The 72,089-nt window shown below is 36.6% G+C and overlaps 2 protein-coding genes across 2 annotated transcripts; both read right to left on the reverse strand.

The window, feature by feature from the left end:
- Positions 1–31,785: 31,785 nt before the first annotated feature.
- LOC145803547 (uncharacterized) lies at positions 31,786–35,609 on the reverse strand. Its single transcript, XM_082896846.1, has 2 exons — positions 35,013–35,609; positions 31,786–32,010 (listed from the first exon to the last, which is right to left on the reverse strand). Exons 1-2 carry the CDS (start codon positions 35,607–35,609, stop codon positions 31,786–31,788), a joined length of 822 nt encoding a protein of 273 aa, XP_082752972.1.
- Positions 35,610–49,195: 13,586 nt separating this feature from the next.
- On the reverse strand, positions 49,196–51,059 carry LOC114312237 (uncharacterized protein At5g39865). Its single transcript, XM_028258440.2, has one exon. The coding sequence runs from the start codon at positions 50,630–50,632 to the stop codon at positions 49,406–49,408; it is 1,227 nt and encodes a 408-aa protein (XP_028114241.2). The 5' UTR covers positions 50,633–51,059; the 3' UTR covers positions 49,196–49,405.
- Positions 51,060–72,089: the final 21,030 nt, after the last annotated feature.

Here is a 72,089-nt window from a genome sequence, read left to right on the forward strand (position 1 = left end):
CACAAAAATCTATTACAGCCTCCATCTAACCAAGACACAACCCGTATGCAACAACAAGAGTTTCCCAAGTGGTTCAAAGAGCGGGTAAGGAATTTTCAGTTTTAAGACATGATTAAAAATTTGTATAAGATTTGATCATTTATTAATTTATTTTTACTATTTTGATGTACATTGTATGTGATTTTAGATAAATATATTGAGAGAAGAAAAGTCACCAAAGGCAACCAATGATTTATGGTCGTTAGCGAATGGCCCGAATTTGCTAGTAAAAGAGTACTCAGGTTGCATAATCAATGGCGTACGGCTCCATACAAGAGAAGTAGACAATCGTCGTAAGGGTCAAAATAGTGGTGTGCTTATGGAAGGGGATCATAAGGGAGTGACGCATGAATTTTATGGTCACTTGTGCAATGTTTGGGAATTGAAGTACATGTGTCATACCAAAGTTGTATTGTTCCAGTGTGAATGGTACAACACATGAAACACAGGTCAAAGTAAAACATTGCAAACCAATGATTATTGCATAAGTGTTGATGTCACAAGTCGATGGTATCAATACGACCCTTTCATCTTGCCTAGCTAGGCTAAGCAAGTCTTTTACCTAAATGATACCAAATGGGGACAACCTTGGCAAGTCGTTCAATGAGTGCAACATAGGGGTGTCTTTGATGTACCAGAGGTAGGTAATGGAGAATCATCGGATCAACCAGAAGAAAACCATGTGTTCTAACAAGAAAATATTACCAATGTTGTTCCAATTAACATCGACCCTAATGTTCAATGTTATAGAGATGGTGTTGAAGCAAAAGTTGTTGCAAGGGTTAGGTCATCTAATGAAATAATGATAGCGAATAGAGCTGACGAACCTGATGTGGATTACAACCTGATAGCGAATAGGTCCTGTCATGATCGTTTATAGATTCCATCTGGCATAATCCTAGTAGGACTGCAATTCTTCTTAGCAGAGTCCTCATAGGAATCACACTCCTGAAGATAATGTCTATCCTAATAACACTCTCATCACTACCAACCAAGTGAGATGGTCATATCCTCATGCCCGGATATACATTCGCGATCAAGCTGCCTTATCTCAGTCCAGTATCGCTTTGTTCGTGTGACCGGAAGCCAATTTACCGAATGACACCCTACCGAGCTTCACATAGCTCGGCCCTCTTTGTTGACAACATCTCGGTTTGATAAAGGACCACCTTCAGATAACTAGGTTCAGGCCCTGGCAATCGGCCTAGTAGCTTGTTAGCCCAAGACCGAGCTACACCAGCTCTTACCTCGACCCATTATGCAGCCCAACTTTCAAAGAAGACTCTTTTTAGCTCGGCTCAATTTGTTCACAAATTACCCTCTCAATTGCCCCTTAATTCGATCTACGTAGCATGATTAGGATTAGTCTTTTCAAGCCATGCTAAGATATTCAAAGCGACCGAACCAAAATGTTCAGCCCAACCGAGCTACAATGCGCCCGCCAGAAGGTAACTCGGTTTCCAGAAACCGCGCCGATCGTATAGTCCGTCGTCCCACGTATCTGACATCGTGCCCTTATTGTGACACGTGTCATGCGTCGATTCTCCCTTCGTACTGTAATAGCCATCTCACATTTACCCAAAATTTGAAAAGGCCTGCCGTTTTGCCTCCTTTATAAACACAGCCCCTTAATTTCAAACAGTCATCACTTACTATTCATCCTCTAACCTCCCCAATCTCTATAATCAAAGCTCCAATCCTACACTTGTCTGCATTCAAGCCTTGGTACCATTGTTTTCGTCATCAAATCAAACTCAATACTGTCGTTGTAACGCCATTTGTTGATCTGTGCCACATTCTCCACTCAAAAACTCGTAAGTTTCACATTCTTTCGTGCATTCCATATGACTCCTCATGTTCTTGGACTATGAACCCATCAATGATACTGCAAGAGTACTTTTAGCATTTGTTACGTGCATAAAAATGAACTTAGAACTGCATTAACTTCCAAAAACTCCACACCTTAGAAAGAACTCCCCCCCTTCAATGGGAATTGAAAGTACACAAGAATTTTGGTTTTGTTCCAAAATAGTGTTGGAACAGAGCTACAAACTGGTTTGTGCTCACTTAGATATGTCTCACTGAACTAGGAAAACATCATCTAAACATGACCGTGCTTCCGCCTGGCTCTATACATAGACCGTGCTAAAATCTGAGCTTTTCTCAAGATCAGGCTAAAACCTTGTCTCAATTTTTAGCCAAGTAAACTAATTTACACTGATGCCTTAGCCCAGTTACTTGCTTGGCCATAACACATTCTATGTTCTTCACTGACTTTGACTAGGTTTTATCCAGGCACACCATTCACCACAACGCCGGGCTAAGGAGCCTAGCAGATATTTATAAACAAACTAAGGACACACCCATGGGCAAATGTCGGTTCCTCATGAGTTCGCCCGATGCCATAGTCGAGTTCCGAAGGGAATACAATATCCCTGATGATGTTCAACTCATGTTAGCCGAGCTGGACATCACACCATGGGACAAGCCTGGTTTTGTTTCTTTCACCCTTTTATCTATTGTTGAGGGCGGGCTTCGATTCCCCGTGCTGCCCCTTATTTGCGAGTTCCTTAGACAAACCCAATTATGCCCCACGTAATTGTCCACCAACACTTATAAAATAATCAATGGCATAGTCGAGCTAAATCGCCACCTTGACTTTAACCTCGGATTGACCGAGCTATTCCACCAATATTCGCTTGGCCAAAATGACGACGGTTGGGTCTACTACCTGAGAATTAGAAAAGGCTGAGAGAAAATCATCAAACGCAAGCCAAACAAGGATTTAAATGATGATGACTTTCTCTAGGTTAGTGAAAATTTTGAGGACAATGAAGCCCCAATACCAGGCCGAAATATCAACTGGAATAAAGGGGTAGCTGGTAAGGATCGTTCGGTCCGTTTCTTTTGTTATTTCGCATATTCATGTCGTGCTAACCCTTGTTTCCTCTTTTGCAGATTTGAACCTCCTAAAAACAACTTACGCCTACGCGAATCAAGATGCCCTTCGCGCCGCACTTCGATACTGGCACTGAGATTGGACCGAGATCTTAAATTTTAAGTTGACCTATCGGTATAGTGGTAAAAGGAAGACAATGGTCACAAACTTCCTTCTCGAATCATCTTTCAAACTGGATCCCAATCTCCCCAAAATCAATCTCATTTCTCTAACTGAAGAGCAAGAGATGGCAAAAAAGAGAGTTGTACAAGCCTTTATTACCGAACAGACTTCAGCCTTCAATACTGAGGCACAAACTGAGCTGTTGCCAACCAGTTAGGTATGCGAGACCGTGGTCACCCTTCCATCCGCCAGAGGTTTATCATCTCGGCCAAGCAAGAGGCCCAGTACTTCGGCGACTCAGACACAGTGTTTAACGGATGAGGAAGAAACCGAGTAGCCTGAGGCCGCACTTCGCGAACAATCCCCAGGTGGACGCCAAGCTACACCGTCTCCCACTCCGGCATGGACACCAGTTGTGTCTTTCAAGGGTCGCGCTGTGACTACGGTGGACTCTGTTTGTGCAAAAAAAGACCATCTTCTGGCATTTAATTTGGCCAAGAGTGTCTGCCTGCCAACTGATATGGAGCACCATGCGCATCTAACCGAGCTGAAGGCGATACGGTCCACCAATAAGTCGCTGATTCTGGTAATCCTGAATTCCACACCTTATGGTGTTGCCATGAGCTTGCCGCTCGGTCTATCTAATATATCACATATGCTCTGCAGGCCATGCAAAAGAACCAGATCGCTCATCAGTGCGTGCTCGAATTAAGGAGGACAACCAAGGTGGCCATTGTAGACAATAGGGCCAAAGAAGCCGAGCTTAAAAAGCTCTAAACAAAGCTTGTCGATTTGAGCACTGACCACGATCACCTAGCTGAGTTGCTTAGTGCTGTTGAAGAAGACAAACAAAAAGCTTTGGTCAAAAGAAATGACCATTACCTTTGAGAGTTGGCTAAGCTGGAGAAGAAGAAAGATGCCGAGATAAAGGCACTGTGGAAGCAAATGGAGGATGTTAAGGAGCGCGGCTTCAAAGAAGGCGAGGAAGTGTATATCAAACAATGTGAGGCCGCAAAAGACATTTTCTTCAAGAGTAGTTGGAAAGCCACGATAGAGAAGCTCAGCATGCACCAGAGTCAGATATTTTTTTGAATTCCCCATTCGTACTTCCTACTGAGCTACAAGGTGGACTACGCCAATTGTGACAACCCTACTCTGTGTTATGTTAATTCATCTTAATTATGCTTGTAATTATGAGCTTGATATGATTTTGAATGCTAATTATATGATTATATGTGTTTGTGAATTTATATCTGTTCACTGTAGAAAAATCTGTTTGAGTTTTTGTTATAAGATTTAAATTGAAGACCGTAGAGGTGACAGAAACTGAAATGTACATTCGACATGATTTTTAGAGCCTACAGCAAAGTTTAATTAAAAATTGATTCGGATCAAAATAATTAGATTAATCTGATTTAATTATGTTCAATTGATTAGGCCTAAGTCTTAATTAGCCAATATGATTAGTGAAACCTATATATATACACTAATTAAGGGCCTAATTCACATGTATGAGCTCAAAAAATTTGAGAATACACTCTAGAGGGAGAGAGTGAGCCGAATTAGAGAGAAGGAGCTCAACCTTGGGGATTTGCAAGTGAATTCAAAAATCTAGGAGGATTAGCTCAAGAATTGGCTATAATAGGAAGAGTTGAAGCTCCTAGGTGAGTAATTGAGCTCAAATTCATGAGTTTAAATTTATAATCAAGTGAATTCAAGCATGATATGTGTCTAAGGGCAAGAATTGAGTTGAATGTAATGAAATTGGAGTTGTATATACATGCATGTTGCTTTCACCATGATTATGTTCAATTGAGTATGACACATGAAGGATTGAGCATCAAAATTCACATGCACACATAATTTTAATGAGCTTCATGATTTTGAGCATCATTTGTGCCATTTGAAGTAGGATTGGAGTCAATAATTGACATGCACAAATGATTCATGAAGATATGGAGTTGTATGAAGTTTGAATGCATAAACTTTGACCATACTAAGAAGAATGAGAAATAATTTGGAGAATTAGATCATGATTTTGAGTAATTGGTCTCAAATTATCCATGTTCTCATGCCATATAATGTCTTTCTGTGTTTTTATACCAAAAACATGAGCTTTGAACCTTTAAGCATCAAGTTTGAGCTTCAAACACAATTCTGAAAATTCCAGAATTCGATATGTCTGCTCGAGCGACAAAAGTGTCGCTTGAGCGTGAAAGTCGAGCTCCCAGAAGTTTTAAAAAGATTTGCACAGTGGCTCGAGCTGCAAACCTACGCTCGAGTGAACTCTGTTTTGCAAGACTCCCCACTCGAGCGTTAGATATCTCGCTCGAGCGTAAAATTCATGTAATCAGTACTTTTACAGAGTTTTACAGTCCGCTCGAGTGGAGAGCCCTATTTTGGAAATTTTGAAAGGATGCTTTACGTTCCATTTTCCGCTCTCTTTCATTTCTAAACACTCTTAGGCATGCATTGAACATGCTAAATGAATTAAAGAACATGAACGAAGCCTAAGAACATTAAGCAAATTAAAGAACGGATTGAATTGTATTATGACCCAATGTGTTATGAATTATGTAGGGTCAAGTGCAAGGACGAATCAAGCACCGGAACACAGTGAGTAATATCTTAGTAAAGACAATTTACGTATATATATTATTTTCTAAACGTTAGCTGTGTGGTAAGTTTCTAAGCTTCTGATTTGATATTGTGAATGAGTGTTCTATCCATTTGATTCGCACTGAAATATGTGAAGTGAAGTATACATGAGTACAAAATAGGCCCAAGGCCATTTAGTTTACTTGAAAAGGTTATAAAATGGGCTTAAGGCCGTTTTGTGTAACTGTTGAATTGAATAGGCCAAAGGCTGTTGAATGGGCCAAAGGCCGTTCTGAATAAGGAAATAATTTGACCTAAGGTCGTTTTGAATGCAAAGGTGAATGTGAACATGATCATGGATCATGAGTGCGCATAAATGCGAAAATGGATTAGTTGGACCCAAGGTCGTTTTGTGTATGAATTGGATCCAAGGTTGTTTTATATATGGTGGACCTAAGGTCGTTTTGCATATATCGGACCGAGGGTCGTTTTGCCTATGAATTGGACCCAAAGTCATTTTGTATGTAATGGACCAAGGGTCGTTTTGCAAGTATGAGATGGACCCAAGGTCGTTTAATATATGAATATGGCTATGATATATGATGTGATGGACCTAAGGTCGTTTTGCATTGGCATCGACCAACAAGTTTGATTTGTAACTTATGATTAAATGAATCTTATTCATGAGCTCCTTTACTTTGGTATTATTCACTAGGCGTTAACTCACTCTTTATTATATGTATGTAGGTGAGCAGCAGGTCATCCAGCCCCAGTCCCAGTGAGCAATGAGAAACCAAGTTTTGAGAGGTCAACCAAGGTCGCCTCATGCAAGAGGCCTTACTTTTTCTTTACCTATCTTTTGTTCTTTTGTGGTTATGTATAACTAGCTCTGTGTATAACTTTGGTTTTTGTTAATACTGGCTTTGAATGATCCTGGACGTAGGTATTACATACTTAATATGAATGTTCATATGGTGTGAGTTATTATATGAATATGTTAATGTTTTGGTTTAGCCATGTATGCACAACTCACTGGACAATCTTTGTAAATTTTGCTTCTGCAATTTGGCTTTATATTATTAAATATGACGCAATTTCTGACTGAGGCCGCAGGTAATCTTATGGTTACTGGTCGGTTATGACTTTAATCCATAGAGGCGGGTAAGGGCCATGACACCAATGCTGTTCAACAAAAACTCTTAGTGGAGAAGGAGGAGGATAGCCCTGCGTCTAACGACACTCTGACTGATCTTCCTGCTCAGTAGGAGGGGCCTAGACAGACCGAACCAAGTTTGGTGATCGAAGAAGGCATCATTAACGTAACTCTAGAAGAAGGTACTAAAACCAACGAGGCTGGATATGGAGCTGGTGATGGTGCTGACGTCGCGCTGGAAGATCTGCTCGCTTGACCGTGATCTGCCTTTTTTGTCCTCTTTTTTTACTTTTTTATTGGTGCTTCTCTTTTCTATGTAATCAGGCTGTAAGCCCTACCTTCTGACAAGACCTATGCATAGGTATCACAATTCTTACTCTCAAATACACAGGACTTATTGTCTATTGTCTATTTTGTTAACTTAGGCATCGGAGGGGTTTCTGGCACACATCCACCTGCTAGCTCACGTTTGTGTTTTCAGGTAGCAAAGCGATAATGTTTGAAGGTGTGCAAACTTAAACAACAGGATTATATGTGTCACGACCCGAACCCGCCCCTATGGGTTAAGGCCATAACTGGCCAGTAATCACGAGATTACCTACGGCCTCAAACCAAATCAGACATAACTCATCAGAGTAAAGGGGCCAAACGGAAGCAATTTCAAAAAAACTTTGTCCATAGAGCTGTGCTTACATGGCACGTCATAACAAACCATACCTATGTACATTAATAACTCACAATAGAAACACAGTAGCATAGAGTTCTGTACAGACAGGATCATCCAAATCTAAGTCAACCCGTGAAAACTATACACAAACATATTCAAAGACTTCGTCAACATGACAACATAAAACAAAGTGACCAAAAGGCAAAGACGAGTCTCGTGCGTGAGACGCAAGGGTTGACTCTTCAAAACCTTTGTTGTTCCCCACAGACATCACTGGGGCTGGGTCTGGACTTCTCTTGGCTCACCTACAAACACATGAATGAGAGTGAGTGATAGCCCAGTGAATAATATCAAATAAAGAAGTTATACAAACGATATGTAGAACAACATACTTTAAATGGCCTTGGGCCCGATTCATATTTCTATTTAACATATATATACACAATTTAAGTCAAGTGACTGTGGTTTCAAACATACTGGCCTTTGGCCCATTCATCTTTCATTTGTCAAACCGGCCTTTGGCCCATTCAGACTTCCATGTCAAACTGGCCTTTGGCCCATTCATTCATGTCAAACTGGCCTCTGGCCCATTCATTCATGTCGGACTGGCCTTTGGCCCATTCAAACTTTTATGTCAGACTGACCTCTAGCCCATTCATTCATGTCAGACTGGCCTCTGGCCCATTCATTCACGTCAGACTGGCCTCTGGCCCATTCACTCATGTTAGACTAGCCTCTGGCTCATTCATTTATTCATATCAAACATTTGTCCATAATTCAACTAGCAAACTTATAAGGCTTAAAAGAAAATAAGCAATTGGACAAATGACAAGTTTCAAATATCGATATTACTCACAGTGATCGGTTGCTTGGTTTGCCCTAGAGCTTGACCCTACACATCACATAACACATACGGGTCACAAATGATTCAATCCATTCCTTAATTCACATATTCCTCTTTAGGCTTCATTCTTATCTCTTTAACTCATTTACAATGCTCAATGCATGCCTAAGAGTGCTTACAAGTGAAAGAGGATGGAAAATGAAACACAAAACGCATAAACAAAATTTCAAAAAATAGGGTCCCCGCTCGAGCGTGGACTTCCCGCTCGAGCGGACCCAAGAGGCCTGCAAAAGTGCTGGCTATGTCAAATTTACGCTCGAGCGTGCATTTTGGCGCTCGAGCGGAAGGCCTCTCTACATGGCTCCCCGCTTGAGCGTGAACTTCCCCGCTCGAGCGGGAGTCATGTCTGCAAAAAAATGCTGGGAGCTCGTATTTCACGCTCGAGCGATGGGTTCCCCGCTCGAGCAGACACCAAAATTTCTGGGTTTTCCAGCTATGTTCTTGAGCTTCAACTTGACATTCCATCCAACATTTCTTGCATGCAATAGCTCAAACTTCAAATACACTTGTACTAACATGGTATAAACCCCAAATTACAATCCAATGAAGCTCAATTTCATGAATCAAACACATGCATGTCCCAAATTGACTCAAACTCATCACCAACACACTAAATTCAAACATTCAAGGTTCATACTTCCATGATTTGCACTTGCATGTGGAATATACACAATATCCTCAACTTAATTGGTGAAGAGGTGATCAAATATATGGACTTAAACCAAGAATTCAACATGGATCATACACATTGTGCTCAAATATGGAAATTCATAGTAATTTCCTGCATGCATGCATCTATTGACTTTAAATTCAACAAATACAACTCAATTTCCTTATAATCAAACTAATTCATGTTCTTGACCATTAATCACACTTGAATTCACAATTTACAACATTGAACTCATGAATTCACTTATCTAAAGGCTTAATTCTTCTAATCTATGGTCAAATCTAGAGTTGGCCTTCAAATATTCAAGCTTCAATGATCAACTTCAACCCTCTCCCTGTCTAGCTGGCCCTCTCTTCTCTCTTAAGGTTAGAATCAACCAAAATGAAGCTAAAGAGGGAATTTGAGGGTGTAGTGCCTTATTACAACAAATCCCACTAATTCCAATTTAATAATAATAAATAATTGGGCACTAATTCATCAATTAAATCAATTAATTCTGATCTGAATCAATTTCCAATTAAATTTCACCGCAGGCTCTAAAAATTATGCCAATCGCAATGGCGTAGTCAATTTCGGTTTCTGTGGCTGATAAGGCCTTTAATTTAATTTCCAAAGAAGACAATCAAACAGATATTCCTACGGTGAACAGAGAGAAATTCAAAACCACATATTTTCACATAATGGCACATAAAATCATATTAAACACATAATCACAATCATGTTAAGGACCAATTAACATATTACGGATCTGTGCTCATACAATTGGCGCCGTATGTGGGAACACACAGAGAACAAACCTTTTGATTGAGTATTTTCTTCAATTACATTCAATGGCGAACAATGAAGACTTGCCACATTCTGCTATTGACGGAAAAACCCGTAGGGGGGAGGGAGGCGCGAAGGTTTGCCTTTTGTTCCGCCCATGGTAGACTTGGAGCCCCAGCGACGGAACCCACGAGAGACGTGTGAGAAAAACGAGGATCAAGTCCTCGTCGCTCTCCAAGCCCTGATAGACAGAGGTGGAGGATGGATCCTCAAGTTCTAGAAGATCGTGTAAGGGAGCAAGACGAATTGATAAAGAGAATAGCGGCTAACATGGAGATGATAAAGTGTCAGATAAAGGGCAAAGGGATGGCAGGAGAAAAGATTCTCAAAGCAGAACGCACTCTCACCACTCAGGAGAGCATGACAGACAAGTCAACCCATCACAAGCAAAAAGCAGAAGCCTCAGGACAGGTGACACATAATCAAGGACTTCCAGGACTTGTTACTCCAGGCCTAAGAGAACGAGGACAGAAAGGTCTTACACAAAGGGAAGCAGTTATCGACCGTCGTATACACATCAAATGACTTTGCAGCATACCGAGTTGCCTAGGTTGACGGATTTACGAACAGTACTAGAAGAAAGGGCTCGAATGAGAAAAGATGCCCAAGTGCGTGACCCCCAAAAGATCTCTGCTCTGCAGCGATTGGCTTCTAGAACACATGGAAGCGTCAAGGTTAAAATGTCAGTACCGCGCCTTGCTTACAAACCAGCAGACAAAGCGTTGGCAAAGTTGCAAAGCTCGCCGTTCGTTCCGGCAATAGAGAATGCACTATTACCCTAGGCTTCCATCAACCTAAGTTCACTACGTATGAAGGGAAGTCAGACCCCTGCATGCACTTGAGCCACTTTCACCAAGTTATGGCCATATATCGATGGAATGAGGCTCTAATGTATATTATGTTTCCCTCGAGCTTAGGCGTGCTCCTACAATATTTAAGCCCCACATTGCAAAAGGCCAAGGGTTGGTCAAAGGTAAGAGCTCTCTTGCTGGCTAATGGATTTGATGTGCGAACTTTTGACATTTCTCGCATTTTTTGATGTATTTCTCAACGTCTGCTTGCATGTATGGCCACAAATATCCTTGTGAAATAGCTCTATAGGCCAGTGATCTCCCCTCTTGGTGGCTTCCGCAAATGCCTTTGTGAATTTCGAACAAGAATGCCTCAACCTTGCTGGGATGGACACACTTCAAGTATGGTCCTATGAAGGATTTTTTGTATAATGCGAGCGATGGAGAGAGCCAAAATCGCTACGACTTTTCCCTAACTTTGTTGGCTTTCTTTTTCTTCTCTGGTAAAATACCACCTTTTAAGAACACTATGATGGGGTCCATCTAGAAAGGGCCTAGTTTGGCACAAAATACCTCGGCTGCTTCAAGTTCCTCAGTGCTTGGTCTCGACAGGAAGTCCACCAAGAATGGGTGTGGGACGAATGTATTCACCATTGACGCGTGTGGACGCGCCCCGAGGACTCCCGAGAAAATCTTGTTTTGTTCTCTATCATACCATAGTTCGGAGTCAAACGTCACGGTTCTGAATCTAGTCTCGCAAAGTGCAATGCAAGACCGATAAATCACCAAAGAGTCCAAATCTGGAAAATCATTTTGGAAAATTGATTTTTAAGAAAGAAGTGCCAAACATGGACTGCTTTGCCAGATACAGAGTTGCCACTTAAATATTTTGTTTTGGGAAAATTTAGGAAATCCTGACTCGTTACCTAAGGCCACGTGTCCGTCATCACCAAAGTTGCCTCAACTCGGGAACTTGGGTATGATTGGGGAAGGTTATCTATGGGCACCCCCGCTCGCTCGATCAAAGATCGGCCTGTACTAAACATGATATCTTGTTTTTGAAAACACATGCGTTCTTATTCCGGTTATTAACCTAGAATTACTATGTTATACGCACGGCAAACAAGTATAGAGTAGGTCGCCTAAGTTGGAACAAACCATTGTATATCTGTTTGTTTGGAAATGTTTTGAAGTTTGCTACTCGCAAGTAGGCTAAAACACGGATTTCAATGAATTGTTCCAATTCAAGCAATCCAACCTTCACTCACAGGCATTCAGGCAGTTATATCACGTAAGCAATTAGCCTCATGGCAAGCATGCTATACATGGCAATCAATAACACACATGCAGTATGCTAAAGCGTAAACACTCACAGTGTACTCCGAGCTAAAACAACGAACTAGTTAGAAATCAAGCATGATCCTAGTTCATGTTAAGATGGCTAATGCAACACATGTAAAATGCAACTAGAAATAGGCTCCGCTATTCTAAGATGGCATATGAGATGCGACAATTCGATACACGTATTCAACTTGGAATTGAAGTACAATACATTTAGTATGATGCGCCGAGCCCGGTGCATGTAATACAGATGAATGGGTGCACGCATACACACGCACACTTATTACAACAATTGCGCCCTCTCGATGGAGGGACCGCATAAATAATACAAACTAACTAATTAACTAACTTACAAGCTAATTAATTATTACAAAACTCTTAACTAATTAAACAAATTAATTAAGCTATGAAAACAGTAAAACAGCCTCGGGAAGAGGGACAAATGCATGCTTGGTTGGCCTCGCTCGGAAATCCATCGCCATGTCTCATGTTGCCTCTGTTTGCACTGCTTTGTACCTCTGAAAATTGTGCCAACTTCTGTGACACTGTTGAACCACCTCATGTACACTGTAGGAGGTCATCGACCAAAAGATAAGGTCATCGACCAAAGGAATGGTGTCATTGACCACTAATAAGGCTCTCGGCCAGGAATAGTTAGCCGATCGGTAGTGAATATGGTCGGTCGACCATTTCTTCCTGCAGACTGCTCCTGTTGCTGCAGTAGAGGACGAATAGAGCATGCCAATGCATTTACATGACAATGTTTACACCACCACCCTCCCTATCATGTCATGAGCTCAAGGGAGTATAGTCCTCGACCCTCGGACCATCAATTACGCATTTCAATGCATGATGACCAAAGGAGCCAAGTGTGCAATTCAATATCAAATGAAATGCACAAAACACATAAGGGGCCTCAACCTTTATCACGCTCGATCAAGAGGCAAGGGAATGCACACACAATGCAATGCAACCCTAACAAGCATGTGACAACATGCAAACTAGTAAACGTGCAGCAACATGAAATCCAAGCATACAAACATGCATGAATACAATGTAATAGGTATGCAACAACAATACTAACAACAAGCATGCAATGACATGTAATCTAACAAGTATGCAAGGTGGTTGAGCATGCAACAACATGTCAATTAGTAAGCATGTAATAACATGTAATGGACCAAGTACGCGACAAACATATAAGCATGATGTAAAGTAACAACTTTGAACAACATGGTAAGATGCAACATGAACATGCAAACATGCAAGGCATGTAAAGATGGACAAGTATGCAACAACATACAAAATGAGATAAGCATGTGACAACATGGTAAAATAGACTTAAACTAAAGATGGATAGACCTTAGCCATGCCCAAAATCAGTGGCCAAAATGCTATGGAAATGAAGACAAAGGTACGTACAAACATGCATACCAAATGCCTATCACCTAAGCATAGGAGAGAAACTTTCAAGAACACTTAAAAGGGGACAAAACATGCAAGTATGACAATACTACAAGCTCTGAAATGATGCTAGGAATGATGCCAAATCACACAAACAAGCCAAGCAAGGCATACAAGAAAGCCTAAAACTTAAGGCTAGCCAAGGAGCTCAAACCATGGCTATGCAAAACATGAAGTAAATGGCAAGTATAATCCAAAACTGTCCTAGATCATGTCAAAATGAGCCTAAAATATGCAAGGACCAAAGCCAAAATAAGCTAGAATAAAGGGCCAAAAGCATGAGGCATGCAAGGCTATAAAAGGGGTATTACACTACACCTATCAAAACCAAACATGGCATGACTTAAACCAATAAAATCAAAGTTATGGCATGTCAAAGTAAGCCCAAAAACCCACTTAGATGGCATCCCAAAGACCTAAACACGTTGGCATACACAATGACCCATTCATGAGGCATAAAACATCAACTCTTCAAAGCATTAAAGGAGTGATAAGTGCAAGTATATGAGCATACTATATGGACTGAAATAACATAACAAGTGATGCCAAATCACTGAAATGGCCCAAGTAAAGCATGCTAGTGACTTGGACACTCAAAGCTAACAAGCTAGATTGCATGGTAGATATACAAAGCATGGCATGTATGATCAAGACAATGCAAAACAGAGCTTTAACATGTTAAAACAAGGCTAAAAGCTTCTTGGAGTTGAGCCAAAATCATGCTAGAATGACATGTTACAACATGATGCATATTAAGGCAAATGAAGGGATTGCAAGATAAGTATATGAAGCATGTAAGAGGCCATTAAACCAACTTGAAACAGAGCTATATCATAGCAAAATAACACCAAATACTTGCTGAAATGGAGCTAAAACAAGCTAAGCAAACATGCTACCAATATAAGCCATTTATACTAGCATACAAGACAACAAGGAGAGGGGATGACCCTCTCCTATTTAAGACTCCAAAACCACCTTTCCACCACTGAAAATCCTCTAGATTTCAGTGGCAGAAAGGTCATGCAAAGCCAAGAACAAGAGCCAAAAGGGATGGCCTAAAATAAGGCCAAACAAGGCCTAAGAGGGGGTAAACAACCCCAAACCAAAAAGTGACCTTAAACAAAGGTCTCAAACGTGCAAAAATAGAACTTTTATCAGTTAAGAGCTAAGCTTAAAACAATAAGCAAGAAGGGCTAAAAGCTTAAGCAAGAATGGGGTATGAAAAGCAAGTTTGCTCACCCTTGTGGAACCTCTTCAAGAACAAAGCTCCAGCAACTTTTCCAAGCTCCAACCACTCCAAGAACTCTGAAACTAACTCCCTTGTGCCTCAGAAACAAGCAGATGGTGTATTACTAGGTGCTCTAGTGCAAAAGTAAGACAAAATCACACTTTAAGGCACAAATACACACACAAATCAAGAGAGAGGGAGATATAGAGATAGATAGATACAACTTTTCTAACCCTATTTTTCAGAACCTCTAAGAAGGGAGGAGGAGCTCCCTTTTTATAGAATTCCAAATTCTAAAGCTTCCTAAGCAAGCTAATCAAGGGGCAAATCGCTCCATACACGTGTGTAGATGGGGGGAATTGTGGATGCTAGCTATGACAGCTGGCATAAAATATCTGCATAAAGCAGATGAACAGGGCTCGGCCAAAAAATATGGCCGATTGACCAACACAAGGGCCGACCGACCAAAAAGAGTGTCGATCGGCCAAAACTTTTGGCTGATGGCAGGAAAACAAGGCTGATGGCTTCATGCCTTGGCCGGTGGGTTGAGGGAATGGCCAACAAGCCACCCTCTTCTCTCAGAAGCAAAAACACAAGTGCTTGGTCCACAACCAAGCACAAAACAGTCAAGTTGAGAGATCTTGAGGCAAGGCGCGCTGCCGAGACTACCGGGAACTCAAAACGAACACGAGCATAGATGATCATCGAGTGTTCAAACGATGACGTCCGAGTCTTGAGGACGGTCAAAAATGGAGTGTCTACAGTTGCCCCTCTTTGACAGAATTTGAAAGTTATAAAAATGACGGGAGTGAATGTCAAAGCCCAGAGATGACCCATTTTTGATAAGGCCGAAGACTTAGGCAAGCATACAAGATAGCAAGATATGTGCCCGCGGACGGGGGCAAAATGCAAGTGATGTGCACGATGCCGAGCATAACTTATGATCATGCAAAGAAAGGAGTTGTAACGAAGCATAAGATGCAACAGCTTCAAGCAAGCAAATACAAATCAAACTACTTACATGCAGAAAGGATGTAAGAGAATTATACAATTCTCGCTATGTCTCACACGGAGAATACAATACCGTCCGGTTCGTCTGGTCTCGCCAGCTTCAAATGAACCGTACATACAATATCGTGCCTGCAAAAGAAAGAAACTTAGCAGGTACAATATCGTTAGAAACATGCGTAACAATGCAAGTGAAAAGTGCGTAACAACGCGAGTGAAGTGTACGTGACAACGCAGGCGGAAGGGTGCAAGACATTGCAACCTAAGTGTGACACATAACAATATGGAAGGGATGCAAGACAATGCAACCTAAGTGTGATGCATAACAATGTGGTCAAAACAACACAATGCACTAACAAGTGCAGGTAAGGTGCGCAAGATAGCGCGAAGCGCAAAATAACGCAAATGAAATGCAATGCACTAACATGTGCAAATGAGGTGCGCAAGATGGCGCGAATGATACTATGTAATGCGTAAAACTACGCGATGCGCAAAACTGCGCGATGCAATGCACTAACAGGTGCAGGTGAGGTGAGGTGCACAAAATAGCACGAATGATATGCAAAATACAATGCACTAACAGGTGCATATGGGGAGTGCGTAAGATAGCGCGATGCGCAAAATAGCACGAGTTGAAATGCATGCAAAATGCAATGCACTAATAGGTGCATTGATGTGAGCAAAATAGAGCGATATGTAAAATAGCGCGAAATGAAATGCAAAATGCAATGCACTAACATGTGCATGTATGCAGTGCGCAAGATAGCGCGATGTGCAAAATAGGGCGAATTGAAATGCATGCAAAATGCAATGCACTAATAGGTGCATTGATGTGCGCAAAATAGCGCGATGCGCAAAATAGCGCGAAATGAATTGCAAAATGCAATGCACTAACAGGTGCATTGATGTGCGCAAAATAGCGAGAAATGAAATGCAAAATGCAATGCACTAACAGGTGCATATGGGGTGCGCAAAATAGCGCGATGCGCAAAATAGTGCGAAATGAAATGCAAAATGCAATGCACTAACAGGTGCATGTATGCAGTGCGCAAGATAGCGCGACGCGCAAAATAGCGTGAATTGAAATGCATGCAAAATGCAATGCACTAACAGGTGCATATGGGGTGCGCAAAATAGTGCGAAATGAAATGCAAAATGCAATGCACTAACAGGTGCATGTATGCAGTGCGCAAGATAGCGTGATGCGCAAAATAGCGCGAATTGAAATGCATGCAAAATGCAATGCACTAACAGGTGCATGTATGCAGTGTGCAAAATAGCACGATGCGCAAAATAGCACAAAATGAAATGTATGCAAAATGCAATGCACTAATAGGTGCATTGATGTGTGCAAAATAGCGCGATGCGCAAAATTATGCAAAATGAAATGCAAAATGCAATGCACTAATAGGTACATGTATGCAGTGCACAAGATAGCGCGATGCGCAAAATAACGCGAAATGAAATGCAAAATACAATGCACTAACAGGTGCATATGGGGTGCGCAAAATTGCGCGAAATGAAATGCAAAATGCAATGCACTAACAGGTGCATGTATGCAGTGCGCAAGATAGCGCGAATTGAAATGCATGCAAAATGCAGTGCACTAATAGGTGCATTGATGTGTGCAAAATAGCGTGGTGCGCAAAATAGCGTGAAATGAAATACAAAATACAATGCACTAACAGGTGCATATGGGGTGCGCAAAATAGTGCGATGCACAAAATAGCGCGAAATGAAATGCAAAGGGGGACAAACTCTAATCATGTTGGAATCATGAGAGGAGGAAAAACAAACAATCAGGCGTGTATTCAACGCAACCTGAGATAAGTTTCAAACATGCTGAAATCGTGTGAGGAAAAGGATACTCAAACCACGCTAAAATCGTGAGAGGAGGTCCAAAAACAACCCGCCCAGGCCCGCGCATTACGCGTCCTGAGATAAATTCCAAACACGTTGAAATCGTGTAAGGAATGGGACACTCGAACCACGCTGAAATCGTGAAAGGAGGTCTGAAAACAACCCGCCCAGGTGCGTATACAACGCAACCTGAGATAAATTCTAAACACGCTAAAATCGTGTGAGGAAAAGGACACTCAAACCACGCTGAAATCGTGAGAGGAGGTCCAAAACAACCCGTCCAGGCGCGTATACAACGCAACCTGAGATAAATTCCAAACATGCTGAAATCGTGTGAGGAAAGGGAAAATCTCTCAGCGTAACATACGCAAGAGAGGAAAGAGAAAATCTCTCAGGGTATCACACGCAAGAGAGGAAAGGTATCAGTCAAACTAAACCGGAACTTCTCTGAATGAACAGTACATACAATACCGTGCATAAATGAGAAAGAAACTCAATGGGCAGAATGCAATACAATGCATGATGTTAAAGGGACGCGATACACAATCAAAGCGGCACTTTAGAAAGCACTTCAGGGGGTGAGTGGCGATAAACCGTGCTACTCTGACGGGGATATCCCTTGTGTTCTTTGAACACTTACCTTCAACTCACAGTTCAAAGGTCCTGAAATGCTGACAAGGAGCAACGTCTGCTGGGGAAACCACGGATGCCGCTTTTCTTCCTGATCATACTCACAATTTTCCCCTATTGCAAAGCCAAGGTAACTCTGACGGGGAATGGTACGTAAGGGGAGCACATCTGATTGCCATTCTGGCTTTGAAACAGTCAACACAGTATTCTATTCATTCTGAACACACAGCTCATACAGCACGCTATTCATTCTGAACACACAGCCCATACCACAGTAATTGATTTATTTTGAACACACGGCTGACACAGGGCACTACTCATTCTGATAACCCATTCTGAACACTGCTCATTCTGAACACACAGCCCATTCTGAACACTGCTCATTCTTGAACATACAACCCATTCTGAACACTATACTCTATTCATTTTGAACACACGGGATGCAAATACGGAACTTGTAGAAGTCGAAACAAACTCAAATGCTCCGAATTTTCCATCTTTTCTTTTGCTTCGCAGTCTGAAACCTATATAGCCTCAGATAGGCCCTGATTTTACTGTTCTCACATGACTTGGGTTGAACCCTGCGGTTTTATGAAAGAACAAAACCTGTTTTGCACAAATGTGGAGAATGGCACAGCACTCGGGGCACAAAACGATTTTATTTCTGATTTTGAAATTGAGAAATGAGTAATGAGTTCTTGACCGGGTGTTGAGTCTACGACTGACCACAGCGCACCACGACTCAACAACAAAAAATAAACGTAAACAACCTAAAGACATCTATTGACACTCAACATGACTCATGACAAGAATCGAGACGATCAAAACAACACACACACAGCACTCAGATGCGGACAGGGAGCCTGTTTCTCCGAGTATGGTTTCCCACCATTTCTTATTTGTGATTCTTACATCACTTGGCCCTCAGGCTCTGTTTTTTTCTGAAAAATCCCTTTTCTCACTTTTCTCTCAGCGTACATCTCTCTATTCTTCAATCTCTCATTTTTCATCTCTCCCCTGGGTGGTTGATGGATAAGCAGGAAGTTGTGGGTTCATGCCCGACATTACCAACTCCTGGCTATTTCTTCCGGTGATGTTTAGTCGATGCCCCGAATGAGGGAGTGGAGCATCTTGATCCATTCTAATTTGTACTTCGCACTTGGCTTGATACCTCGCTGCTTGGAGGATGAGATAGCTTTCAGCATTTTGCTATTAGCTTCAGTTGTGCCCTTTGTGGCGAGTAGAGTGCCCTTTCTGGCAAGCATGGTTCCCTTCCTGGCAAGTATGTTGACAATGGGGAAAAGACAGAACACCTGACTCAACTGTACCCCTAGTTCATCATTTTGACCATTTTTTTGTTTTTTCTTTCTACTAAAACAATTTTGACCAACATGAGAATTAGATTAACATACTTGTTCACTTTTCTGATTCAAAATCATACAAGTCAGGTTATGAGCACTGAAAATTTTCCTTTTTTAGGTCCAAGAAATGGTCCAGTTTTGGAAAAGTGGAATAATTTTTGAGAAAATTAGTCAACCTCAGTAAAAATTCTCAAAAAATATTTTTGCAAACGGCCATTGCTCAACGAGCATGGAACCTACTCTTGAGATGCACAACCTTTGATCCAAAACAATGGAAAATTGCCCCTTGCCTAAATGGGCATTGCACGGCGACAGAAAGTTGCCCCTTGTCTGAATGGCGCCACAGCGCACTGTATGGCAATGAAAAGTTGCCCCTTGTTTGAATAGCACCGCAGCACACTGTAACCAGTTCTCATAGTGAAGATCACAACCGAACTCTTGGATACAGAAATGACAAAGATGATCATAACCATTACATGGACACCGTCGATTTGGAAGTGTTTATGGCTAGACTTCAGAATGAAGTTACCTACGTATCCCAAATATGGGAATCAAGCCTTACGTAGTTCAAGTTAAGGTACACTCGGGTATTAACCTCTCCTTTTGCACTCTAACTTTTGCCAAGGCTGCCCTTCTGGGTTTTCAACCTTGCGAGCTTTGTTTTTCTTTTCTTTTTCGTTTTCTTTCTTTTTTCATTCTTTGCATTTTTTCTTTTTTTTTTCTTTTCTTTTCTTCTTTTCTTTTATTTTTCTTGCTCTAACTTTTGCCTAGGTCACCCTTCTGGGTTTTTGGCCCAGCGAGCCTCTCAAGGGTAAAAGTGTAGCTGTGTCCATGTCAAATGGTTTTGAGATCTCGAAGCCCTCTGAATCCAGGAGAGTGACTGTTGTTCGCTGATGATGTAGGAGTCCATCCAATGGGGGTTGAATTCGCCCCTAATGTTATGGATAGGAACTTGGTTGTTCTTCAACAAAACTTTCTTCTCTCCTCCCTTCTGGGATTTGGCATTCTTGCCAGTCTTCACCTTTGACTCTTCGAGCATAATCTAACATCTTTTGCCCCTAGTTCGAGGGGTGCTCCTGATCTAGCTTCGCAAGCTTCTTTTGATCACATCTGATATTCTTGATCTGACTTTGTTGCTGCTAATTCATAGGATGCTTCAAATATGGCCTCATAGGTCTCATATTGTGGTTGACCTTTGAACATTCTGAATCTAAGTTCAAGGTCTGAAAGCCAGGGGTTGAGTCTCAGGGCTGAGAGCAATCCTAGGCTGCACAATCTCAAGAGTGATTCCACACAGGTCTTCGCGGGACCGCGTAAAACATTTTTTTGAAATCTTTTAAGAAAGCGACAAATCACTGGCACTAAAGACAATGTAGAACCAATCTGGGTCAAGCTAGGATCCTTCTCAGTAGTCACATTAACAAGCATGATCTCAATCATTAAGGGCTTAGCATGCCTCTCTTTTCCTCAATTGATCAAAGTTTTGCAAATCTTGAGGAATTCATTCCTCTTTGTTTTCATCACAGCGTTCAAAAAGTTTTGAAAAACTTAGGTCAATGCAATGATTTAAAAGCACAGAAGAAGTAGGTGAAAAACACTGTCGTTTTATTCAAGTTTCTGGCACAACTAGTTCAAGGTAGAAGCAAACACAAGGGTGTGAAAATTATTGTTGTTTCATTCAGATCTATTGGCACAACTGGCTCCATGGCAGAAACAGACTCAAAAGAAAGTGAAAAAACAAACACAAAACAAAACAGTGATGCCCGAGGTAACACCCCTGGAATCACCTAACTTCTGTACAACAGGACTGACTCGATACAACAAGACAGACCCTAGTCAAAAGGCTGACTCAAAACAACACAACAGAACTAACTCAATACCTAAGTCAAAAAGTGCAAAAACTAGAATTCGTAAATGCTCAAAAAAGTACGTGCCATACGCCACATCTAAAGTAGACCAAGCGCCGCCCGCAGGTGGTTCGTTCCCTGATCACATCACATTATCCTCCAGGTTCACTGATCCAGTGACGATAGACTTTGTTGAGCTTGGTGGGAGGATAACCTCGTTGCCAATCAAATCTTGTAATTCGTGACAAAGACGGAAGCAATTGTCGGTGCTATGACTAGTTTGTTGATGGTACGCATAGTACTGGGTAGCGTCATGACCAGATGGAAGACGACTAGGGAGAGGCCGAGGCTCGAGGGGTTTGAGATGCCCTTTTTCAGCAAGGATTTGAAGAGCCTTGGACAAAAACATATAGAGGGCAGGGAAGACCTTGCGACCTCGGGGTAAATACTTCGAGGTTTGAGGATTTTTGCTGGGTGTAATAGAAAAAGGATCGGCGGGTGCAGGCTTGGTCTGTTGATCTTTCCCAGGTGCAAAATTAGGGTTGGAGGAAATGGTTCTGGTATGTGTAACACGTCCGCGAGGGGCCCCGCTACAGTTCGGACTCGATTTGTGTATCACGGTTCTTAATCTGAACCAAAGAGTCCAAATCTGGCAAATCGTTTTGAGAAACAGATTTTTGAAAAGAAGTGCCAAACATGGACTGCTTTGCCAGATACAGAGTCGCCACCTAAATATTTTATTTTAAGGAGGAATTTAGGAAACCCTGACTCGGTGCCAAAGGCCACGTGTCCGTCATCACCAAAGTTGCCTCGGCTCGGGAACTTGCGTACGATTGGGGAAGGTCAGCTATGAGCACCCCCTCTCGCCTGATCCGAAGATCGGCCTCTACTAACCATGATATCCGTTTTTTAAAACGTTATGTGTTCTTATCCCGATTATTAGCCTAGAATTACTATGTTATGCGCACAGCACAAAAGTATAGACTAGATCGCCTAATTTGGAAATAAGCATTGCACATCCGTTTATTTTGGAAAAATGTTTTGGAATTTGCTACTCGCAAGTAGGCTAAAACACGGATTTCAATGAGCCATTCCAACTCAGACAATCCAAACTTCACCCACAGGCATTCAAGCAATTATATCACATAAGCAACTAGCCTCATGGTAATCATGCTATCATGGCAACACTCACACGCATGCAAGGATGCCAAAGCATAAATACTTACATCGTACTCCGTACCAAAACAAAAACTAGTTAGTAATCATATGCATGATCCTAGTTCATGTTTAAATGTCTAATGCAACGCATACGGAATGTCACTAGGGTAGGCTCGACTAGTCTATGAATGATATGTGAAAATGCACAAGTAGCATGTATTCAAGTTAGATTTGAAATACTAATGCAGTTAGCATGATGCGCCGAGCCTGGTGTATGCAATACTGATGAATGATGCACGCATGCATAGCATAAGGTATGCTAAATTAAACATGACCTATTACTAACCATCAAAGCAGGTAAGTAAAAGGGAGAAAGAAGTGGGGGTTGGAAGACATGCACACACTCACCCACACTTATTACAAATTCGCCCTCGCTCGGAGGGACCAAAAGAATAATACAACTCAAATAATGAATTAACTAACCTAGCTAATTAATTATTAGAGACCAACTAAATTAATTAAATGAATTAATTAATTTAAGAAAGCAAGAAAAAGGGCCTCGGGAAGAGAGCTCAATGCACGTGTGCTCGGGTCTTGCTCGGAAGTCCACTGCCATGCGTAGGCTGCCTCTGTTTTCCCTGCTCTAGCCCTCTGAAGACTGCCAAAGTCTCAAAATTGCTTCTTTGGACATTGGGGGATGCCACCGGCTAGAAGGAATCATCATCGGCTGTGATTCGGTGGCGATCGGCCAAAAATGAATCCATCGGCCACCGATGGATTGCCGGTCGGCACTCCATGCAGTCGATCGGCAAAAAGCTCTTGCAGAATCTGTTTGACAGCAGCAGAGGACAGAGCTTTGCATGGCAATGTAATTCAAGCAATGTATGCACCAACCATATCCCTTATCATGTTTATGACTCAAAGGGACATGGTCCTTGGTTCTCGGACCATCAAGCGCGCATTTCAATGCGTGATGACCCAAGAGACCAAGTTTTGCATGTTGATTTCAAATGTAATGCAATGCACATAGTCAAACCAAGGGGCTTCTTCCTCTATCATGACTCACTTCAAGAGGTGAGGCAATGCATGCACAATGCAATGCAACCTAGGCATACGGGCTAAGGATGCAACATGGCAATGCAATGCATTTATGCAAGCATGCAAGCGAATATGCAAGGCAAGCATGCAAAAAAGCAAATGATGGACTTAAGCATGGTTTAGGCAGCCCTCATTAGGCCTAAAACAGTGGCCAAAGTGCCCAAAAATAAAGGACTAATGGCATGCAAACATGCATGTATACAAGGACCAACACTTAGGCATAAAGAGACAATTCTCAAGCATACTTAGGAGGATGCAAACATGGACATATGGCATGCACACGAGCTTTGAAAATCAGGTTAATGATGGTGCTAAACCAAGCAAACGAGACAAACAAAGCATGCAATTGGTCCAAATACTTGAGGTAAGGCAAGGAGACTTAAACCATGGCCAAGCCAACCAAGCCCCACAAGGCCAAGAAGACTTAAAACATGTTCAAGGAAGACCTAAACAATGCTAAGGGAACACCTAGATGGCATCCAAGTATCCTAAAAACGGAAGCATGCAAAAGAGACCAAACATGGAGCATTCAACTCAAGCTTTTAAAGCATCAAAGAAGCATCAAGAGGCAAGCATGCAAGCATGTTATGAGGACTGAAATAGCATGGCAAGTGGTCCTAAACCACTGAAAATGATGCAAGTAATGCATACCACACAATCACACACTTAAGGCCAACAAGCCAAAATGCAAAGGGACTATGCAATACATGCTAAAATCGATCCAAACAACTAAGGGCAAACCTTAATCATGGCAAAATAAACATGAAAGCTTCACAAAGTCAAGCCTAAAACATGCTAGAATAATTGTTTACAACCTAAGGCATGTTAAGGCAACAAAATGGCATTACAAGGCATGTATGCTAAGCAAGCATGATGTACCAAAACCAACTAAAAACAGAGGCATATTATGACATAATAAGTACAAAAATCAGCTAAGGCATGGTCAACATGAACCTAAACATGGTGCTCCCTCAAGAGGCCAAAAAATGGTCCTTTTCAAGGACAACAAGGAGAGGGGGTGGCCCTCTCCTTCCTAAGACCTCAAGGCACCATCCCCACCTCTGAAATCCCTCAAGATTTCAGTGGTGAGGAGGCCCAAACTCAATGGTCCCAGAGCTCACACAAAATGGCACAAAAAGGAGCCTTACAAGCCTCAAAAGGGGTTAAACAACCTCAAATCACAAAACACTCTAAACAAACTATTTAGAGGGCCTAAAAACATAACTTTTTTATGTTATATACTAAACACAAAAATAGTTGTAAGGTAGGAAAAAATACAATGCAAGAAAGGGGTAAAAAGGAGCAAGCTTCTTACCCTTGAAGACCCTCTTCAACAATGGAGCTCCAGCAGCTTCTTTAGGTCGAAACCAGCTTCAAAACCTCCAAAACAACCCTCAAGAGGCCTCAGCTCCAAGGGATGGTGTGATGGTGGGTGGTTGTGAGCAAAAGTAAGACAAAACACACACACTAAGTTCAAGAGAGAGAGAGAGAGATATAGGATAGATATATAAATCCTAACCTAAAACCAGAGCTCTCTAACTATGTTTTCTAACTTGTCTAACCCTAAATCCAAGAGAGGAGACTCTCTCTTATAGAGCTCTTTCTTGTAAAGCTTGTCAAATAAGCTTGTCAAGAGAGAGATCCCTCCATACACGTGTATGGAGGGGAGAAAAGGTGGGTACCAGCTATCACAGCTGGCACAAAATATCTACCAAAAGTAGATGAACAGTGATCGGCCATTCAAAATTGCCATTTTGGCAAAATAAATGGCCGACCGGCAACAAATAGTGCCGACCGGCAATATACATTGCCGATGGCATAAAATCGCTGGCCAGTGGCCTCAAGCCATGGCTGGTGATGTGTGGGGATGCCTCACAAGGCATTCCCTGCCCCTCCAAGGCAAAACACAAGTGTTTGGTGCAAAACCAGACACAACACGGTCGAGTCAAGAGGTCCTGAGGCAAGGCGCGCAACCGAGACCTCCGAGAACTCAAGACGAACACAAACAAGGGTAATCACCAAGTGTTCCAGTGGTGACGTCCAAGTCTTGAGGACGGTCAAAAATGGGGTGTCTACAGTTGCCCCTCTTTGACAGAACTCGAAAGTCATAACAATGACGGGAGTGAATGTCAAAGCCCAGAGACGACCCATTTTTGACAAGGCCGAAGACTCAGACAAACATGCAAGACAAACAAGATATGCGCCCGATGGCAGGGGCAAAATGCAAGACAATGCACAGAGCCGGACATAACTTATGATCATGCAAAGAAAGCTGTGACGAAGCATAACATGCGACAGTTTTAAGCTAGCATTCACCAAACTACACTACAATGCAGAAAGGATGTAAGAGAATTATGCAATTCTCGATACGTCTCACTCGGAGGATACAATACCTGTGCGGCTCGTCTGGTTGCACCAGCCTCAAATGAACCGTACATACAAAACCTTAACAGCCTGCAGAAGTTGTTCATAGGGATCAGTGTCCGCCTCTACCTTCTTCTTACCACTCGCCTCAGCTTGATCAAAGGTTTGGGTTGCTACATCAGTGCGAAGTCCTGTTGTTGTCGACATGTCATTGCCAGGACTTGGGATGGCTTCAGGTTGACTGAGTTCAATTACAATTCGCCCCAATAGTGGAGGCTCTTTCGGCATGAAGTTCTCGGGATGTGATATGATTGATGGCGGAGCCGACATTCCGAAGGCTAGATCAGCCATAGATCTCTGAAGGTCGCCGATCATTCCCATCAGCTCAAAAGTGGTGGGCTCACGGGTTTGAAACAATTGGGGTTCCCAGATCGGATGTGCGGCAGGTGATCTGGACGGGTGTGGCATGTCAACATCGGTCTCACCCTACACGGTGATTCCTTGGTTCAATGCTACTGCCATGACCACGATTTCTTCTGAATTCTATGTCATCACGAGTGCTGAACTAAATAGAGGTGATATGACTGGTGACTAACGGATCAAATGAACGGGTAAGCCCTGATTGGTCTTTCTCTGGCTTGCCTCAACGAAGGAAAATACTGGCTGCTCTTGAACTGAATCTCTGACCTGACAAAGTCTATGAGCACAAATCTAATGAACCTGGGAGGATATCGAAGTCTTCTGAAGCTACGGTTCCAAGGCTACCCTAGCAAAAAAGAAAACAGGGAGCATCTCAGCCCAATTTTACTGGAACAGACATGAGCAAAGCTGAATGACTGCATTCTCTACTGAATTCTGCCCAAAAAAATTCTGCCCTGTAAACTGAATCTGATACCCTCAAGTAAAACTGATTCTCCAAATATTGATGCCCTCAGGCCTGATACCCAGACTTGCAAACTGATATACGCAACCTTGTAGAGACACATTCTGACCGCAAATAGCAAGCAAATGAGAGCCAAAACACCCCTATGTTGGGGTAGGGTTTCCCTGTCCTATTTTGTCAGGAGCTAGGGTTTCACTACGCATACAGCGGTTTCAAATAACCTACAATCGGGTAAGAAACCTGTCCTAGTTTGGAATGGTCACTATGGATTCCGATATGCACTAGGTCGAATGGTCAAAAAGGGTGCCTCGATAAAAATTGAGGTTTGTGGTCTCGTCAGGGCAGAGCCCGCAACCGGTCAGCCTCGTGGCACGCTTCTCAAAGTGAGCCTCCAGCAAACCATTCAGGAATAGCATACGGCAAACACGGTGTCCTAGGCGCACCAATGCAAATGCAATGCAAAGAGACACATAAGTGTAGTCAAAACAAGATATCATGAGTTCGAGCCAAGTTCTCTAATCCCCAGCGGAGTTGCCAGAAACTATGGACGCGCCCCGAGGACTCCCGAGAAAATCTCGTTTTGTTCTCTAGCATACCACAGTTCGGACTCAAATATCACGGTTCTGAATCTAGTCTCACAAAGTGCAATTTAAGACCAATAAATCACCAAAGAGTCCAAATTCGACAAATCGTTTTGGAAAATTGATTTTTAAGAAAGAAGTGCCAAACATGGATTGCTTTGCCAGATACAGAGTCGCCACCTAAATATTTTATTTTTGAGAAAATTTAGGAAACCCTGACTCGTTGCTTAAGGCCACGTGTCCGTCGTCACCAAAGTTGCCTCGGCGCGGGAACTTGGGTACGATTGGGGAAGGTCATCTATGAGCACCCCGCTCGCCTGATCAAAGATCGGCCTATACTAAACATGATATCTTGTTTTTGAAAACACATGTGTTCTTATTCCGGTTATTAACCAAGAATTACTATGTTATGCGCACGGCAAACAAGTATACACTAGATCGCCTAAGTTGGAACAAAGCATCGCATATCCGTTTGTTTGGAAATGTTTTGAAGTTTGCTACTCGCAAGTAGGCTAAAACACGGATTTCAATGAATTGTTCCAATTCAAGCAATCCAACCTTCACCCACAGGTATTCAGACAGTTATATCACGTAAGCAATTAGCCTCATGGCAAGCATGCTATACATGGCAATCAATAACACACATGCAGTATGCTAAAGCGTAAACACTCATAGTGTACTCCGAGCCAAAACAAAAAACTAATTAGAAATCATGCATGATCCTAGTTCATGTTAAGATGGCTAATGCAACACATGTAAAATGCAGCTAGAAATAGGCTCGGCTATTCTAAGATGGCATATGAGATGCGACAATTCGATACATGTATTCAACTTGGAATTGAAGTACAATGCAGTTAGTATGATGCGCCGATCCTGGTGCATGCAATACAGATGAATAGGTGCACGCATGCGAGCATAAGGTATGCTAAATGAAATATGCCTTAAAACTAACCATCGTAAGCAGTTAAGTAAAAGGGAGAAAGAAATGGGGTTGGAAGACATGCATCACACACACACACGCTTATTACAACAATTGTGCCCTCTCAACGGAGGGACCGCATAAATAATACAAACCAACTAATTAACTAACTTACAAGCTAATTAATTATTACAAAACTCTTAACTAATTAAACAAATTAATTAAGCTATGAAAACAGTAAAACAGCCTCGGGAAGAGGGACAAATGCATGCTTTGTTGGCCTCGCTCGGAAATCCATCGCCATGCCTCATGTTGCCTCTGTTTGCATTGCTCTGTACCTCTGAAAATTGTGCCAACTTCTGTGACACTGTTGAACCACCTCATGTACACTGTGGGAGGTCATCGACCAAAAGATAAGGTCATCGGCCAAAGTAATGGTGTCATCGACCACTAATAAGGCTCTCGGCCAGGAATAGTTAGCCGATCGGTACTGAATATGGATGGTTGACCATTTCTTCCTGCAGACTGCTCCTGTTGCTGCAGCAGAGGACGAACAGAGCATGACAATGCATTTACATGACAATGTTTGCACCACCACCCTCCCTATCATGTCATGAGCTCAAGGGAGTATAGTCCTCGACCCTCAGACCATCAATCACGCATTTCAATACATGATGGCCAAAGGAGCCAAGTGTGCAATTCAATATCAAATGAAATGTACAAAACACATAAGGGGCCTCAACATTTAACATGCTCGATCAAGAGGCAAGGGAATGCACACACAATGCAATGCAACCCTAGCAAGCATGTGACAACATGCAAACTAATAAACGTGCAGCAACATGAAATCCAAGCATACAAACATGCATGCATACAATGTAATAGGTATGCAATAACAATACCAACAACAAGCATGCAATGACATGTAATCTAACAAGTGTGCAAGGTGGTTGAGCATGCAACAACATGTCAATTAGTAAGCATGTAATAACATGTAATGGACCAAGTACGCGACAAACATATAAGCATGATGTAAAGTAACAACTTTGAACAACATGGTAAGATGCAACATGAACATGCAAACATGCAAGGCATGTAAAGATGGACAAGTATGCAACAACATACAAAATGAGACAAGCCTGCGACAACATGGTAAAATGGACTTAAACTAAAGATGGATAAACCTCAGCCATGCCCAAAATCAGTGGCCAAAATGCTATGGAAATGAAGACAAAGGTACGTACAAACATGCATGCCAATTGCCTATCACCAAAGCATAGGAGAGCAATTTTCAAGAACACTTAAAAGGGGACAAAGCATGCAAGTATGAAAATACTACAAGCTCTAAAATGATGCTAGGAATGGTACCAAATCACACAAATAAGCCAAGCAAGGCATACAAGAAAGCCTAAAACTTAAGGCTAGCCAAGGAGCTCAAACCATGGCTATGCAAAACATGAAGTAAATGGAAAGTATAATCCAAAACAGTCCTAGATCATGTCAAAATGAGCCTAAAACATGCAAGGACCAAAGCCAAAATAAGCTAGAATAAATGGCCAAAAGCATGAGGCATGCAAGGCCATAAAAGGGGTGTTACACTACACCTATCAAAACCAAACATTGCATGACTTAAACCAATAAAATCAGAGTTATGGCATGTCAAAGTAAGCCCAAAAACCCACTTAGATGGCATCCCAAAGACCTAAACATGATGGCATACACAATGACCCATTCATGAGGCATAAAACATCAACTCTTCAAAGCATTAAAGGAGTGATAAGTGCAAGTATATGAGCATACTATATGGACTGAAATAACATAACAAGTGATGCCAAATTACTGAAATGGCCCAAGTAAAGCATGCTAGTGACTTGGACACTCAAAGCTAACAAGCTAGATTGCATGGTAGCTACACAAAGCATGGCATGTATGATCAAGACAATGCAAAATAGAGCTTTAGCATGTCAAAACAAGGCTAAAAGTTTCTTGGAGTTGAGCCAAAATCATGCAAGAACGACATGTTACAACATGATGTATATTAAGGCAAATGAGGGGATTGCAAGACAAGTATATGGAGCATGTAAGAGGCCATCAAACCAACTTGAAACAGAGGTATATCATAGCAAAATAACATCAAATACTTGCTGAAATGGAGCTAAAACAAGCTAAGCAAACATGCTACCAATATAAGCCATTTATACTAGCATACAAGACAACAAGGAGAGGGGATGACTCTCTCCTATTTAAGACTCCAAAATCACCTTTCTACCACTAAAAATCCTTGGGATTTCAGTGGTAGAAAGGTCATGTAAAGCCAAGAACAAGAGCCAAAAGGGATGGCCTAAAATAAGGCCAAACAAGGCCTAAGAGGGGGTAAACAACCCCAAACCAAAAAGTGACCTTAAACAAAGGTCTCAAGCGTACAAAAATAGAACTTTTATCAGTTAAGAGATAAGCTTAAAACCATAAGCAAGAAGAGCTAAAAGGTTAAGCAAGAATGGGGTATTAAAAGCAAGTTTGCTCACCCTTGTAGAACCTCTTCAAGAACAAAGCTCCAGCAACTTTTCTAATCTCAAAGCACTCCAAGAACTCTAAAATTAACTCCCTAGTGCCTCAGCAACAAGAGGATGGTGTATTACTAGGTGCTCTAATGCAAAAGTAAGACAAAATCACACTTTAAGGCACAAATACACACACAAATCAAGAGAGAGGGAGATATAGAGATAGATAGATACAACTTTTCTAACCCTATTTTTCAGAACCTTTGAGAAGGGAGGAGGAGCTCCTTTCTTATAGAATTCCAAATTCTAAAGCTTCCTAAGCAAGCTAATCAAGGGGCAAATCCCTCCATACAAGTGTATGAAGGGGGGGAATTGTGGATGCTAGCTATGACAGCTGGCATAAAATATCTGCATAAGGCAGATGAACAGGGCTCGGCCAAAAAATATGACCGATCGACCAACACAAGGGCCGACCGACCAAAAAGAGTGTCGATCGGCCAAAACTTTTGGCCGATGGCAGGAAAACAAGGCCGATGGCTTCATGCCTTGGCCGGTGGGTTGAAGGAATGGCCAACAAGCCACCCTCCTCCCTCAGAAGCAAAAACACAAGTGCTTGGTCCACAACCAAGCACAAAACAGTCAAGTTGAGAGATCTTGAGGCAAGGTGTGCTGCCGAGACCTCCGGGAACTCAAAACGAACACGAGCATGGATGATCATCGAGTGTTCAAACGATGATGTCCGAGTCTTGAGGACGGTCAAAAATGAGGTGTCTACAATGTGAAACTAGCCAGTTTATCTGCCTTGTTATTTTCTTCTTAGCCGATTTGCTTTATTCATACAGCTTCAAATTCCGTGATCTCCTTTCTGACCAACTCTTGATACTTAGCTATTCGATCATCCTTTGCCTCATAGTCGCCTGATATTTGGTTGACTACTAGTTGGGAGTCACTATACACCACAAACTCAGTGGCTTCCATGCGGAGTGCTGACTTTAGCACGGCTAACAATGCTTCATATTCAGCCTTGTTATTGGATGCTGGAAATCCAAGGTTGATTGCCTATTCAATGGTCAAGCCATCTGGTGAGATGAGAACTATGCCAAGTCATGCACCATGCCTATTGGACGCTCCGTCTACGAAGAGCTTCCACATATTTCCTATGAAAAACTTCCAGCAAGTGGAGGGGTCCGTTGACACCTTAGGATCAGAGACACTAATGATGTTGTCTTCTAAGTCGTTGTCCGTTATTGGGATATGATCTATGCTGCCTGACTATTCTAGGACTTCACCCTCAGGTAAGTCCTTGCTTGTAATGGTGCAGTTTCCTCTTTCTTCCTTTTTTGTAAGGCTAAATGGTTCGTGATACAGTTGAGTGACCTGTTGTGGGGGCTGCACTATCCCTGGGGCACCTTCCCCCCTTTCATCGATTAAGTCGATCAGGCAAACTTGATGACTTCCTGGGGCAAACTCGGCCACAAAGTCTGCCAAATCTTGGGCTTTTATTGCAGTTCTTGGTTGAAACTTGATGTCAAACTGTCCTAACTCCACGGCCCACTTCAAAATTCGCCCAGAAAATCTACCCTTTCAAACAAGGCTTTTAAGGGGAAGGCTATTAAAATGATCAGAGTGTGGGTATGGAATTAGTGCGACAATTTTCTAGAAACCATCATCAAAGCTAAGGCTAACTTCTCCAAAGGTAGTTACCTTGTTTCGGCGCCCAGCAATGTCTTGTTAACATAAAAGATGGGCATGTATTGTAGTCTCTCAGCTCGTACCAACACTGCGTTAACTGCATGCTGGGAAACTGCTAAGTATAGAAAAAGTTCTTCTCCTGGTATGAGGGTTGCCAACAACGGTGGAAAAGTCATGTATTCTTTTAAGCTCTTTAGGGCTTGGTCACACTCTTCATCCCATTCAAACTTAGCCTTAAGTGCCTGAAAGAACGGTCGACACCTGTCTGATGACTGACTTATGAATCAGTTTAGTGCTGCAGCCAGGCCTGTGAGATGTTGTACTTCTTTGACTGTGTTGGGCCTCTCTAGATCTTGAATGGCTTTGATTTGAGACAGATCGGCTTCTATACCCCAGTTGGTCACTAGAAAGCCAAGAAATTTTCCTAACCCCACACCAAATATGCATTTGGATGTGTTCAGTCGCAGTCTGTGGCTTTCAAAATAAGAAACATCTCAGCCAGGTCCTTAAGATGGTCCTCTTCATTCTTGCTTTTGACCACCATGTTATCTATGTAAGCTTCCATTGTTCTTCTTAACAATGGCTCAAACATTTTGGTGATCATTTATTGAAACGTTGCCTCTGCATTTTTAAGGCCAAAAGGCATGACCTTGTAGCAATATAATCCCCTAGGTGTTGTAAATAATGTAACCTCCTAGTCCAGTTCATACATAGCGATCTGATGGTAACCACGATACACATCAAGAAAGCTAAGTCGATTATGACCTGCAATTATGTACACCAGTTAGTCTATCCGTAGTAGAGGAAAGTTGTTTTTTGGGCACGCTTTATTGACTGTCATGTAGTCCACACAAATGCGCCACTTTCCATTATTTTTTGGCACCACTACCATGTTGGAAATCCACTTGGGATAGTGAACCTCTCTGATTGCCCCTGCTTCCAATAGGTTTCCCACTTCTTCCGCTACTATCTCGGTGTGGTGAAGTGCCGATCGGCGAGTTCGCTATATAATTGGTCTGGCGGTTGGGTAGACATTGAGTTGATAGCAGATGAAGTTGGGGTCAATGCCAGGCATGTCATACGGCGTCCAGGCAAACACTTCGATGTTAGAGGTCAAAAACTCCATAATCTCTATTCTCTCGGTGCTGGATAAAGATGAGCCGAGCAAAAAGAACCTCTATGGGTTTTTCTGATCTATCTTTACCTCTACCAAGTCTTCCATTGCTTTCTGTTCGGCTGCCTTGCCGATGTCTATAAACAGCTCGTTGCTTTCTGGCTCCTCTACCATTTGTATGAACCATTTTTGCAGCCCGGTTGTCGTTTACTGTTACGAAGCACTGCTTGGACATGATTTGGTCTCATAAGACTTCTTCAATCATTCCAGCTTCGTTAGGAAACCGTATGACCTGATGGTAGGTTGATGCTACTACCCGCATGGCATGCAACCATGCTCTTTCCAAGATCATATTGTAAGTGGAAGGGACTTTCAATACCCAGAATTCCACTTGTTTTGTCATCGTTCCTGCTTTGACCGACAAAATTATCTTGCCAATCGGCCATTCTAGCATTAAGTTGAAGCCGACCAAAGGGGATGTCGCGGGTGCTAAGTCTTTGTCCTCGAGTTTGAGTTGCTTGAATGTCTCATAATACATTTTCTCGCATGAGCTTCCTTGGTTAATCAAGATCTGCTTGATGTCGTAGCTTTTAACCTATAGTGTAACTACCAATGCGTCATTGTGAGGGCTTTTCAACCTTGCTAAGTCCCTATCAAAGAAGGTGATGATGTTTGTTGCCTCTGTCTTCCCTCTTTTTATGGTAAGTTGTATACTCAGTACTTTTCGCATGTGTTCAGCCTTCTTTATCATCCACCTAAGTTCACAAACTCGTTCAGGCTCAATGATCCCATGAATCACGTTGATCACGCCTTTAGGCGGACCATCGGCTGGCATCCCATTTGGCGCATTGTGGTTCTGAGGGCTTGGTCGGGCTCCCCCTTCAATATACTAGTCCAAGTGCCCCGCGGTCACTAATTCTTCCAAGTGCTTCCTTAGTGGCATGCAATTTTCAGTTCGGTGCCCTACCTCGTTGTAAAAGGTACACCTATATCTATCATCATAGCCCTTCTGCGCTTCTCCCAACTTGGCTGGCCACCGAATGAAGGGTTTGTCGCATATTTCGCTAAGAATCCGATAGATAGATTTATTGAACACTGTAGTGATGGCAATATGGACTCTCAACCTCCTCGCATGGGCGCCTTCACCATTCAGTCGTCTGCCTCAACCATTTTTGTTCGGTCGTTTCTCCTGGCCAACCATATTAACGTTTGCTATGGGCTTTTTGTCTGACATCGTTGTTGTGCCAGACTTTACCTTGGCGCGAGCGTTATCTTCCTCTACCCTTATGTGTTGATGCACTCTCTTCATTAGGGCTTCCATTGTGAGGGGTGTCGTCATTGTCATGGAATCTCTCAATTTATTTCCTATCGGCAAACCCCGTTTGTACTGTGCGATAGCTAGGTTTGTGGGGTAATCTCCAATCTGATTAAAATTCTCCCAATACCGATTGTTGTAAGACTTCAGTGTTTCTTTCTCGCCCATGTCGATGGAGAGCAACTGGTCTATTTCCACCAGTGTCTTGGTGTTTGTCTTAAACCTAGTGACGAATGTCTCTACTAGCTGTGCCCATAATGCTATGCTTCCTTCTGGCAACCCCTCAAACCTGGTCAAGCCTAAGCTCGAGGGAAACAAGATACACATTAGAGCCTCCTTTCGTCGATATACGGCCATAACTTGACGAAAGTGGCGAAAGTGCATGTAGGGGTCTGACTTCCCTTCATAAGTAGTGAACTTAGGCTGATGAAACCCTAAGGGTAATGGTACGTTTTCTATTACCGGAACGAACGGCGAGCTTTGTAACCTTGCCAATGCTTTGTCTATGGGTTCGTAAGCAAGACGCGGTACTGGCATTCTAACCTCAACGCCTCCATGTGTCCTAGGAGCCAATCACTGCAGAGCAGAGACCCTTTGGGGGGTAGCGCACTTGGGCATCTTCTCTCTTTCGAGCCCTTTCTTCTTGTACTGGCTGCAGATCTGCTGACCTAGGCAACTCGGTGTGCTGCGAAGTCGTTTGATGTGTATACGACGGTCGATAACTGCTTCCTTCTGTGTAAAACCTTTCTGTCCTCGTTCTCTCAGGCCTGGAGTAATGAGTCTTGGAAGTCCATGATTGTGTATTGCCTGTCCTGAGGCTTCTGTTTTTCGCTTGCGATATGGTGACTTGTCTATCACGCTCTCCTGAGTGGCGAGAGTGCGTTCTGCCTTCGCAAATCTCTTCTTTTGCTAACCGTTTTAACTTTATCTGGCGCTTCATTGTCTCCATGTCAGCTGCCATTCTCTTTATCAATTCGTCTTGCTCCCTTACGCGATCTTCTAGAACCTGAGGATCCATCCTCCGCCTCTATTATCAGGGCTTGGAGAGTAACGAGGACTTGATCCCTGTCTTTCTTGTGCATCTCTTCATGGGTTCCGTCACTGGGGATCCAAGTCTGCCATAGGCGGAAGAAAAGGTAGAACTTCGCGCCTCCCGCCCCCCTACGGGGTTTGTCTGTCAATAGGAGAATGTGGCAAGTTTTCATTGTGCACCATTGAATTTAATTGAAGAAAAAACTCAATCAAAAGGTTTGTTCTCTGTGTGTTCCCACAGATGACGCCAATTCTACGAGCACAGAATAATCTTCTCGTATTATCCTGTTGATTAAGTTTGCACTCCTCCAAACGTCGTCATTTTGCTACTTGAAAACACAAACGTGAGCTAGCCGGCGGGTGTGTGCCAGAAACCCCTTCGATGCCTAAGTCAACAAAATAGACAATAGACAATAAGCTCTGTGTATTTGAGAGTAAGAATTGCGATGCCTATGCATAGGTCCTGTCATGAGCTTTTATAGATTCCGCTTGGCATAATCGTAGTAGGACTCCAATTCTCCTTAGCAGAGTCCTCCTAGGAATCACACTCCTAAGGATAATGCATATCCTGATAACACCCTCATCACTACCAACCAAGTGAAATGGCCACACCCTCATGCTCGGATATACATTCGCGACCGAGCTGCCTTATCGCGGTCCAGTACCGCTCGGTTCGTGTGACTGGAAGCCAATCTACATAATGACACCCTGCCGAGCTACACATAGCTTAGCTCTCTTTATTGACAACATCTCGATCCGATAAAGGACCACCTTCAGATAGCTAGGTCCAAGCCTTGGCAACTGGCCTAGTAGCTTCTTAGCCCAAGATCGAGCTACACCAACTCTTACCTCGGCCCATTATGCGGCCCAACTTTCAAAGAAGACTCTTCTTAGCTCGACCCAATTTGTTCACAAATTACCCTCTCAAATGACAAAATATTTTGTCGCTAATTACTTACAAATATGTTCCCAACATAGTGTATTGGAGACAAAAAGAAAAATCGTCACAAATTTATCCCTTTCAATGACAAATTTATTTGTTCGTCTCTAAGACCTTTTAGCAACAACGTTTTGGTGACAAAATGGGTGACGAAAAACTTTTCGTCATAATTAGTTTGAGTGACGAAATGTGTACATTTTGAGACAAGTTTGTTTCGTTTTTAAATCCCAAATTTTTTGTAGTGAGAGAAGGTAAGGAAGAAGAAGATGGTTAAGGACCAAGATCGAAGTCGGACTTGACGGCCATGGCGGTGAGGAGTTCGTGACGATGGGACAAACACGAACTAAGAAGAAAATGGTTGGACTCGACGACCTAGTGGTGAGGAGTTCACGATGGCAGGATGACCACGCACCTAGAAGAAGAAGAAAAAGAAGAAGAAGAAGAAAAGAGATAGAGAGAGAAATGAAAGAGGATCGCAGTGGTGAGAGGTGGTCGGATCTATTGAAGAAGAAGAAGAAGAAGAAAAAGAAGAGAGACACAGAAGGGGGAGGCTGCCGGCAACCGAAGAGTGGAGTGGAAGTGGAGGTGAATATGGATGGTTAGGTTTAGGGTTGGAATGAGAGAGATGGGTAAAAATGTAAATTGGTGTTAGGACAAAATTGTAATAAAAAAAAATTAAAAAAATGTGTAGGTCCAAAGGAAAAAGACAGATGCTAACAACAACACTTATTTATTTATTTATTTATTTTTAAGGTATCAGAGGCCCATATCGAAAGTTCACTTTGAGCCCCAAAACTGTCAGAGTCAACCCTGATATTCATTGAGATTGAGTCATAATGATGTTTTGAAAAAAGATTTGAGTTATATTACACTTTGAGGTTAAAATTGTGTTTATATTGGCTAAACTTTTTTGCACTCTAAGGTTTCGTTTGTTTCGACGTAAAATGTTTTTATTTTTGTGTTTTGGCATTTAGTTGACAGTTGAAGCAAAAATATTTTATTGTCTAAAAGAGAAATTTTGATTTAATAAAATGTCATGTATAACTTTTTAGTGAGTTAAAGGTACTATGAAAATGCTAAATGTGTTGAAAAGGTATTGAATGAAAGTCAAATTTGTAAAACTTAACTCACGAAAATTTTAAAGATAAGTCATTTTTTGAAAAATGATTAAAAAAATATCTTACTTATTTTTTGTTCAACCAAACAACGAAAAATGAGTAAAATAGAAAAATATTTTGCATTAAAACAAACGGAGCCTAAATTTTGAATCCCATCTTTTCTTGTTTCTAATGTTTTAAATTATATATGGTTAATTCCATTGTTAAAAATGATGATAAAATTTATGACTTTATTCTTGACTCAAGTGAATGAAAAATTCAGCATATTTATGAGTGTCATTTCTAAAATTTCTCACGAAACTAAAATTTATTTATTAGGAATTTAAATGATTGTTGTCTATGTTAAATGTAATAGTAATTTATTACGAAAGTGGTTTAGAGCATCTAATTTTTATTTTACCTTTTGATTTTTTATTGATTTTATTTTTATTTTTATTTTATACTATCCTTTATTGGTAGTGACTAGAGCAAGTTAGTTGAGGGTTGTTATGAATGCTAAATATTGTATAATTATTCCATTATTTTTAGTCAATATACACTTTTATGATGTTAATTATTTCAACTTAGGCCTCATTTGAGAAATAGTAATTTTAGTATAAAAGTTAAAAAGTTGTTAAAAAAATCAAAAAATTTATAATCTATATCAAAAAGTTAAAGATTTTTTTTTCTCTCTACTTTTTATATATTTTTTTTTTGTGAAAAATTAAAAAATCATTCCAAACATATAAATTTTTTTTACTTCATATTTTAACTAAAAAATTTAAAAATTACTAAAATAACATGTTTTCAAAGGAGGCCTAATGCTTCAATTAATCCTTACTTTTGTGGGAAAACTTGACAATTACAACGTGGACTAAGCACATGGCCTTGGTAGTGTCGGCTAGAGGGGAAGAGAAGAGAAAGAGGAACATAACATGTATTAGTTTGTTTGGTTATAGTGTTAATGTTGAGGTGAGATGTTTGGTTGTAGTGATGGTAGATAAAAGGGGGACATAAGAGCAATTTTGACATTTTAAAAAATTAAACTTCTTAGCCTACATCTTTGAGAAGAGCAGTGTTTTTCTCTACACCGACCGTAAACTACTTTATTTAGCTGACCTTTTTTTTTTTTTTTTTTTTGTATGGTTTGTTTGGCCATTTGGGATTTTATTTCTGTATGTTATTGTTTTTAATATAATTGTTTTTTGTAGTCTGAAAAAAATAATAATAATAATAATAGAGGGATAATAATAATAATAATAATAGTGGGGAGGTCCATGTTTATTGTCGAAAAAGTAGGAAAGGATGTCAGTGTAATAAACCCAAAACAAAATGTAATTTGTTTGTATATAGAAAATGTAATTTGTTTATAGATGTTATTTATTTTAAAAAACAAAAAAAAAAATATACATAATTTGTCCTCCCCATCCTCCTTCCTATCAATACAGCAATGACTGGATAAGAAACATACAAGATGCACTAGCATATATGCATAATACACACACACAGAGGACCTCAAGCTTTCTTGCCAATATCAGTGTAAAGACCAGGACCTTTGCCCATTATTTCCTGCAAAACTGGAGACCAAAGTGCAGATGAGAGACAGACAGAGCTCTGTTGGTAGAAGCGACGAAGAGGTGCAAGGGGCAATCTATCTATACTATATATTAAGCACAAGGGGGTTTTTAACTCCAAAGTCTGTGGGAGTTCCAATTTCCTAATCTTAATTTTCTAATTTTTTGATTTAAAAAAAAAAATCTCAGCATTTATTGACATCTCCTAACTCACAATTCCTTTTGACTTCTCTCATAATTATTGCAACACCCTTTTCAATTTCTCCCATACACTATGGTTACACACAAAAATTAAAAAAAAAAAGATAATAATTTAGCTATAAATCTCAAAAAGATATAATATTTAAATTTGAATTATGATTTAATAATATAATTATGTATTTTTTTTATGTATATCTATCCAAATTTTAAATCACTTAATGAGAAAAATTAATCAATTTTTCAAAATTATTGATTTTTAATTTACAAAATAGATTAAAAAAACTATTGACTGATTTATTTATTTAATAACAAAAATATTTCATAATCTCTCCCTCCTAATCTCTCTCACAAATTTTCAAAAAAAAATATTAAAACTTGCATTATTTTTCTCTTCCCCAAAAAATCAGATAATATTTTTTATTAAAGTTGTAGATATCTACCTATATTTTATATATTATATTATAGCATAACAAAAAAAAATTAAAAAACAAATTTTTTTTTAAAGTTTATCTAAATAAACTTTAAATCAATAAAACTAACATGTCTATCACATATCTAACTCACATCATAACTTACCTAAATAATAATAATTAAAAACAAATGAAAACTACAGATAAATTAAATTTAAAAAAAAAAGATACCCACAACTCCATCTTAAATAAATTGAAAAAAAAAATCCGAATAGAAATCACACAAAAATAAAAATAAAAATAAAAAGATATATCTATCTATATATATTAAGAAAAAGGAGGTTTTTAATCCCTCAAGTCTTGTGGGAGCTCCAATATCCCAATCTTTCTTAATTTTTTATTTAAAAAAAAAATTTAGCATTTATTAACTTCTCCCAACCCCCAAGTATAAAAAAAATTCTTTAAAAAGTCCAACACATATAAATTCTTGAAAAGTCCCAACACACACAATTATTATCCCTCATAATAACACTTTAATACATTAAAAACAATCACAAAAAAAAAAATTCCTTGAAAAGTCCAACACATATGAATTTCTTGAAAGTCTAACACATATAATTATTATCAAAATATTACACTTTAATATAATATAAAAAAAAAGACATTTAAAAAAAACATTTAAAAATCACAATTCACATATATAAAAACTAGCATATCACCCGTGCTATGCACGAGATTAAATTTAAATAAATATAAAAAACCATTCATAGTTATGTTAAACATATTTTTAAATTATTAGCATAAAATATATGTAATTTTAAAAGAAAATATTGACATTGCATAATTCAACTAATTACAATCACATTTTTATTTTTGTAAGAGTTCATATTTATCTAACTTTAATCATATTAAAAAATTAAAAAGAAAATTAAAATAGTAAATAAAAAGATTAAATAACATTAAAAATTAGTTAATCACATTTTTTTTAACTATTAAACTAACTACAATCACATTAAAAAAAGAATCATTCAACTAATTACAATCACATTTTTATTTTTGTAAGAGTTTATATTTATCTAACTTTAATCATATTAAAAAATTAAAAATAAAATTAAAATAGTAAATAAAAAGATAAAATAACATTAAAAATTAGTTAATCACATTTTTTTAACTATTAAACTAACTACAATCACATTAAAAAAAAGAATCATTCAACTAATTATAATCACATTTTTCTTTTTGTGAGAGTTTATGTTTATCCAACTTTAATCATATTAAAAAATTAAAAATAAAATTAAAATAGTAAATAAAAAGATTAAATAACATTAAAAATTAGTTAATCACATTTTTTTTAACTATTAAACTAACTACAATCACATTAAAAAAAGAATCATTCAACTAATTACAATCACATTTTTATTTTTGTGAGAGTTTATATTTATCTAACTTTAATCATATTAAAAACTTAGAAAATTAAAAATAAAATTAAAATAGTAAATAAATAGATTAAATAACATTAAAAATTAGTTAATCACATTTTTTTAACTATTAAACTAACTACAATCACATTAAAAAAAGAATCATTCAACTAATTACAATCACATTTTTATTTTTGTAAAAGTTTATATTTATCTAACTTTAATCATATTAAAAAATTAAAAAATTAAAAATAAAATTAAAATAGTAAATAAAAAGATTAAATAACATTAAAAATTAGTTAATCACATTTTTTTAACTAGTAAACTAACTACAATCACATTAAAAAAAGAATCATTCAACTAATTACAATCACATTTTTATTTTTGTAAGAGTTTATATTTATCTAACTTTAATCATATTAAAAAATTAAAAATAAAATTAAAATAGTAAATAAAAAGATTAAATAACATTAAAAATTAGTTAATCACATTTTTTTTAACTATTAAACTAACTACAATCACATTAAAAAAAAGAATCATTCAACTAATTACAATCACATTTTTATTTTTGTGAAAGTTTATATTTATCTAACGTTAATCATATTAAAAAAATAAAAATAAAATTAAAATAGTAAATAAAAAGATTAAATAACATTAAAAATTAGTTAATCACATTTTTTTTAAGTATTAAACTAACTACAATCACATTAAAAAAAAAAAGAATCATTCAACTAATTATAATCACATTTTTCTTTTTGTGAGAGTTTATATTTATCCAACTTTAATCATATTAAAAAATTAAAAATAAAATTAAAATAGTAAATAAAAAGATTAAATAACATTAATATTAAACTAACTACAATCACATTAAAAAAAGAATCATTCAACTAATTACAATCACATTTTTATTTTTGTAAGAGTTTATATTTATCAAACTTTAATCATATTAAAAAATTAAAAAATTAAAAATAAAATTAAAATAGTAAATAAAAAGATTAAATAATATTAAAAATTAGTTAATCACATTTTTTTTAACTATTAAACTAACTACAATCACATTGAAAAAAGAAGCATTCAACTAATTACAATCACATTTTTATTTTTGTGAGAGTTTATATTTATCTAACTTTAATCATATTAAAAAATTAAAAATAAAATTAAAATAGTAAATAAAAAGATTAAATAACGTTAAAAATTAGTTAATCACATTTTTTTAACTATTAAACTAACTACAATCACATTAAAAAAAAGAATCATTCAACTAATTATAATCATATTTTTAAAATAAAATTAAAACAGTAAATAAAAAGATTAAATAACATTAAAAATTAGTTAATCACATTTTTTTAACTATTAAACTAACTACAATCACATTAAAAAAAAGAATCATTCAACTAATTACAATCATATTTTTATTTTTGTGAGAGTTTATATTTATCTAACTGTAATCATATTAAAAAATTGAAAAATTAAAAATAAAATTAAGATAGTAAATAAAAAAATTAAATAACATTAAAAATTAGTTAATCACATTTTTTAAACTATTAAACTAACTAAAATCACATTAAAAAAAAGAATCATTCAACTAATTATAATCCTATTTTTCAAATAAAATTAAAACAGTAAATAAAAAGATTAAATAACATTAAAAATTAGTTAATCACATTTTTTTAACTATTAAACTAACTACAATCACTTTAAAAAAAAGAATCATTCAACTAATTATAATCAAATTTTTATTTTTGTGAGAGTTTATATTTATCTAACTTTAATCATATTAAAAAATTGAAAAATTAAAAATAAAATTAAAATATTAAATAAAAAGATTAAATAACATTAAAAATTAGTTAATCACATTTTTTTAACTATTAAACTAACTACAATCACATTAAAAAAAAGAATCATTAAACTAATTATAATCATATTTTTAAAAATAAAATTAAAACAGTAAATAAAAAGATTAAATAACATTAAAAATTAGTTAATCACATTTTTTTAACTATTAAACTAACTACAATCACATTAAAAAAAAAGAATCATTCAACTAATTATAATCACATTTTTCTTTTTGTGAAAGTTTATATTTATCTAACTTTAATGATATTAAAACATTATTTATCTAACTTTAATTATATTAAAAAATTAAATAAAAAGATTAAATAACATTAAAAATTAGTTAATCACATTTTTTTAACTACTAAACTAACTACAATCACATTAAAAAAAAGAATCATTCAACTAATTATAATAACATTTTTCTTTTTGTGAGAGTTTATATTTATCCAACTTTAATCATATTAAAAAATTAAAAATAAAATTAAAATAATAAGTAAAAAGATTCAAAAATAAAATCAAAAAAACCATTGAACAATATTAAAACTGTAAACAAAAGAAAAAGTTAAGAAGGAGAAATTATAATCACATTTTTCTGTTTGTGAGGGTTTATAAAAAGATTAAATAACATTAAAAGGTAAGGAGAAAACAAAAATAACACTTACTGTTTGAATACGTAGTCACTGAAGTTGGAAGTGTAGAAGTGAGAACTAAAGAAGGAGAAAGCAAAAAGGAAAATCACTGTTAATATTAAAACAGTAAACAAAAGAAAAAGTTAAGAAGGGAAAAACAAAAATAACACTTACTGTTTGCATACGTAGTCACTGAAGTTGAAAGTATGAAAGTGAGAACTTAAGAAGGAGAAAGCCAAAAAGAAAATCACTGTTTACAAAAGGTATGTGAAAAGTTAAGAAAAATATGTGTATTGGAGAAGTTATAAAAGTTTGAAAGAATTTAATAAGTGTTTTTTTTTTTTTTCAAAAAACAAAACAAAAAAATTAAGAGGGAAAAAAAATTAAGAGTCATTTACACAATAGTTACATGGGTCTCTTGGGGATGTAAAAAAAACTATATCTATTTTTAACCCATAAATTTTTGTGGAGTTCCAATATAATATTGGGGTTGCTTGGTGATTGGTTCAAAGATTATAATTACACTATTGATAAATGGAGGAGACCAAAACACTTATTAAATTCTTTCAATGTAATTTTTTTCTCTCTTAATTTTTTTGTTTTTTTTTTCTGAATGTAATCATAGTGTCAATGGCTCTTGATTTTTTTCTCTCTTAATTTTTTTGTTTTGTTTTTTGAAAAAAAAAATACTTATTAAATTCTTTCAATATAATTTTTAAACACTTATTAAATTCTTTGAATATAATTTTTTTCTCTCTTAATTTTTTTGTTTTTTTTTTTTTCTGAATGTAATCATGGTGGCAATGGCTCTTAATTTTTTTCTCTCTTAATTTTTGTGTTTTTTTTTTTTTGAAAAAAAAAACACTTATTAAATTCTTTCAATATAATATTGGGATTGCTTAGAGGGTGGGGAAATAAAACAATAAATGAAATAAGAGAGAGATAAATGAAATGTGAGAGAGAGAGAGAGACCCCAAGAGACCAAAACACTTAGGGCTGAGCAAGGAATCCGTGAAATCCGTAATCCGATCCAGTCCAGTCCAATCCGATAGGTTTGGATTGGTTTTTTGAATCCGTGGTTCGGTTCCGGATTGAATAATTAAAAATCCGTAATTCACGGATTGGTTCCGGATTGAATCCCACGGTTCCGGATTGGAACCGATCCGGACCGTATACAAATAGTCTATATTTTTATTATACATCCTCCCCCATAGTATCTTTTCTTATTCTATGTAAAATCTAAACTCAAACCTAAAACCGTATAATATCTTCTTTTATTACTTTTGTTTGTTAGTTTTAAGTTTTAATTTGCAATGGTCTAAATACTTATGGTGAAACCAGTTTTCTTATGGTTGTTTAAATTCTAGAACAGTATGTCGTTATTATAGAAAAACATGTTGCTATTATGGAACTAATATAGCGCTATGTTTATATTTTTATGAAATTCAAGTGTTATATATATATTTTTGTTATTTAATTATGTGAATCCGTGGTCCTAAACCGATCCAATCCGTATTTAAATGGATTGGTTCGGATTGGTTCCATGATTTAAACGGATTGGATTGGTTCCAATTTTTTAGGAACCGTAAATAACGGATTGGTCCTGGTTTTACCCCAATCCGGTCCAATCCGGACCATGCTCACCCCTAAAAACACTTATTAAATTCTTTCAATATAATTTTTTTTTCTCTTAATTTTTTTGTTTTTTTTTTTTCTGAATGTAATCATGGTGTCAATGGCTCTTAATTTTTTTCTCTCTTAATTTTTTTGTTTTGTTTTTTGAAAAAAAAACACTTATTAAATTCTTTCAATATAATTTTTTTCTCTCTTAATTTTTTTGTTTTTTTTATGAAAAAAAAATAACACTTATTAAATTCTTTCAATATAATATTGGGATTGCTTAGAGGGTGGGGAAATAAAACAATAAATGAAATGAGAGAGAGAGAGGCCACGCCACCACTTTTGCTTCAATAAATGAAATGTGAGAGAGAGAGAGACCCCAAGAGACCAAAACACTTATTAAATTCTTTCAATATAATTTTTTTCTCTCTTAATTTTTTTATTTTTTTTCCGAAAGTAATCATGGTGTTAATGGCTCTTAATTTTTTTCTCTCTTAATTTTTTTGTTTTGTTTTTTGAAAAAAAAAAATACTTATTAAATTCTTTCAATATAATTTTTTTAAAAAAACACTTATTAAATTCTTTCAATATAATTTTTTTTTTCTCTTAATTTTTTTGTTTTGTTTTTTGAAAAAAAAAACACTTATTAAATTCTTTCAATATAATTTTTTTAAAAAAACACTTATTAAATTCTTTCAATATAATTTTTAAACACTTATTAAATTCTTTCAATATAATTTTTTATTTTTTTTAAAAAACACTTATTAAATTCTTTCAATATAATTTTTAAACACTTATTAAATTCTTTCAATATAATTTTTTATTTTTTTTAAAAAACACTTATTAAATTCTTTCAATATAATTTTTTTCTCTCTTAATTGTTTTGTTTTTTTTTCTGAATGTAATCATGGTGTCAATGGCTCTTAATTTTTTTCTCTCTTAATTTTTTTGTTTTGTTTTTTGAAAAAAAAAAACACTTATTAAATTCTTTCAATATATTTTTTTTAAAAAAACACTTATTAAATTCTTTCAATATAATTTTTTTCTCTCTTAATTTTTTTGTTTTTTTGTTTTTTTAAAAAAAACACTTATTAAATTCTTTCAATATAATATTGGGATTGCTTGGTGATTGATTTATTGTTTTATAATTACACTATTGATAAATGAAGAAAATAGAGGGTGAGGAAATAAAACAATAAATGAAATGAGAGAGAGAGAGAGAGAGAGGCTATTTTGCTTCCCCAAGAGACCCATGTAATCATGGTGTCAATGTAATTATTATAATCTTTGAACCAATCACCAAGTCAATTTTTTTTTTTTTTAAATAAAAAATCAAGAAATTAGCATTGGCATATTGGAGCTTCCACAGGTCTTGGGGGTTAAAACACCATTTTACTTAATATATAGTATAGATAATTTTGAAGTACATATGAATTCCTTAAAAAATCCAACACATGATTATTATCCCTCATAATAACATTTTAATACATTAAGAACAAGCATGAAAAAAATTTCTTGAAAAGTTTAACACATGATTAGTATCAAAATATAAAACTTTAATATAGTATAAAAAAAAAAAAAAAAAAAAAAAAGAGAGATAAAACACAACCCGTGCATAGCAAGAGTGATATGCTAGTTTAGGTAACCGGAAAGCCCTGAATTCTTCACTGTTTTCTTGAACGGTGGGCTACGACTTCAGAAAGTCCAGACCGTAAGAATCTCTGCAATTTGAGTCGAAAATTTTTGTTTGGGGGGCGTACTACAGGAAATATTACTCTAGTGGATCCGGACGCCATGCTATGGCATCCGATGTAGCTATGAAAAAGAAAAGTGATGAACTTAACCTTTCCCCCATTTCCAAATACTCTTTCTGAAAAACCTCACCAGTGATTCGGGTCAGATTTGGATTAAATCCGATCCATTAACAGCCCTACTCACCACCGAAAAGACATTGAGGGGTTGTTTGGTTTCTATCTCAATATGTAATTTTTGAGAGGGTTTTAAAATTCCATTTCAATTTTTTTTAAAAAAAATTTCCAAAACCACTCTCTCCTACACATCACTCAATCACTCTCTCCCACTTATTTCCTTCTCAATCATTTTCTCTCTTACACATCAATTAATCACTTTTTTTCTCTCATCTCTCATTCTCAATCACTTTTTCTCTCATATACATTTACTCAACTACAACAAAATATCACATCATTCCAAACTACCAAACTATTTTCAAAATATATAACTAAACAAACAAAAAAAATTTCTAAATACACTCTCCAAATTTTTTTAAAAAAAATTTATCTCAAAATACAAATCAAATTCTCAGTATATTTCGCCATCTCTGGAGCTCTCAACTAGTTACTATATAGGCTGACAGAGTCAGATTGTGGAGGCAGGGAAGGAGAAGAAGACAATTAATGACAACTGCAAGGGTTGAAAGTCATGGGCAATAGCGCAGTCACTCCACTGCCTTGGCACACTTTCGATAGGACCAACATTACAATCGAGTTTTCAAATCCCCGACTAAATGCAGCCAACACAGCCACGGAGCTTTCTGATATCTCATGCAGTCTGATGCTAATATATGCTATAAGCATAGCAAATAACATAGTTATCATGCACAATCCCTATAACAGTATGCACAAAATGTTACTTCTGTAATTTAAATCAGAGAACGGCGTCAAAATCTCCATGTCATAACTAGAATTAAACTTGCATACATAAATACCTTTGTTTATTATAAAACAAACATTGGATCAACAGTCCAGAGCTTGCCCATTTTCCAGACATGCCAATGTAAGTTCATGAATTCTGAGATTTTTCTTTTGACAGAACAGTTTCTGAACTTTTCTTACTTTTTAGAGAAGGTTATGCAAGGATGGATCTACTTTAGCCACATTACAGATTGTTTCTACAAATTCAATAACTATAGTGTTCAAACAAAATCATCTACTAGAGAAACATAAACTAATTAGGTGATTTGCCTATGTTATTAATGTGTATTAACGGTGCCATCAAAATTGCATTTCAATGTTTTTCTTTAAGGTCTTTCAGCCTTCAAGTTCCTTGAGCTTTCAAGGAATTTCCATACAGTTAGAACATAGAACTTTTCTTGATTGTTCATGCTCCAAAGAGAGAATTTGGACTCACACCTAAACTAAATGCCAAGAACAAAGGAATATACTCAATCATGGCAAGAGAATAATACACCAACGAATGCAGCCATGTAGTCTGTTTTTTTAACCCACTATGCAACCCTATTCTAGTCCCAATAATCAAATACACAGACAAAACAAAATTTATATTACAAATAAAATGGATAAACAATCTCACACGGCTAACATGTGAAACCCCCACAATCCTCTACACTGAATGGGAACAAGCATCTAGCAATATTTTATTATTTCCAAGTTTGTTCAGAGAGACAATGAACAATAATATCCAACGGCTAAATAATATAGACAGATTGAAGCAAGTTTCAAACAAAATCCTAAAAGAGACATATTCAATTCATTACTAACATTTTCTTTTCATGAAAGATACCGATGTGATCGCGTCAATAATCAGCAGCAGCAGCATTTAAGAGCAGCAACCCGGGCACCGAATCAACCCATTCTCATTGCATTCTGGGCACCTCCTCAATTTCCCTTCCTCTTCCTCAAAAACTTTCCTACTTCCATTACAATTCGGGCATGGCATAAACCTCGCATCCCCACAACTCTCGCAAACATACCCCAGATCCCGAACCGGAAACCCTTCCAAAAGAATTACCAATTCACCACACTCATGCAGTTGTTTAATCTCATCAGCACCCCCAACATACTTCCCTCCAATAAACACCTGCGGTAAAGTCACCGCCTTCCCTCCCAACACACTCTGCAACTCCTTCCTATATGCTGAGTCCATTGATATATCCCTCTCATCTACATACACCCTAAAGCCCCTAAGAATCATCCTAACAGCACAACAATCTTCATAAGTCCTCCGAATTCCACGCAGACTCGTATAATACAAGACAATTTTATCCTCAGATCCTTGCAAATAGAATTGATTACTGGGTGATAAACAACTCTTAGTACCTGACTCCACAGGTCTAATTGCTTTAGGCTTTGAATCTCTGCACCCTAATCGCTTCGATGACAACGCTAACCTGTAACTAGAAACCACATTGGGGTCCATTTTTGCGAGCAACGACTCCTCCGACAAATGCTTCCATAACGGCTTCGAATCAGGAAGTTCCACAATTTCAAAAGAACTCAGAGAATCAAGCGATTCATAGCCTTGCTTGACAGACCCATTACAATCCGAGTACTGATACGAATTGGGTTTTTTCGGGGACTCAATTGGACAGTCATAGATTGAAGAAGTCGGTTTTTGAACAAAATCGAAATCGAAGTCGTCCAGACCTTCCATGAGCTCCCAAGTGTTGATAACAGAGTCGGGTGATGAGGGCTCTTTTGGGTCAGCTAGGGTTAGGGTTTTGGAGATCTGGGAAGGTGAAGAAGAGAAATTGGGACAATCGTGAGCGTTGAAAGTGGGATTAGAGTTAGGGTTTGGAATTGGGTCGACGAGGATGAGAGAACCGTAGGTGGTGGAGGTGAGAGAAACCAAGTGGTTAGTGTCGCCTTTGCGGAGAGGCGGGTGGTGAACGAGAGGGGTGGGGAGAGAAAGAGTTCGAGAGATTGGGGTGGAATTGGAATCAGAGTAGAAAGAAGAAGAGAGAGAAGAAGATGATGGGTAGGAAGGGGGTTGTTGATCGGTGGGTGTAGAGAGAAGGGTATGTGAACGAGAAGCAGAGCAACCCATGAATGGATGGATAAGGAAAGCAATTGCAGAAAATGATTTTTGCTTTGTCTGTCTCCTACTGTTCCTCTCTCTCTCTCTCAAAATCTACCCTTTTCTCTCTCTATATGTGCCTTTCTCTCCTACTTTTGCTTTTGGTTCGGTTGTGTGTGTTGTCTGATGGGCTTTTTTGGGGGATTTTTGCAGTACAGAGAGAGAGTTGTAGGCGTGGATTGAGTGCTTTTTGGAGGATTACATGAAAAGAGAGAGACAGAGAGGGAGAGAGGTTTGGTTTGGAGGGGCTATCAAAGGAGACAGAGAGAGGTGGTGGATAACAGATGAAAGAAAGTAAGAAAGAGAAATGGGAAGTTTAATGAAATGAACAGTAGAAAGCAGAAGACGCGTTTTTAGCTGTTCTTTAGGTTCACGATGACCTTTTTGGTAGTTTAGAGAAATGTTACTTTTACCCTTTCTATTTTGCCAAAAAAACATCTACCCCTAACCCTAAAAAAAAAAAATATATATATATATATATATATTTAAATATACCTTATATAAATAAATAAATCTTACAAAATTTTAATATGAAAAAATTCTAATTTCAAATCGAATATTCTTTTTAGGAAAACTCTAGGGATTGTCACGTTCGATAGAGTTTTAAAATTATGATTTGATAATAGAGTTATATTTTGAGTTTGTGAATTTTAAAATTATAATTTGAGTGTGAAAAATTTATTTGATTATGAATTTTGAAAAAAGTTTAAATTGAATGATGTGACATATAATATTAAAAAGAAGATGTTTTGAAAAGTATTTTGAAAAATGGACGTTGAATTAATTTTCTAAAACTGTAACCAAACTACATACTCAAACTAAGGGTAAAATTAAACTTCAAAATCTCTACCAAACAGAACCTAAATTTTTTTTGAGTGGATGGTTATATGGTAAAGATTAAATTTATATGTGAGTTCATATATAAAATAAATTTAAATCGCAAGGTAAAGATTCTGAGTAATTTATGAATTGATAAAGAATAAATTCATAGTATTATTCTTCTTTTTAATATCTGCCCCTAAAGCTTGTGGTCACAATTTGACTAACCGTCAATATTTATTAGAAGCATCCAAATCAAATATTCTTTTTATCAGAAATATTTTGATATTTTTAAAAATAATTTCAGATTAATGAATAAATTCAATTCATATCCCTTTTTTTTAGGGCACTCGGATCATAAATTTAAATTTATAATTTTTTTTACAATTGTCCCAAACTATTTTTTTTTTGTCCAAAAGAACAATAAAAGATTATATTATTCCTATCTATCTATTTATTTGTTCACATATATGTTCACATATTTGTCCATGTGTCTACTATTTATCCATTTTTGTATACCATCACTGCAAATGGCTTCCAACACAAACAAATTTTTCGGCGAGTTGTCGATTGCGGTAGATGACAATTGATAGTAGTTTGTGAGAATAAAGAGAGAAAGTATAGATAGAAAAAGTATAAATGTAAAAAATGAAAAAAAAAATGTTCTTTACAACAATGATTTGTATTTCTCGTTAATATATTTTTATTAACTATGTCCTTATAGCTAAAAACAAATTAATCATTAAACCTAATGTCATATACACTTATAAAAATGGACATTTCACTAAAAAAAAAAAAAAAATCCTTTTGAGTGAAATTTTATTTATTTAATTATTTTTACTTTTTTAAAAAATATATATATATTTGATTAGAAGTATCCAAAACTATATATATATTAAATTAACTGAAATGTCATGCAAACCTGGAAAATTTTGAACATTTTTACTTTCTTTTGTTTCATTTATTTTTATTACTCTTATGGTTGCTTGTAACATCCTTCGAGTGTAGACACCACAAATTAATTGAGGCCACTTGCTTGGATTGCCGTTGATAATCTTTTTATATTCCTGTTTGGCTATTTATAATTACTTGCTTTGTCTTTTGTAATAAATACATCAACCGCTTCATATTTTATTGAGCTTACTTTACCCAGAATGGAAGCAACGAATTATTAGAAGCGGAAATTACGAAGTAACCCACTAACATCAATTTCAAAGGATAATAATCAATTTGTTTGTTTTTATTTTTCAAAAAATACTTCTCAAAAAATTGTAATTTCTTATTTTTCGTATTTTTTTATTTTTATTAAAATTTTTAAATATTTTAAGTAATTTTTTTTTTTACTTTTTAGACACACCTAACATAAATACACCTAAAAAATAAAAAAAAAATTATAAAAAAAATCTTTTAAAAATTCACTAAATACCAAAAATATAAAAAAATATAAGAATTCAGTACATTTTTTATATATTTATGTATTTAATAATATTTAAAATATTTTTTCACAAATTTTTTACTTTTTAGATACATCCAAGTAAGATGCATCTAAAAAAGTATAAAAAAATGTTTAAAATTTAAAAAATATTCATTAAAAATAAAAAAAATACAACAACAAAAAGAAAATCAATTTTCAAAAAACTTAATACAGAAAACTCAAACCAAACACACTGAATTGTATTTGAATGGAAGTTTTTTTAAGAATTTTAACATATATAGGACGAGATTCAATCTACTTGGTTTTGATTTTTTTATATTTTTGGTGAATTTTTTTCACTATATTTTAATTAATTTTTTATTTTATTTTTTAAATACACCTAATTCAAATGTAGTTAAAAATATAATATTTGTGAAGAAATTAAAAACGAATTGAATACATATAGAAACATACGAAAATATACTTAATTTTATGTATTTATTTTTGTATTAGTGAGTTTTTTAAAAAAAAATCACAAAAAAAATTTAATAAATAAAAAAGGAAAATGTTTTTTCTCCCGAATTTGAGCCCTCCGAATCCCCCGAATCAGATAGAAGAGGAGAGAAAGAGAAGAGAGGGGAAGAGGAGAAAGAGAGGGGAAGAGATGGCAGCCCCTCCGCCCGCCGTCGCCTTGTTACAGCTCGTCGCAGTCCTACCGTTGCCTCCATCTCTGCCTCGCAACACCCGCATCTGCCTCCGCCTCCGCCCCCTGCCTCTGCCTCCGCTTCCGCCCCGCCTCTGCCTCCAGCCCGATTTTGTTGGCCCCTCCAGTCCAGTTCTTCTTCTTCTTCTTCTTCCTCCTTCTCTTCTTCTCCTTCTTCCTTCTCTTCTTCTGAAAAAAAAAAAAAAACCAAAAACGACGAAAACGGCGTCGTTTTTGAATTCGGGAGTCAAATTCGACCTATCAATCACTTCTCAATACAAAAATACAAAAATATACTAAATTTTTATTATGAAATCTTACTTTGGTATAACAAAATTATTGCTCTTCCCCTCCCCTCCCCTCCCATCTCAATTCTCTGTGCAAATCCCTCAAAATCAATCACCCCTATTGCATCACTCAGTCATTACTAACTCCTTTCGTACATTTCTTGTTGTCACCATCCTCAGTCTCTTCTCTACTCTTTCTTACCTCTCACCATCTCTACCCCACCCTCCCTTATCTTCTCCATCACTCCCAATCACTAGCTTGCCAACCCTAGTCCCTTTTCTCTCTCTCTCTCTCTCTCTCTCTCTCTCTCTCTCTCTACCAAATCTTAGCCTATCGTCCCTCCCTTACCTCATAACCCCACAACTCTTACCTCTCATTATGCTATAAATTCTATTGAAGTCAAGTGAACATATCTGATTTAAGTGAAAACCAACCATTTCTATCTGTCTTAATACCCCATGTCACTAACCCACCCTTCCCTACACTACAACCCCTTTCCCAGGACTCTAGGCCTTACCACCTTGCCAGGGCAGCCTAAGGACAAACGAGCAACACAACAACGTTAACCCTAAAACTTTGTATAAAAATAGTGCCACCAAATAATTTTAGTAGTTCAAAAATGAATTTTTACTGAAAAATTAAAAGGTGGACTATTTAAAAATAAAGGATGTTGTTTGTCAAATATATGAATTGTTTATAGAATATTATTGACTATAGTAATTATAGTTGTCTCTAGAAAGAAAATTTTCAAAATTGAAAATTGATCAAGTTTTACATTCGATCAATTATGTCACAATATATATATATATATATATATATATTAAATGAATTAGGTATACTATACATTGAAAATGGTTAAGATTTGGCCTAATAATCTTGAGATTATAGGTTCAAGTCTTGGAGCTACCACTTTATGCATTATATCAAAGGTTAGGTGTATACTTAATATTTTCCCTCCCAAACACACTGTGTACTAATTAGGTGTTTTTTTTTTTATATACATTGAAAATGATATAGCATATAAGTTAGATTTTCCAAGCTTAATTAATAGTCTTTTAGATTATTCAAGATTAATTAATAATTTTGAAACTAAAAAATTTATAAGAGTAACATTTAAATAATACTTTACAGTTGTTCAATTTTTATTTGGTATTATAGTTTAAATTTTTTTAGTATTTTTTCTTATTGTAAATTGGAATTTGTTAAATTATAAAGTAAAAAGACTAAGTTTTTATCATTTTTGAATCTTTGTAATTTATGTACATAAGTTTTAATATATATGAAAACAAATTTTGTATAGATATTTACAAGCAAAAAGGGGGTGGGTAAATTACACTTATCTCTCCTCAGATTTCTAACAATTACAGGGATCTCTCCTGTAGTTTTAATACTTACACTAATCACTCTAATTTTTGAAACTATTATCAAGATTCTCTCAATGTTACTCTCTATTAGGCTATTTAACAGAATTTGCTGGTGTCATGTTGATGTCATACCTATAATGACAAAATTATCCCTTAGATGCCTTATATATTAAAATGAGTAATTTCACTCACCTCCCCTGAGGTTTACATATATATTATCAAAGACCTATATATATTTTAACATTATTTAATAAAATTCTTAAAATTCATGCAATATTAAATAAAACTCTTAAATTGTTAAAATATTATTAAATCATTTAATGAAAAAAAAACCCTTTATTTTTATTGATAAAATACTTAAAATAACCATCTCTCAAAAATTAATGTTAGATAACATCCTAATAAATTAATATAAGATTTATTCCACACTGCATAAACAACTTAAAATTTATCATTTTAAGTAATGCATTTATTATTTGAATTTTTTTTAAAAAGTGGAAATAAATGGATTTATTTTTTTCAGACAATTTGCATTACTTATTTATTCATATGTACAAACATTATTATTTTTTCTTTTTTCAATCATATATTATTCTCAAATTGTAATTTTTGTCTTTGGGTATTAAACTTCTAGTCAATGCATATTTAAAATCAATTAATATATCACCTCACAATAAATTAAAATCAGTTGATTGGGAATGACGAAGGATCACGAAATTTTAGAATTAATTTTTCATCTTCATTAATGGTTAAATTTTATTTTATTTTTTCTATAAAAGTTCAAAAACTGGTGGGAAAAAAATAGAGTCAAGAAATTACATTTATATTTTGAAAAAATTATGAAAAATAAATAATAATTTCATATATATTTAATAGGGTAAATTAAATTTAGTGCATTTAAGGTTAAGATTAGGGTAAGATTCTTTTTTTATTTTTTTATTTTTTACTTCAATATTTATTTTAATTTTTTTTTTAATCATGTAAGAAACATTAATTTATGTTTTTTTAAATATGCATCAACTAGAAATTGAATGGCGCAAAGATAAAATTAAATTTTGAGAATAATATTGAGAAAAGATAAACTTTTTTTTTTATACATATGAATAAATAATTACTGCAAATTTCTGAGAAAAAAATAAATGCATTTATTTCATCTTTAAGAAAAATTAAATAATAAATGCATTACTTAAAATGATGAATTTTATGCTATTTATGTAATGTGAAATAAGTCTTATCTATCTATTATATTAGTAAAATGGGGTTTTTAGTGAGAAGCCTTATGAGAGTTTTAATATGTCATACTAATTTTCTTAATTTTAAACAATTAAGAAAATCTCCATTGGCTAACTTCTATTTAACCATGTAAAAATAAAACTCTAAACTTCCCACCCAAACAATCGTTAACTTCTATTTTATAATCTCACATTGAGAAAAGAAGAAAAAAGTGAGTTGTTTCACTTATATAAAGTGAACCTTATGCTCTCATTTAATATTGTAGTATTGTATATAACGATTTTGGTTTAAACCCGACCCATTCAGTGTTTTGGATCCAGGATTTCTTGTCTTGATAGTTGTTCATGTCTTCTTCCGTCTTATTCCTTGTTGAGATTGGTTATTGGAATGTCTTGGTTGTGTTTGGAAACATGTTAGGAGTTAGTTTTTCAAAACTGTTGCTGCTCAAAACCTAAATCTAGCAGTTGATTTTGTACTCGAGCGATCTTTTGAAACTCTCAGTACTTTTACAGGTCTACAAAAGTACTGGGAGGGTGGTGATCTTCGCTCGAACGATACTTTGTTCGCTTGAGCAGTCTGTCTTTTATGTCTGGTCACTAAAGCAGTCTGCGTGTATATCAGTCCGTAAAAATCATTTTTTGAATCACTTTTTCATATCTCTCTCTTTCTAAACATTTCAAAACCTAAATCTAGGCGCTCTCTCAAATTTATCTTCAACCTCCAAATATTCGCAATCTATTGATCTCTATACCCTAGTCCCTTTGTTAAAAAGGTAAAGCTCACCTAGAGCTTCATTCTAATCGGAGCAAAGTTGATTTTTGACTTCATCAAAATTTCTTCTCTCTCTCTCTCCCTTGTCTTTAAGCTTTGAGGTAGAGATTTTTTCACACTTTAGTATTATTTTTAACTTGGTTATTTGTCTTTTTAAAGAAATCTTGATGTTGGGGATTTTTTTAACAAATCTAGGGTTTTGGTTTGAAATCAAAATATGGGTTTTGAAATGGGTTTTGAAAATAGTTGTGGAATTATAAATGTGGTTGAGTTGTGGTAAAATGATGTATTTTTGTCTTTGGAATTTGTTTATAAAGAAAAGGTGATTTTGTCCTAAAATGTGAATATTTGATTTTGTAAAATAGAAATGGAAATGATGTTGGGTTTTATAAAATTGGAATGATGATGATGATGGTGGTAGAGTTGAATATGTATTATCACTCCCATCTTGAGATTTGGAAAGTGTATTTTTATTGAAAATTGTTTATCTGTTTATAGATATTTGTTTTGAGCTATCGGTAGATGATAGCTATGATTGTTAGGGGTGAACATGGTCCGAATTGGACCAGATTAGAGTAAAACCAGGACCAATCCGTTATTTACGGATTCTGAAAAATTGGAACCAATCCAATCCGTTTAAATTGTGAAACCAATCTGAACCAATCCATTTAAACACAGATTGGATTGGTTTAGGACTACGGATTTACATAATTAAATAACAAAAATACATATATATATAACACTTTAATTTCATAAAAATATAAATATAGCATCATATTAGTTTCACAATAGCAACATGTTCTTTCGTAATAGCGATAAACTGTTATAGAATTTAAACAATCATAAGAAAACTAGTTCCACCACAGGTATTTAGACCATTACAAATTAACACTAAAAACTAGCAAACAAAAGTAATAAAAGAAGATACTATGCAAGTTTAGGTTTGGATTTAAGTTTTATATGAAATAAGAGAAGATACTATGCAGGATGGTGCATAATAAAAATATAGACTATTTGTATACAGTCCAGATTGGTTCCAATCCGGAACCGTGGGGTTCAATCCGGAACCAATCTATGAACTACAGATTTTTAATTTTTCAATCCGGAACCAAAACACGGATTCAAAAAACCAATCCAAACCTACTGGATTGGACTAAACTGGATCGGATTACGGATTTTACGAATTCCTTACTCAGCCCTAATGATTGTTGTAGAAATTGCATAAGAATTAGGTGAATTGAAACTAATTTCTCATCCATTTGCATTAAGCATTGTTACATATTTAACACATTGAAAATGTATACTGTTTTGAGAAAAAAAAAAAGAGGTGAATACCTTAGTGAATCTGGATAGGAGTGTAGTTGTAGTATTATGTTGGCCTGTGTATACTTGGTAAAAGTTTAGAAACTCGCACGGTTGGGTGCCAAGTTTTCTAGTAAATACCAGTAAAAATGACAATTGGTAGTGCTTGTAGCCTACTTGCGGACACGTCCTACAGATTCCCAGTGTTGTATCCACTGTCCTGTTTTCTATTGTAAAGGAAATGATTTCATGAATTGTGATATAAACCTGGCATTACATGATTTTTGGAAATAGATATAAAATGTTATAGTACGAGCGTTGTATATGCATTCACCTTATAGCTTTGTTAAGATTCATACATTGTGATATAGTTTATCTACTGAGTTTTTGCTCACCCTATGTGAAAAACCATTTTCAGGTGCTGACGATATGTCTCCGCCAAGGCCATAGCTTGGGTGGACTTGGAGCCAAAAACTTCTTTTGTTTTCGTTATATTTATTTTGTACAAGCCTATGGCTTTATTTGTATTGAGTTTCTGTAACAACCCTCATACTGTTTACCGATTAATGACTGATTGATTACCGATAATCATCGATTACCGTTAAACTGAATTGATTATGACTGATAATTGGACTGGTTAAAGTACTGAACTGACTGACTAAAAACTGGAACCGAATCGACTGAGTGTGTATGTTAATTTGTATTCTATCTGTTTGATTGATTATTTGATCTGTTCGTGTTTTCCGTTTAAACTGCTAATTGAAGGCCTTATCGGCGGCCGAACCACGATTTGGTTAGTGTTCTATGATCCTTAGAATTAATGTGATTTTATGGTATAATTACCTGAAAATTGTTAGGTATGATTAAATTAGATTAAATATTGATCAATCGCAAGTTTTGGACTTAATTACCATTAGACCACTTAGTGGGCCACTATCTCACACACCTTTGAGCCTTGTATACACTCATACACTTGAATCAAAAACCATTTCCTCAGCCCTTTTCCTTACACTAGCCGACCAAGAGAGGAGATAGGAGAGAATTGAGCTCAACTTGAGAATTGCTTGCTAATTGAAGTGTGGATTGCTAGATTGAACCTCAAGACTAGTAATTAAGGACCTTAGGTATGAATTTCACCTTCTCATTCTTGTGTTTGAACTAATTCTTGCATGGTCCATGTTAAATTGTAGAGCTAAGTCATGTTTTAGTTCATACATGTTGATATAGAGCATAATTCATGCTTGCATGTGTTCTTGGTTGAATTTGGAGTTGAGTTCATGGCAAAATGGTACATGCATGTCCATAATTTTGTTATGGTCCATGATTTCATCATGTTTTGGAAACAATTGGCTCCTTAGAGCATCGAATTGAAGCTTTGAATTGATTCGAATTCATGCATGTCTGCATGTTCTTCTTGTTCATGAAATTGGTTTGAAATTGAGTTTGAATTAAACACCCTTGGGCTTTGATTTCTCAAATTGAGTTTTGAACCATGTTATTCTACGTGTTTATAAATGTTTTCTAGAAAATGGGCCCAAGAGGATTGGTTTTGTTGCATTTTAACTTGAGTTTGAGCTTGGAGGTGCAATCTGGGATTTCCAGATTTTGCACTCCCGCTCGAGCGGGGGAAGTGGCGCTCGAGCGGGGAATTCGAGCATCCAGCATCTCTCTGCACTGTTTTACAGTCCGCTCGAGCGGAGATTTCACCCATCCAGCACTTTTACAGTACGCTCGAGCGGGAAAGTTTACGCTCGAGCGTGTACCTTTGTTGCATGACCGCTCGAGCGGGGAAACTTGCGCTCGAGCGGGACTCTGTCTTTCTGAAAATGTTTTTAAATGTGCATCTTTGCATCCTCATCCCATTCTAGGCATTCGTAGGCCTAGTTTAAGACATCTTGTTGAGGATATAGATGTAGAACACACCGAGGCATTAGGGATTAAGTTGTTATCTTTCCCAACTGTGTAGCTTAGTGTGTTCAATCTGTTACCTGTGTAGGGTTGGCGACTGGGGAGACACGCTCTAGCATACTGTAGCCCAAACTCTGTGAGTAACGATTGTGTAAAGATATGTTCACAAATGATTATTTTCTGAACGACTGAACTGTACTGTTTCTGAACTGATTACTGTTAACTGAATGAATGTATGTCCTATATTCTGAACTGTATTGTGGCATCCTTAGCACCTACTGTTACTGTTTCTGTTACTGTTACAGAGATCTCTGTCGGTTTCCTTGTTGGAACCACTACTGTTTACTGACTGATGGCCATCACTACTGTTCGGTCTTTAAGACCTACTGATTACTGCTATGCTAATGGATATACCACATATGACTGAATAACTGTTCTGACTGAAAGACTGAAGTATTGTTTAATGAACTGATTTCATTACTGTAAGGACATTTCATTCATAATCCCTTTACGCATTATGTTATTCACTGGGCTTTAGCTCATTACTCATATATATATGTAGGTGTACAGGCACCAGACCGCGGCTAGGAGCGTCAGGGCTACTCCAGTTTTGTCAAGCCAGCCTATGTGCCTCACTGTAGACACCCCATTTTTGACCGTCCTCAAGACTTTGATGTCACCGTTTGAACACTCGGTGATTATCCATGTTTGTGTTCGTTTGGAGTTCCCGGAGGTCTTGGCCCGCGCGCCTTGCCTCAGGATCCCCGAACTCGACTGTTTAGTGTCTGGTTTCACAACCAAACACTTGCATCTTGCCTTTGAGAGGCAGGGTAGGGCTTGTAGACCATTCCCACCCACCACCGGCATTGGCTAGAGGCCACCGGCTGGTTTTTGTCTCCACCGGCAATATAGTTTGCCGGCCGGCACTTTTTGTTGCCGGTCAGCACTATTTTGTGCCGGTCGGCACTCTTTTTGGCCAAGATGGCATTTTTGGCCGGCCGATTGCTGTTCATCTTCTTTTGCAGATATTTTTAGACAGCTGTCTTACTTTTGCTCCCCTCCATACACGTGTATGGAGGGATCTCCCTCTTGTAAAGCTTGTCTTGTAAGCTTTACAAGACAATATAGAGAGAAACTCTCTCTAAGGCAAAAAAGAGGGAGACTTGCTTAGAGACTTAGGATATTTTGAGAGCAAGAACAGCCATTGTTAGGGTTTGAGTTCTAGGGTTTGAGTTAGATACATTTTCTATCTCTCTTTCCCTCTCTTTTGTTCACTAGGTGCTTTGTGTCTTACTATTGCACACAAACACCTAGTGTTTCACCATCCCCTTGGAGCTGAGGTTCTAAAGAGTTTGTTTTGAAGTTTTGGTATTGGATTCAAGCTAAAGGAGGCCATTGGAGCACCATTTGTGAAGAGGTCATCAAGGGTGAGAATCTAGTCCCATTTTCTCCCATTTTTGCATTGATTTTATACCTATCTTAGAGCTATTTTTGTGCTTATTGTATAACATAAAAAAGTTCTGTTTTTAAGCCCTCTTTATTGTTTATTAAGAGTGTTTTGTTGTTTGAGGGTTGTTGACCACCCTTAGGCCTTGAAAGGCCTCATTTTGAGCCATTTTGTGCTAGCTCCGGGATTTTGGTGTTGGGATCTCTTCACCACTGAAATCTTGAGGGATTTCAGTGGTGAAGATGATGCCTTGAAGTCCCAAGAAGGAGAGGGCCACCCCCTCTCCTTGTTGTCCTTGAAAAGGACATGTTTTGGCCTCTTAAGGAAGCCTACGCTTGAGTGTGTGTTGAGCATGTTTAGGATGTTTTTCATGCTTATATATCCATAATATAACATGATTTCAAGTTGGTTTTGGAACTCCATGCATGCTTAGCATAGTTGCCATGTAATGCCTTGTTTATGCCTTAACATGTTTTAGGTTGTTAGCCTTTGTTGGAGCATGTTTTAGGCTTAGTCTTGTGAAGATTATGTGCATATTTTGCCATGTTCTAGGTCTGTCCTAGGTTATTTGGGTTGATTTTGGCATGCTTGATATAGCTCCTTTGTATTTAGGCTTGTTGGCCTTGAGCATGTGCATGTGTAGCATGCCATCTTTGCATTGTTTTGGTGATTTGGGATCATTCTACATGCCATTTCAGTCCCATTTCCATGCTTGTTTGATTGCCTTGCATGCCTCTTTAATGCTTTGGAAGCTTGTGTAGCATTGCTCCATGTTTTGGTGCCTTTGCATGCTTTTGTTTTTGAGCCATCTAGATGCCATCTAAGTGGTCTTTTGGGCCTTATGTTATGTGCTAAAAACCTGTTTTAGGTTGCTTAATGCATGCCATGTTTGTTGTGATAAACATGCTTCAAAGCTTCATGACTTTGCTTCAAGTACTTGGACCATGCTTGCATGCACTTACTTGTCTTGTTTAATATGATTTGGCATCATTTTATAACATGATTTTAGAGCTTATAATGCATGCTAATTGTTCATGTTTGTCCATTTCAAGTGTGCTTGAATGTTGCTTGATTTGTGCTTAAGTGTTGGTCCTTATGTGCATGTGTGTGTGTATGCCATTTAGCCCTCACTTTTTAGCACTTTGGCCACTGTTTTAGGCCTTATTAGAGCTGCCTAATTCATGTATAAGACCATCTTTCCATCTATTTGCATTGCCATATGTATGCTTGCATGATTGCATAAGTTCATTGCCATGCCATGTTGCATCCTTAGCTTGTATGCCTAGGTTGCATTGCATCTTACATGCATGCCTCATTCCTTGATTTGGTGATAGGAATTGGGCCTTGTTTGGCTTGATTGGTTTGCATGCATTTGAAATCAAAGTTGCATACTTGGTTCTTTGGGCCATCATGCATGGAAATGCGTGATTGGTGGTCCGAGAACCGAGGCACATGTCCCTTTGAGTCATTACAATGATAAGAGACATGGTTGGTGCATACATGCCTTGAATTGTGCTGCCATGCCTTGCCTTGCCCTCTGTTGCTGTCAGTTGCAGGTTCTGCAGGAACACTCTGCCGACCGGCAGTGTAAGGTGCCGGCCGGCAACAAATTCTCTGCCGACAGCTTATTTTTTGTGCCGATGGCCATACCATACTGCCGGCGGCAATTCCATCTAGCCGGTGGTGATCCCCTCTGTCCAAGGGAGCAGTCCTGAGGTTTTGACAACCTCCAGAGGAGTGAAGGAAGGAAAACAGAGGCAGCTTACGCATGGCGGCGCGTTTCCTGAGGTGTTTTACTGTTTTCTCTTAATTTATTTAATTTGTTAATTAAATTAATTAATTTGTAATATTTAATTAGCTTGCGTAGTTAATTAATTTGTAATATTTATTCGGTCTCTCCGAGTGAGGGCAAATCTGTAATAAGTGTGCGTGAGTGTGTGTATGTCTTCCAACCTCACGTCTTTCTTCCCTTTTATTTACCTGTTTACGATGGTAGATTAGGGCACGTCTAATTTAGCATACCTTATGCTATGCATGCGTGCATTCATGCATTTGTATTGCACGCATTAGGCTCGGTACATCATGCTAACTGCATATGTATTTCAAATTCCAAACTGAATATGTGATAATTGTGCATTTTCACATAACATGTCTAGGTTAGCCGAGCCTATTCTAGCAAACATTTTGTATGCGATGCATTAGGCACTTAACATGGACTTGGATCATGCATGTTTGCTAACGAGTTCTTTGTTTTGGCACGGAGTACGATGTAAGTATTTACGCTTTAGCATCCCGCATGCGTGTGAGTGTTGCCATGACAGTATGCTTGCCATGCGGCTAAATGCTTATGTGATAAATTGCTTGAATGCCTGTGGGTGAAGGTTGGATTGTTTGAGTTGGAAGAACTCATTGAAATCCGTGTTTTAGCCTACTTGCGAGTAGCAAATGCAAATCATTTTTCAAAACAAACGGATATGCAATGCTTATTTCCAAATTAGGCAATCTAGTCTATACTTGTTTGCCGCGCGCATAACATAGTAATTCTAGGCTAATAAATGGAATAAGAACACGTAATGTTTTCAAAATCGGATATCATGGTTAGTAGAGGCCGGTCTTCGGACCGGGCGAAAGGGGGTGCTCATAGCTGACCTTCCCCGATTGTACCCAAGCTCCCGAGCCGAGACAACTCCGGTGATGACGGACATGTGGCCTTCGGCACCGAGTCAGGGTTTCCTAAATTTCCCCATTTTAAAAATATTTAGGTGGCGACTCTGTATCTGGCAAAGCAGTCCATGTTTGGCACTACTTTTTCAAAAATCTGTTTCTCAAAACGATTTGCCAGATTTGGACTCTTTGGTTCAGATTAAGAACCGTGACACAAATCGAGTCCGAACTGTAGCGGTCCCTCGCGGGCGTGTTACACTCACTGCGAGGTTCCGAGCCTATCTGTTAAGGCTTAGGGGTGTTTTAGATTTTCTCCTTCTGTACTGTCTTACTGTTCTGTATAGACTGAATGTTTACCGTACTGTTATGCAGGGATTGAGTCCCTAGTCTGAATGATTGTAAATATTGTGCATACTGTTCTGTACTGTTATGTATGAATGTATGAAAAATCTTTTTGGCATACAGATTGTCACAGTTCATTGGGCATTGTTTCTTTACTGTATTGGCTTCCGCCAGGCCCTGTACTCTGTTTTACTGTACTACTGTTAAGCAGGCCTTGGGTAATCTCGGATTACTGGCCGGTTACGGTACTAAACCCATAGGGCCGGGTTTGGGTCGTGACAGTTTCAAACTTACTTTTGTTGTAACCTAGCATCGACTTAGAAGGTTGTAGCCATTAAGGCATTCATTTATCTATTACTCTTATTTCATATCTTTTGCGTATGACACGTGCTATATATTTAGGGTTAGGACTTATAAATGTATAATTGCATGTGTTATCTTTTGTACAACTGGATCATATGAATATAAAGAGATCTTATTCTGAAATGTATTGTTGATGGGTAATTATTATGGGATAAAGTATTGTCATTATTTTCGAGGCATTACATTTTGCATACTTCAATTCAAGACAGTTTAAAATTTACAATTAAAATAACATTTAAAAGTTTTAATTAATTAATTTTTATATAAGTTGGTTGGTCTTTTGACTTAACTGATTAGGCTAAACCATTTTCGGTTTAACTGATTCGTTGATTTAACCGCGATTTCTTATACTGATTTTTTTTTTTTTATTTTAAATAATTAAAAAAAATCTCCATTGGCTAACTTTCATTTAACCATATAAAAATAAAACTCTAATTAGTCTATGATTTATTTTATAATCCCAAATCAAGAGAAGAAAGAAAAAGTGAATTGTTTCACTTATATAAAGTGAATGTTATACTCCCATTTAATATTGTAGTGTTGTGTATGTTTTAATACAAAACAGTTTAAATTCTAAAATAAAATTTGAAATCTTTCATTAATTAATTTTTGTGTAAGTTGGCTGGTCTTTTAACTTAGCTGATTGGTTTAACTGCGATTTTAGTGGTTTTATCAAAATATATTGGCTAGATTTGTTTGATTCGAAATAAACTAAAAATTAATTTGATTAAAAGATTGAACGATTAAAATTGATTGATTAGAAATAAACTTCTCGCCTAAACAATTGTTAACTTTTATTTTATAATCTCACATCGAGAAAAGAAGGAAAAAATAAGTTGTTTCACTTGAATAAAGTAAACCTTACACTCCTACTTAATATTGTAGTGTTGTGCACGCTTCAATGTAAGATAGTTTAAATTTTAAAATTAAAATAGCATTTAAAATTTTTAATTAATTAATTTTTGTACAAGTTGGTTGGTCTTTTGACCTACTATTAAATTATTAGAATATTATCTAACATTAATTTTAGAGAGAAAAAAAATCTGGAATTGATTGGTTTTAAAGTTTCACTCCCACAGGCTTACATTGTCATTTCGGTGTAAACAAGAAATAAATTACCTTACAAAAATACTGAAAATTTGGATAGAAATAACAATATGGTATTTAATGTAAAGGTGCAACAATATATCACATAAACAACAATTAAGGCAAAATAACAATTTAGTGTGAATTTAAAAAAAAAATTCAAATAAATGATAAAATTTATTTTTAAGTATTTTATCAATGAAAATTAAGTTTCTTTTATTAAATGTTTTAATAATGTCTTAATAATTTAGAGATAAATAATTTTTTTACATATGAATAAATAAATAGGACAAATTATTGGGAAAAAAAATTAATCCATTTGTTTCAACTTAAAAAAAGAAAAGAAAAAAGAAGTTTAAATAATAAATACTTTAATTAAAATTGATAAAATTTTTTGTTATTTATATACTGTGAAATAAGTGTTATATGTATTATATTATTAGGGTCTTATATTAAATTATTAATGTACTATGTTAAAATATGTATGGGTCTTTAATAATATATATGCAAAATCTCAGGGGACATGTGTGATGTCCTGAGTCTCGGACCCGACTTGAATGTGCCTTTCGGACTAACAGTTTTCTTTTTGGTACCTTGAGAGTTTGTATGGCCTCGGTGTTCGGGAGTTCGAACTTGTTTTATCCATTTACATTAGGCCATGCTAGAATTTTTTAGTTTCGAGCGTAAGGATGAAATTGAGGAGAGCGGGATCACCTCAAGAAGTTTGGACCGAATTGTGAGAACTATATGTGCGGGAGGATGTGCTACACGTGTGAAGAGGAGTTTAGAACAAGAGTGGGGTCTGCTTAAAAAGCATGTGCGGTGGGAATTTTCCGCACTTGTAGGAAGGGCACCGCATGTGCGACCGGGTCTCCCACACGTGCAGCCAAGCACACGAATGCCTCGATTTTTTAGCCTTTCAACTAATTTCTTGTCCCCTTTCTCACTCTTTTCCCTCATTTCTCTCTCTCTCTCTCTCTCTCTCTGTCTCTCTCTCTCTCTCTCTTTCTGCAATCTTTTCTCTCATCCCTCACTACCCAAATCCTCAAACATTTTATATTTTCTTTTTATCCCAGGAATCCATTGGGAGTTTGATATTAGTTCCTTATACCAAATTGAAGAGTGGGTCGAGGGCTTCGTTTTGGCCGGTGGAGATCAAATTCTGGTGAAACTCATTTTGGGGGTTTTCTTCTCTTCTTTTTTGGGATGGGGATTTTCTTATTTCTCTTCAATATCTCGTTATAGATGGACATATGGTAGTTTTTATTGTATCAAAAACTTGATTTGTTGGGTATTTTCGAAAAGCATGAGAGGAAGGTTAATATATCATAATCTAGAGTTAAATCTTGCTATGAGATTGTATGGTTGAGGAATATGTTTAAAAGGATTAGAGTAAAAATTCCTAATTAATTGTGTAGGGGTTATGAGAAAGAAGGAAAAATTGATGATTTGATATTATTTAGACTATATGGAGTATTGTGTATTAAAAATGTAAAAATGGGTATGTAAAAAAAAATAAATAGAGTGGTCATGAATTTAATTCGTGTTAATTATTGTCGATGGTTTTATAATTGTTGGGTTGTAACGATCTTTGTAAAATCGGGACTTCGGGAAAATAAAGAGGGTGTTGGATTATGATTACAAATTGACTAATTGGGTTTTTAATAACTAAAGGGAGAATTGATGAATTATTGTGGGTGATGAAAATTGGGAATGAAGAGAAAATAATTTGAAATCAAGAAAAGGTTTATCAACTTTTGTGAAGTGAGAAATGAGAATTGAAAGTAAGAAGAGTATATGATTTTATTTTAAAATGAATAATTGCACTCTTGATGAACTTACTACTTGTTGAGTCAATTTAGCATTTTGAACTGAATTATGAGAAACGGATGGAAATGAGAGTAAAGGGGATTTATTCATGAACTTTGAGAACAATATGAATTGAAAATTGAATTGATTAGAACTGAATGATAGAAGTCTTGTAATGTGTGAATGTGGATAACAATCTAAAACGGGAGGACGAAATTGAATTTATGGAATTGACTCATGTCATAAATATTGATGAACGAAAATTGCAAAGTTAATTATGAGATTTGGCCATCATTGTTCTGGAGGTGGTGTCCTTGGCCATCTGTGGAGGATGGTACAGATGTTGTTGAATAAAGTATGTGTTTTGTGCATTGTTAAAATAAACTTATGGAATTTGGAATATAGTGCAAATTGTTGAGATGAATGAAAGAGCTCATTGATATGGGCTCCTCTCCCTTTTGGATTTGCACCCGGTAAAGTTTAGTGCTTTGACATGGGTTCCTCCTTCAGTTTGAGCCCGGTAAAGTGTGAACGGGTCCTTTCCCCTCCCGCTCGAGGCCCGGTAAAGTTTGGCGCTTTGAAATGGGTTCCTCTCCCCTCCAGTTTGTGCTCGGTAAAGTGGGTTGTGGTGGTTATGGCTTGACGAAGCCGAGTTAGGTTATGTGATGGTTATGCGTACTTTAGCTTTATATTTGGAATGTGATGAAAAAGAAGTGTTATTGGCTTTCTGTGCTTGTGACCAGTAAGATATGTTACTGCGTGTTGACGTGTTTATTGTTGCATGTATAAAATTGTTGTGGGTGCTCCATCTACTCCTATGTTTAAGGCCATAAAACATGGTAGTTGTTATTGTAGCTGTAATATGTTGGACATACATGACATGTGCCTTTGTCTAAGCAATTTATGAGACTGTGATAATATGAGGGATAGTTGGGATTTACTTGAATTGAAATGGAAAGATTTGAAAGATAAGATATGACTTCGATTTTCCTATTATGTTCAAAAGGAATCTTTGAGAAAAACATACTTATGTAAGTATATTGTGAATATTAAATGTCACATTACTTATATATGTATACACGTGGAGTATTCATAATCATAAACTATTTATATGCTACTATTGTTTAGGATCATTAGGACCTCTACTGGACCTTTGTATTCATCTCACATTGTTAGTGAAGATTTACTCAAGACTAGACATCTTTTATTTGTTAGCTATGGGCCCTTACACTTGTAGGCGGATTGCCAATATGATGTAAAAGGATTAATCCCTTGTTATTTCATTTGTTTCTATTTGGTGATATAAGCCAACAAGCCTGTATTGTAATTCATTACATGTATACGAAAGAGGACATTGTAATTTATTTATTTCTAAATGCTCTTCGCATGTTTATTATAATTGAATGGACTGATTTAAAGAAAAAGGTAATATTATCCGAGTATTAAAAGTCGGGGCGGTACAAGGTGAGTGAAAATTTTCATTTAAATAGGTTATTGGTTGATTTGATAGTTTCCATCTTCCCGCTTAATTCGAAGGGGTAATATGGTCATTTTGGATAGTCAATTAACGTCGTTTGTGCTAAATTAACGGAGTGGGGGGAATCTTAATATTGTTAGCAAAAGAAGGAGAGGGTTTTGTAATTATTGAAACCATAGAGAAAGTTTCTGTATTTGTCAAAAATCTCAGGGAAGGTAAGTGTAATTTAACCCCAAAAAAAAAATGTAAATATTAACTATTTTACTGACAAATTTTTTTTTTCTTTTAATGTTGTGTTTAAATTATAAATTTGGGTAGAGATTTATAAAAGAAAAAGGGAAAAGATAGGTATTGTTTTTTTTTTAATTTTCTACGTAAATTTATGATCAAAACACAATCTAAGAGTTTGCCTAAGATTTAAAAGAAGGAAAAAAAAAAATTCTACCGACACTTGAAAACTAGTTTTCTTTCAAGAAAATGTTAGAATGTGGACTTGCATATTATAAAAAAAGTTTCTATTTTTGTGATAAAAGTTATGATTTTTCTAATGAAAGTTATGAATAGTCAAGTTATGATATCCACCTAAAAATTATATATCTACAGTTATACTTTTTATGATAAAAGTTACACATTTGGAGACACAAATTGATTGATACAATTATCACCAATACCAACACTATCATTTTTTGTATAACAATAAAATGATTGAAATACCCTTCATCTACCACCCCAATTATGATGTTTATGGTTTTTGGTTATGACTTATTTTAGTGTTAGTAATGACTTGGTTACGACTTATTATGGTGTTAGTTATACGTATTGTGATTATTATTTTGATTATGATTGAAAATGTTTTTGGTTATACCTTATGTGGTGTTTGGTTTAACTCTTTTGTTTTTTTTTTTTTTAGTTATGACAATTGTGATAATCAGTGCTATCATAATTTGTATATTGTACGCACCCCAAAAAGGGTGTGTATGACCTGCTTTATTATGTATTTTTATTTTTATAAATATTACAAATTTTTGTAGCAAATGTTATCTAATTTTTTTGATAGTGTGATGATAATTTATTATTTCATATTATTTGTTATGACAATTGTGATACAATTATGTACTTTTACGGTAGTATTATTTTTTATTATAAAAATGGTAGTCAATCATAATAGATTATATCATATTCCAAATTATAGAGTTACAGTTCAATAAATAAATAAATAAAAAGTATAACATTATCATAAAAATACATAATTATATCATCAATTTTTTTAACACACAATAATTTCACTTTGCAAATTGAGCTACTGGCAAGGAGCAGTGGCCAGAGTAACTGCAAAGTGAAAGGGGAAATAAGAATGGTTGGTGGAGGAAAAGAGATAAGAAAAAGAGCAAATAGATAATATTTTGGACATTTCATTGTAAAAATTAACATTGTCTAGGGCAATGTTAACAAAAGGGGATATTTATATATTGTCAAATAAAATATGAGAGGTCAGTATGATTTCTAAAATTTCAAGGGAAGTCCTTACAATTCTCAGAAATCCCAAAAAAAGTAAGTGTAATTTACTTTATTTTTTGTCAAGAAAAAAATTATACTTTTGTATAAGCTACATACTATATGCATTCCAAAAATGGGTACACAGTAGCCTTTCCCTTTGTTTCAACTATAAAAGAGTGATAAAATATTCTCTATAGAATCGGGAAATTAGACATATTTATGATCAGAGTGATTAAATAATTTATTTATAACCGAAAGCAATTTTTGAATAAAACCAAGAAGCAAATTTCCCATTTTCCAAATTTTATTTTGCCGCTTTCGCCAAAGACAAATTCGGATATCACAAAAGTGTTGTCTTCATCACTCAAGACAAAGCAAGTGCTTTATAGGAAAGTGATTAAAAAAGGAGTAAAGAAATATTAGAAACGCCAATCCAAGCATGTGCCATTAATTAGGTTGTTGTTTTCAAGATGAAGACTTTGAAAATGAATTTTGTGAACAAAACAGAGTTTAATTGGTGTAGAATTATGAGAGGTTATGGATTTAATTCTTTTTAGGGAATGAATTTTGTGAACAAAATATAATTTAATTGGTATAAATTAAGGAAGATTATGAGTTCAACTCTCTTTAGGAAGAAGTTGAATTAATGAGGTAAATATTTGGTGCAATGCAAGGGTGGAGAATAACTCCTATAGGTGCTATATAACAACTAACTTTCACCGATCTAAAAGAAAGTATTGTGGGTGTTTGGGAAGTTGATATTTTGTTAGTAGGCTATTTTAGTTTTTGGTTATTTTAGTAGGCTAAAATTTTTATCTTTGGAAAGATAGTTGGATTTTTTTTTTTTAATTGAATGTGATGTTTGTGAGAGAAAAAGTGAAACGATTATAGATTTGATGCGATATTTTGTCTTATTAGCTATTTTAGCCTATTTTGTCTT

Source organism: Camellia sinensis, chromosome 12, assembly GCF_055761805.1.
Source record: "Camellia sinensis isolate YWXY chromosome 12, ASM5576180v1, whole genome shotgun sequence".
Taxonomy (NCBI): domain Eukaryota; kingdom Viridiplantae; phylum Streptophyta; class Magnoliopsida; order Ericales; family Theaceae; genus Camellia; species Camellia sinensis.

Excerpts from the sequence above, each read along its gene's own strand:
- LOC114312237 (XM_028258440.2), bottom strand. The coding sequence starts at position 50,632 with ATGGGTTGCTCTGCTTCTCGTTCACATACCCTTCTCTCTACACCCACC.
- LOC145803547 (XM_082896846.1), bottom strand. The coding sequence starts at position 35,609 with ATGCCAGTACCGCGTCTTGCTTACGAACCCATAGACAAAGCATTGGCA. Across the intron at positions 32,011-35,012 it reads AAGATAACGCTCGCGCCAAG|GCAATCAACCTTGGATTTCC; the intron begins GTAAAGTCTGGC and ends ACCATTGAATAG.